Source organism: Sander vitreus, chromosome 23 (genome assembly GCF_031162955.1).
Source record: "Sander vitreus isolate 19-12246 chromosome 23, sanVit1, whole genome shotgun sequence".
Taxonomy (NCBI): Eukaryota; Metazoa; Chordata; class Actinopteri; order Perciformes; family Percidae; genus Sander; species Sander vitreus.
The window spans coordinates 10,882,643-10,950,899 of NC_135877.1; the positions used below are offsets into that span (position 1 = coordinate 10,882,643).

At 40.8% G+C, this 68,257-nt stretch overlaps 1 protein-coding gene across 1 annotated transcript; it reads left to right on the forward strand.

The window, feature by feature from the left end:
- Positions 1-8,764: 8,764 nt before the first annotated feature.
- pdzrn4 (PDZ domain containing ring finger 4) lies at positions 8,765-45,453 on the forward strand. Its single transcript, XM_078242627.1, has 9 exons — positions 8,765-9,206; positions 30,551-30,822; positions 31,648-31,750; positions 36,849-36,947; positions 39,581-39,643; positions 41,579-41,680; positions 41,846-41,962; positions 42,688-43,752; positions 43,855-45,453. Exons 1-9 carry the CDS (start codon positions 9,138-9,140, stop codon positions 44,425-44,427), a joined length of 2,463 nt encoding a protein of 820 aa, XP_078098753.1. The 5' UTR covers positions 8,765-9,137; the 3' UTR covers positions 44,428-45,453.
- Positions 45,454-68,257: the final 22,804 nt, after the last annotated feature.

A 68,257-nucleotide genomic window follows, 5' to 3' on the forward strand; every position in this document is an offset into this window, starting at 1 on the left:
GGACAATTCTAGGTAACTATTGGTCTATATCGTGTCTATCTACCTATCTGTTTTACCTATCTTCCTCCCTCCCTCGGGTTGCTCATGATGCTCTCTTAGCCCTGGTGCTCCATCCATTCTTATGGTTCAATACTGGCACAGATGTTGTGGAAAGATTAAGAGGCCCACTTGTGCCATTAGTCCAGCAGCAAGACCTTGGAGCAGCAGGGGAAGACTTCTCTAATCAGTTTTATTGGAGCTATGCTATTGGGTTAACAAAACAGGGTCAGATCCACAGCCCAGCAACTGTCCTGTGTAAATGTGTGTGTGCGCGGATAGGGGGAATCCTGTGTAAATTTACACCCTACGGCCATAGCACAGATAATGTCTCTCTACCTCTCTTATGCACACATACACACACTTTGGTCATGGGTGGAACCTGAGACTCAGCTGTGTGGCAGATGAGCTAGTTGGTTTAGATGCTGTAGTCTCACATTGCCAGACCTATCTCCACAGCGCTGTGGAGGAAGGTCTGACTATTCCACACAACATTCTGTGATAGGAAAAAAACATGCTCTGGTTTATTGGCATTTCTTTAAACCAATCATAATCGTCTTGGGTGGCACTAAAGCCAGTTGGAGCAACGGTGCCTCTGCAAAATAGCCTTGGAAAGGAACTTGTTTAGGTGGAACGTGTACGTTCAAAAGTTGTTTTAGTCGTGCAAGAGGAAACTCAGATTTGACATATAGTCTAGCTAGCTGTCTCAATTTACCCTGCATAGATGGGAGCAATTCTCCATAGTCCTCATACATTGACTGGAGTTTAGAATACCAACACAAAGACAGCAGAAGGTGAGGGACATCCGGCCGAAAATGAAGGACTTCCGGCGGAACCTCCGGCGGCACCGGAACAATCCTGTGAATTTGTTGTTGATATAGACTTAGATGCTGTGATCAAATAATGTAATCAATTCAATTTTATTTATAGTATCAAATCATAACAGTTATCTCGAGACACTTTACAGCTAGAGTAGGTCTAGACCACACTCTATAATTTACAAAGCCCCAACAATTCTAGTAATTCCCCAAGAGCAAGCATTTAGTCCGACAGTGGCGAGGAAAAACTCCCTTTTAGGAATAAACTTCGGCAGACCCAGGCTCTTGGTAGGCGGTGTCTGGCGGTGCCGGTTGGGGATGTGATGAACAGTGGCAATAATAGTCACAATAAAGATAATGGAACAGTGACTACAAATGGTAGTCATAGTAGTTCATGTCATAGCAGGGCACTGCAGGGCGTGACAGGATGTAGCGGGGCACAGCAGAGCATAGGTGGACGTAGCAGGACGCAGCAGGGTTCAGCAGGATGCAGCAAGACACTGCAGGGCACCGCAGAGGGTAGCAGGGAGTGCAGCAGGACCACGGCGACAGCTGCAACCAAGATCTTGGTGCCATCCTAATCCAAGGAAATATCACAACTCGCTGATATTTTTATGTTGGAATGGATGATAACCATAGTATGAATAAATGAAAGCTAAATGCTAAAAGCTAATGCTAGCATGTTAACATGCTCAAAACAACAGTGTTAACATGTTGATGTTTAATGCAGGTATGTTTAACATTGTCAAAATTTTAGTTTAGCTTGTTAGCACCCTAACACTTGCTAATTACCACTAAACACATCACATATCAAGTACAGTTGAGGCTGATTGGACTGTCATTGGTTTGTAGTATTTGGTCATAAATCATAGTTTAAAGAAACCTTTTTTGAACCTCATGGTTTCACTGAAAAGTGAAGGGCTCATCAAAATTTATGCTGAGGTGGACATGAATAGTCTTGTTTCTATTCAATTGTCCAGCTTGAAAAGTTGCAAAATAGAAATGCGAATAAGGTGCGTTTCCATCAACTGATTCAGAGTAAATAAACTAGGCTACGCAAAGCATAGTTTTGTCAGACGTTGATGGTATAGGCCATGCTTAACACATGGCTGTGGTCCGCCAATAAACAGAGTTGAAAAAGTAGAGGTTGCGAACCGGAAACAAAACAAGTCGCCCTGGCCATCTGACCCATTATGATTCAGGAATTTGTTTCAGTTAAGCAAGTTTTATACTGGCCATGTTTCATGCTGTCCGGAGACAAAGACGCATTAATGCAAGGTTATGAGAATATGCAGGATGACATGTTAAATGTTAGTACATCAGAACTTACTTGTCAAAGGCCTTTCCATATCCCATCTAGCACATCAACTCTCTTTCAGCAAAGGCAAAAACTACCTCAAGCGAGCATACAGTACATTGTTTTGCGCCAATGAGGAAGTTTCATCGAACTTTGCTGTTTCCATACAGCTTTTCTACTGCGATACTTCAAAATGGCCATAAAAATATGTTTGTGGAAAAACAAATGTCTATACCAAATTTCTAGTCAATCCATTCAAGAGCTATGGAGACATTTCACAACTGAAAATATGAACCTTATTGTTGTTATCCAGGAAAAGTCAGGGGGTCACCAAAATCAGATTCATCCTCTAGTCACCTTGGATCTCTGTACCAAATTAAATGGTAATCCATCCAATAGTTGTTGCGATATTTCAGTCCAGCCCTTGAGCCACTCCAAAAACCAATTCAACGTACAAATCAGTTCAGACCAGTTAAACTTTCTCGTAATTTTGTTAGTGCAACTGTCACTTCTTTCAAGAGGTAAATGTCTTTCCGTTGAACAAAGGTCTTTCATGCTTCGCAGCCTGATTTTGAGTGCATTCAAGCTGCTCAATAGTCGAAGAAAAGCTACGGAGGGAAATCTGAACCTGTGTCCCAGTGCCTGAGGACAACTCCACCCTTATGGGCTACTTGACCCTGCCCAGCCAACGTGGTGTGAGGTCAGCTGGTCAGACGCCAGTTTGGCTGCTAGCTTATTGAGTAAAGAAAATGTAAGGGTCTCATGTTGCCTGCGGTCATGCTGCACTGTGGTGGTTAAGTTGCTGTATATATTGAATAGTGAGCAAGGAAGGGGGAAACACAGCCTCCGGGTGTGTGGTCAGAGTGGTTCAAGAAATGTTGCGATTTGCTTTTCTAAATAGCCTTGTTAAATGGAGCAATGACAAAGAAAGTGTTAGCGAGTGATTCAACAGTGATTTGACTTGTTTTAATGGCTGCCACAGTTTGTCTGATGCCAAGCTCTAGGCAGTTTCATTATCACACGCTTTGACTGTTTGTGTATGTGTGAATTTGAGTTCATGTGTCTACCTCGCTTTGCCCAGCTGCTCAAAGCACACAAGTAAAATTGGACTTTGAAAGACACTGTTTCTACAACAACTGACTAATGAATGATTTTTGCCAAACTGGCACTCTGCAAATTGTAAACAAAAGGTCCCTCTGTGTTTTGTTCAATGGATCCCAGTTTTGTCTTTTCCGTACTTTTGTGGGCTTGACCGCCTTTTTGTTTTTCTTCTAACTCTGCTCGTAATTTGATAATTAAAATGACTGGAGCCATTCAGGCCCCTTTTTTTTATAGAGTCAGTCATTTTGCTTCAACAATTGAGATCAGGAGACAATGAGTGGAGGAGAGACAATCATTATGAGGATTGGATCTGAATGCTGGCCTCCTGTAAAGTAATTAGACAGTAATGAATAGTTACAATGTAATTACTAGAACAAAAACAGAAAAGGACGCCGCTTTTCAATTATCATCACATACCATCATTTCCCCTTGGCCTTTTGCTGCATGCTGTAAGTAGCACTCTAATCGTGTTTTTACCTAGATGAATGGTTCAGAGTGTTAAATAATGTATGGGTTATGGCTATTGAGAGCGGTGTGTTTGTCACCCTCAGGCTTCTCTCACGCCGTTGGCTTAGAGACGCTCAGCTGTCTATGCCAGTAGAAATTATGCTGTTTTGTATTGATCTTTCCATCCATGGCATGACATCTAAAAGTCACATTAAAAGCAAACTTTATCACAACAGGTGGTTGAGAACTGATTTAAATATTTTTTATATAAGCAAGTGAAACCAGCAAATTGGACTAGACAACTCTGTCAATCATTCAATTAAAGATTACTATCAGAAGTAATTAGCATGTTTCCTACTGGTCATAAAAAAAATCTTTAAGCTCTGTTTCCAACTTCTCTGAAGCAGAATCTTGGGCTGGTTTGAACTGGGGGTGTTTTTATGTATTTTATGTTGTGTCCGGAATGTGTCTATGCCGATGTGCTTCAAAGCAACTTTGTAAGAGAAAAGTTTGCACTTGTAACTTATTTAACAGCAGTTTGTTGGTATTCTGCAGGGCAGGCTGTTGAGCACAGAACGAATGCGTGATCATCGTTCCTGATTAGATCCGCTCTCTACCCAGGACGCACTGCTCCCGTCTGTCGTCAAGGATACTGTGGCCTTTGAACATCTCGGTGAAGGATTCACGCAGCTATAATTACCTGCTGTAGAACTCTGACTGCTTTAAGATTTTTCTTTTTTCAAAGTTTATACTAAGATTTACTGTAGATTCAACACTGAAATGGATCAGAGAGCTCTCCTGACAAGTTTCTATTTTCAGAGAGGAACGTGCGTAATGGCCAATTTTCTTTCAATCACAGCCATATAGGACATTATGCTAATGTGGTGTTTCAGGCTTCCTTTGAAGTGCAACACTTTTCCCCTGCAGCAAGCTATTTTTGGTTAACCTTTGATTGACGGCAGATCCCACTGACGGACTTTACCATAAAATATGAAATGACCAGTACAGCAGTTTGAACCCTCCTCACCCTAAAGTTAACTACCGGTCAAAGACTGTATTGAGCATGGAACCTTATAGGTATGACACCACTCTGCTGCTGCATTGCCAGTCCAGTTGTCAGACATCATCGACGATGAAGCGCATTTTGTTTGTGTAATATTCCTCATATAATTTTTCATCTGCAGGGTTCAAATCCCACGACTCTTTAAAGTTATACGAGTCTCTTCAATTTTACATGAGAACATGAGCCAGACATCTGTCCAGTGTCTCAAGTACACAGAGGCAATAGAAGAGGATGATGAAACCAACGGCAGAAATTGTAGAGATGATGGAAAGTGGATGATATGAACAATAAAACTGATGGTGAAAGGCCATAAATGACCACAATGATGATGTCACCTTGTGTAGAAATGTTGTGCATCTCAGATTTACATTCCCTTCAGTGAAAAGTGGAGGAAGGAAATGGAATATTTCACGTTTTTGTTGCAAATATGTGGGTATGACTGTGTGTGTTCTGGACACACGTTTAGCCCTCTGTGTCCGTAAGCAAATCTGAGTTTACGGATCACAGTGGCAGTTTCACCAGAGTCTGGTAATATTGCTAATCCCATACTTAGGCTGCAAACATCAGCACTGAAAAAGAGGTGGGGAGACCAACAGAAGAGAACAAAAACAACAACAAAAAAATAAAGAACCCTAAAGTTCATCAGGGCGGTGATGTCATCCCTGAGAAGTCACCTTCAGATGTTGGTGGGGAAAGCGACGACCTCATCAGAAAAGGACAAGAGTGACTGGAGAGAAAGGGTTAAGTGTTATCTGGGGGGCTGTATCTGGATGTGCTCTGACGCCCTTGACTGAACCACTATGGTCCTTGTACCTGCATGACTGGTGATAAGGAGGATGACGCATCTGCACTCTCTGTTCATAGTCTTAGTGACAGGTATTTGTCAAGCAGACCGGGTGTATCTATCTTCTCCATAAGACAAGTTCCATATCAGATTTTATACTGTTGGTTAATGCAATTTATGAATTGCAATGTTAAATAAATAATACTACAGTGTGAAATGTACTGACATCTTGTAAAGAAAGAATAACTCAAACCTATACTTGGAACATAAACACTTGAGTAAACACACAGTACAATACTTTGTTAAGCATTGAGTGAGTGAGTTCCATGCTTCCCATTGTGATGCTGAAGGCTACAGGCTGAAGGTTGAATGAAAACTGCATGATGCCATCATGTCAATATGGACCAAAATCTGCGAGGAATGTTTCCATATGGGGAAGGCGTAGGCGAAGGCGAAACCCATCAGAAGGCCGGCGGCGAAGGCGAAATCCCTCTGGAGGCCGGCGGCGAAGGGAAATCCTTTTTTGAAGGCCGGTGGCGAAAGAGGGTGGGCTGGAGACAGACGACGAGTCAGCTGGGCCAGTGTCTGCCAACAAGGTAACAGGAACGGGAGTAGGCGGGTCCGCCGATAAGGTAACAGGATCAGGAACAGGCAACAAGGCAACAGGATCAGAAGTCGGCATATCCACTGACAGGGTAACTGGAGCAGAAGTCGGCCGGACTAACGACAAAATACGGGGAGCAGAGGTCGGCCGGACTACCGACAAAACATGGGGGGCAGGAGTCGGTCGGACTGACAACAAAGGCAAAGTCTCTGGGGGGCAGGGCAAAGGCAAAGTCTCTGGGATGCCGGAGACGGGTGAAGTCTCAGGGGTACCGAGGAAAGGCATAGTCTCTGAGGTATAGGGCAACAGCACAGTCTCTGAGGTGTCGGGCAACGGCAAAGTCTCTGAAGTGCCGGGCAATGGCACAGTCTCTGGGGCCGCGGTCAATGAAGGCACTGGGAGACTGATCAGCTGAGGCTCTAGAAGAGCCTCAGCTGATCTAGAATCTATCTAGCAGACTCAGGGAGAACGGTCAGCGTGTATGTATATATGTGTGTATATATCTATCTATCTAGCTATTTATCTATCTATCTATCTGTGTGTGTGTGTGTGTGTGTGTGTGTGTGTGTGTGTATATATATGTCTATATGCTGTGTGTGTGTGTGTGTGTGTATATATATATATTACATACACAGTCATGTGAACAAATTAGGACACCCATGATAAAGTTGACTAAAAAGAGGAATAAAAAAATCCTCTTTAGGAAATTGATCTTAATGCCTTAATTTAAAATATGAGGAAAAATCCAATCTTTAAGGAAAACAATTTTCTTTGTGAATGAATAATGTATCGTAAATAAATAAGATTGGCTGGTTTTATTTCAGTTAGCCTAATAGCTGGTTTGATTTGCATTGAGAGATGATTTTATGGAACGTACCTCATGCCAATCTCTAGGTATGGTGAAGGGTATGTGATGATGTGGGGCTATTTTAATTCCAAAGGCCAAGGGAACTTTATCAGGATGCATAGTATCCTGGATCCATGAAATAACTGGCCTTTAAAAATAAAAACTTGCCTGCCTCTATGGGAATTTAACATAGGGGTGTACTTACTTATGCCCCCTGTATTTTAAGGAAAAACATGTATTTATTTATGATACATTATTCATTCACAAAGAAAATTGGTGTCCTTAAAGATTGGATTTTTCCTAATTTTTTTAATTACGGCATTAAGATCAATTTCCAAAAAATGATATTTTTTATTCCTCTTTTTAGTCAACTTTAGCATGGGTGTCCTAATTCATTTTTTCACATGACTGTATATGTCTATATGTGTGTGTGTGTGTGTGTGTGTGTGTGTGTGTGTGTTTATTTCTATATGACAGAATACAAAACGCAATGTCTGGAACATCTGCACTTCGTCAATTGTACTGCGTAGTGTATCTAGTTTATGGCGTAGTGTATGGTGTAGAGACCTGCCTTTTTTTTTTTTATTCTGGGACGAGAGAATACAAATATTGTGGTCGCTATTGGCAGTAGCAGGTTTGTGCAGGAAGTTCCGTGTCATGCTAGTGACGATTCTCTCTGACCAATCAGTGGTCTGCACTGTTTTAACTCCTCCTTCTAGTATCAACTCAGCTTGCGTGGAACCTCTACCGAGGTGTTCCTCAAAAAGTCAGGTACCAGGTACTATCCACAACTCTTGCCATGGAAAAACAAAAAAAGAGTGAGTAGAGTCAAGTACTACAATGCAGTGGAAAAGCATCTGGTACATAACCAGCGTTATGTGGGCTGCTCTCTCAATTGATCTTAACAGCATCGCGGAGTCTTCCATCCTCTTCTCTCCCCTTTTCCTTCACTCCCCCTCTGTCCCCTCACCCCCGTGGTGAGGGGCCAGTTGGGCTGGAAGCTAATTTGAAGCCAATCAATACTGGTCTGTGTTTCTTCCTGTGTGTGTCAACCCAGTCCGGTGCCCTTGTCTAACTGCCGGCAGAGAGAGAGATAGAGGGAGCATCTCTTTGGTGACTATCATTCTCTGACTGTAAATCTATGGAGGCCACTAAACACCACCACTCCAACCATTGTACTGAGTGCAAAAGGCTATCTGATTGAATCCAAATGAGATTGATTTCTATGCCAAATCCAGTTGTCAAATGGGGGCGCAGACAAATAGCCTTCCCTGAAACTTGATTAACTGTAGGGATTGCATTTTAACTCCTGTGTGAGTTCTTTTGTATAGAAATTTAAGGATTTTGCTGGTGAAATGTGTACAAACAGATAAAAAAAACAGAAGCACTCTTGAGCACACACACACACACACACACACACACACACACACACACACACACACACACACACACACACACACACACACACACACACACACACATTAAGCATGTCCTTCACTTTGCCTGCAAGCAACAACACTGATGTTCAGATACTGAACCTGCCCAAGATAAGACCAGTCCCCTCCCTCTTCTCCCAGCCCCTTTTCCTTAACAGCCAATGAGGAAGCTGTCTATTCATGAGCCGGAGTAGGAGCAGGCATGTGTAGGCAGCCTGCCACAGGAGGAGGTGTGTCTCCATCAGCCAAAAAGAGTGTACGAGTGTGTGCTCACTCACACTGAGAGAGGAGGTGGTGAAGAAGAGAGAGAGTGTTAGGTATGCAAGTGAGATTCAAGGGAAGGAGTGACAGGCAAGAGGGAAAGAGAAGCCAGGTGCTTTTACTCATCTTACCACTGATACACTCCCCACACACACAGACACTGAAGGAACTGCATCCACAACCTCTACTAAAGCAGTGAGCTGATACACGTGGGTGTGTGTGTGTGTTTGTGTGTGTGTGTGTTTGTGTGTGTGTATGTGTGCGTTTCCCGTGCTCGGAGCGACAGAGGGGATCTCTGAGGATACACGAATGAGAAAGCGGAGTGGGGGAGCCAAAGAAGAGGAGCCCGAGTGTGTTTCACCCCAGGGGGAGCTCACACATACACACCGTAGACAGCACGCACACTCCAGCGGGCACTCTGCACTGTTTCCCTGACAACTAGAATGGGCTGCAATTTGTGCACCTTGCAGAAACGGGAGGAACACTACAAACTGCTGTATGAGATTGCACAGGTAAGTGAGACTTAAAGTGAAGAGAGAGGAGGTTTGGTGGGGTTGAAAGTGGGAAGCATCACTGTGATAAACTTCACAACAGCAGAGGCAATGATGATGATTATGATGGCAGGGATGGTTTGAGAATTGAATTTGCCTCCAATGAGCAAGAAATGTTAAAGTGAAACAGGATAGCAAGAAGGAACTGAGCAAAGTCATTTGAGAAAGAGGTGAAAGACAGGTTTAGTGGGAAACCAGGAGAAAATGGGAGAGGGACATGAGAGAACTGTACAAAAAGGAGTTACTTCCAAGCAGCCAGGCGGCGAGCCTGTGTGTGTGTGTGTGTGTGTGTGTGTGTGTTTGTGTGTATTACTCTCTCCATCAAAGTGAGGGGAGCTAGTTATTTCTCCTGAGCAGCAGGAGATGTGAGAACAAGTTGAGCTCTTTTTCCTGCCCTGGCTCCAGGGGAAGTCATCACATCTCCTCTTGCCTGTGACTGAAGCAATACAGTTCAAAGAACAACCGGCAATTGTGTTCTGCTGTTTTCTCTCTGCTATCTGTCAGAACTGGACTTGTTGTTGTTGCTTCTTCTGACCTGATGTGACAGTTTTCACACTGCTGCTGCTGTCATGTAAAAAATACTATTCAACTTCTGCGATTTTTATTTTTATTTTTTATGCTTTTTATTTGAAGGTATATTTACAATATGTGTTGATGTAGATCATTGACCGTTGGCCCTTTTATTCATATAAATTACCCCAATAAATCAGCAGAAATGAAATATCTGGAAATCAAGAGCTGACGCTCTCATTATTACTTCCACAAACGATCATATTGAGCAGTCATAATGAGTAGTAAAACACGGTAAATGTATAACTTGTCATCTTGTATTGGGCTTGGCTGGAATGCGTTGATTAGATAACTGTCAGCAAGTGTGAATCTACTGAAAAAAACATCTCCAATGTGCCATTCTTTGAGAAATAGAAGAAAATGATGTTTGTTCTCTCTGATTGCTTTAGAAAGTGGTGGTCAGTGGTATTTGAACAGGTTTTATCTGTTAATGTGAACTTTAAATTCAATTACAGAAGAAGATAAACATGTTGGTACGTGGTTTTCTACAGCAAAGATAGGGTTTAATGTGTGGAGCTGATTGTGGGGAAACGCGTGCTCTGGGTTTTCTCTGTTGTTTAAGTACAGTACGGGTGAATATGAGGCCAGCAGCAAGGATTCATTCATCATTTAGTATGTTACACAGTTACAGACGGTAGGGAAACTGGATACATGGTTACATTGAATAGCATTATGAGAATGAGCTCTTGTTCATTAGTTTTGTAATGTAAAATATATCATATACTACCTTCTAAAGTATGCAGTTGTGTCAAAAGTGTGTACATGTATAGCACTGGTGGGAAATAAACTCTTATTGTGTCCAATGATAATAATAGTGAGGCTGTTGTCAGTGATTTGATGTTGATGATCTTGTTATAGGCTCTATAAAATGTAAGAAATACATTATAACGACCTCAACCCTACATTGCTACATGCTGCTTTTACTCACAGCTCTGCAGTCTCATACTCATGTTCTCTGACTAAATTCCACCATGCTTTAATGAGATGGTGGATGTCTGTGTTGTCTGCCTGGGTGGAGTGCAAGAAAATTAGCCATGTCAGTTAAAGGAAACCCTAGAAGGGCATGGCTCCTTTGATACCGTTGAGGTGAATTGAATAAACTGGCTGTAACAAAGGGATAAATATAGTAACCCACAGAGCAATGAACTATGTGTTGTCTATTTAAAGACATATACAAAGGATGTGGTTGAATACATTATAAAGATACATAATATTGTTTGAAAGAATGGTTTGACATTTTGGGAGATACATTTGCATTCTTGACGAAAGTTAGTTACAGTAAGAATGTTGATACCGATCTAGAATTACATGTTGACTGTACACTGCTTAACATACAGACTGTATGCGTTTGCTGATTTATCTTACAGTTAACTGGACTTTACATATGGCACCAAAAACAACTAAAGCTCAGGCAATTTTAATTTGGCATAACATAACAACAGATGTATGATTGTATCATAAAGCATGGTGTTGGAGAACATGAAAGTGGCCCTTATGGTTTCCTCCCTATTCCACATCACACTGTAGGTGTCCTGGCGCTGTGGCAGACGTCCAAGAATATTGCGAGCGTGTGTGTGTGTGTGTGTGTGTGTGTGTGTGTGTGTACGCGCATGTGTGTGAGCGAGCACACCCGCTTACTGTTAAACGCTCTGTGGTGTGCATGTGACACTCGGCGAACACCTACAGTTCTCATTACCAGTTCAGAAGAAAGAGAGAAAAAGAGAGAAAGAAAGAAAGACAGAGCTCACCAGGCAGTAAGTGTGTCAGTGTGACTTTGTCCCGAAACTCTGAGGCTGAGGGGATTCGGCAAATCCAGAGAGACTCCTCAACAATCCTTCTGTCTCTTCTCTCTTTTATCATTCCAGACTCATTTCTTCTCCTCTCCTTTTTCATACGTTCTCCTTCTCCATAACCTTCATTAGTCTTTCTCCCCCTCTGTCTTTCTCCCTCTGAGCAATCTGTTTCTCCACTCTCTCATTTTACTTTGGCACAACCACACAACACTACACATTCTAAAAGTGTTTTTGTTCTGTTGTACTTCTAACGGTGCTACACAACAGGCTACCACCTGCTCATTATACCAGTGGAAAACCAAATGATGCTGATACTGTACAATAGTAAAAGCAGGGGATAAACCGTAGAACAGGTGCACAGTGACACTGGACTGGAGCTTTGGGACAAACTGTAACTCTCGTTTGTCCCTAGATACTTTGGTGATGTAATATTCTTGTGTTTCTCTCAATCCCTTATGTCTTGGTCCTGACCATTGTGATTTCTTTATAGAGCAATGAGACATTTGAGAATAACAGGTTGATTTTGTTGGAGTCGATTCTCACATCGAGTTTATAGACTGTATAAAAAAGGGGTGTAGCTTCCGGGTCTGAAAAGTGTAGCCAATGCGGAAGTGCTTTAAAACTGCATTTCTTCTAATGGTCAGCAGGGGGCGACTCCACTGGTTTCAGAAGTCCAATTGTATAGAAGTCTATGAGAAAATGACCCTACTTCTCACTGGGATTATTACCTCAGTAAACATTTTCATAAGTGAGTTTATGGTCTTAATCGCTAGTTCTAAGTGTTTTTCAATACAGCATGATGTTCATTTTGTAAATAATGGTCCGATTTAGAGTCCAATAGACAATAAAGCAGGGGATGCTTTAGAATGTGGCTACCTTGTGATTGACAGGTCGCTACCATGGCTACCTGCCGATCAGGATAGAGGCTTAGTAATGCATATCCATGACACTGTGTACATTTAAATAGTGCAAACTTGTTTTTTGGTGTTCATGTTTTCGTCGTCACACTTTGACCCTTTTACAGTGTGTTTTCAGTTAATGAAAGTTCATTGTAACATTTTGTCACATAAAAATGTCTTGTTCACTATTCAGATGCACCCTGCTAACTAAGCCAGATAGCTTGCGCTAGCATTAGGTTGTAACGAAAGTTGCAGATTTTCAACAGGCTCTGTCAACCATAGAGTTGATGTTACAAATAGTTTTTGTGAATAAACTGTGTGAACATTTTGTCCTGTTAGAGGACTGTGTTAACAAGCTTGCTAGCTGACCGTAAGCAAGCAGTTTGCAAGCTCCGTCTCCAATAAAACTTTTTATTGAATGAAATTATGTACAATCCTGACAGCAAAATTAGGGGTGGTTTTTCATTTTAGATATTAAATGTCTTTTGTGGATGAAACAACAAAACAGACTGCAGCTATTTTTGAGTTATGGTAATACATTTTCACCCAAAATGGATATAGTGTTTGCAACAGACCTGTTCAGCACCTTCCAATTTCAATTCCAGTTTTCATGCCGCAGGCCTGCCTTGGTGTCTCCGGAACCACAGTGGCTATCTCTGTTCACACAGCTGCACTATTCTGACAGGACTGCTGGCTGCCCGACCCCTGCTGCCCAGAGGCCACTGAGAGATTTATGACTCTCGTAGACCATTTACATTCAACGTTTCATTTGTGATTTTGTGTGTGTGTGTGTGTGTGTGTGTGTGTGTGTGTGTGTGTGTGTGTGTGTGTGTATCTCTGCACACTCACACACGGGCTCCATTCTGGCTGTAGCAATTGCCATTCCATGTATTTTGCTTGTGGCTGTGTTAAATTGTCCCACACTCTCTGGCCTTCAGCGCCTCACTGGATACATGTTTTTTGTCCTTTTAGTTGTACCAAAGTCAGCACTATTGTATCACACAACAATACAAAATCCACTAATTCCTGATTAATTAAGATTCTAACCAAACAAAAGCATGGCTTGTTGAGTGCAGTTCAGTCAAGTCAAGTTCATTTAATTGTGTGTTAATAAGTTAAACTATCAGATGTTGGTTCCCATATATAATATATAATCTTTAAAGTTATAATCCTTAAGGCAATATATCAAACCCTTGGCTTGTAAGCAGGGAAGTGCACAGACATTTTGGACGGCAGGGGCTCAAGGGAAAAAAAAGGCCTATAATACTTTATGAATAATTATTTATTTGAAATGTAACTATTTGTTTTGTCTTTTGGCTAATTAGCTGCAAACTTGAGACACAAGAAAAACTTTCTGGGGTAGGAGCTGGAAGGGACTGCTGCCTCTGTGTGTGTGTGTGTGTGTGTGTGTGTGTGTGTGTGTGTGTGTGTGTGTGTGTGTAGCAAGCCGACACATTGCAGAGAGAGAGAGAGAGAGAGAGAGAGAGAGAGAGAGAGAGAGTCTAATACTCCGATCTGATATTTAGATTTTTTAAGTCAAATATATTTGTTTGACAGGGAAGCTGTGTGCAAACAGGAATATATTACAGGCTATATTTATTAATTGATTAATTCATTATTCACAAACTTCCAAATGATATACTGTACGTATACCACAGTAACAAAGATATTACCTTTAAGTTAAATCTTGTTTTCCCCCTCTTTGTACATACACGGGTGTGTGACCCAGGCCAATCTTTGGTGTGAGCCTGTCCTCCAGAGACAGATGCTGTGCCACATGTCCAGCCTGTTAGACAGCATGGAGGGGGCTAGACAGTCACCCCTTCATCCCACCTCCCGTCACCAACTATGGTGTTCAGAGAGTGCCACACAGAGCAGGGGAAGCTGTGGTCAGACCCACACAGCCGTCACCTCCATATGGTCACCTCAGACCTGAACCGTGACTTCATCCAGATAGGGATGTGGAACATGTTGGTGCTATCATTTACATCGGCCTAAGAGGTTGCGGAGAGACGTGTAAAGCAGAAAATGAAAAATAGCACCTATAACTGCAGTCTTAATGCACCTACAGCAAAATTACTGTGATGAATATAATCATCTACTCCCAGATTTCACCTCTGAATGATGTTTTTGGGTCATAAAATGTGCTACAGATGACCAGCAGGGGAGGATTCATCAGCTGTCCACTTACCAGAGAGGCACAACACTGATCCTGAACTGCCTGTCTCGGTTTCTCTGTTGGGAGTTTTTCAGAAAGTATTGAATAAAGTGACCTTTTCATTTTTCGGACCAACATCGGGTAAGGGTTGTTTCCCCCCTAAAAGTGTTAATGTAGGATTATGGAAATGAACTCTGCTGTTGAACACCGATCATCTGGTGTCTTCCATCATGGTTATAGTTGCTTGTTGGAGCACAGCGTGCCGGTAATACTGCATGATTTAGAGGTGCATATGGCCTCGTCATCAGCGCCGTGGGTAGCACGTCTTTTGGTCGCCGGCCAAAACTGGAAATAGGAAATGGGTGATTATTCAGCGTCAGGTTAGTTCCAGGTTAATACGGGGAAAAGCACCCTGGTGTTGTTGTGTGTGTTTGCTCGCAATTGAAAATCTGGATGATTGGAATAGAATGTCAGATATTTTTGATTTTACTATAAATTAATTTTTGTGTATGTGTGTTTCCTTGCAGTGTGTGAGTGACAGGGATGATGACAGACAGCTTTTCATTCTGTACATCGATGTCCATGTGTAGCTGGTGTCTTTCTTTGTGTATCTGTCTGCCTGGCTGCAAGCAAACATACACACACACACACACACACACACACACACACACACACACACACACACCACGTTCTTGCTCAGTGCATATGTGTGTGTTTGTGTAGGGGTGGGTGGGGAATCACAAAGTCAGGGGAAGACGGGTCTGGCGTGTAGGGGGGAACAGCAACACTCGCCGTTTCGCTCCACCGGCCAACGATCTCCCCCTGTGTTGGCTCTGATAAGCCCAGGATGAAAGCCCTTTTTGTGGGCAGAGTGACACTCCTCATCTCTTCCCCCCCCCTCCTCCTGTCTCCCCTCCACACAAGGCACACATGAATCATGTACACACAACTACACAGCATTGTTAAGAGGTATGCCTATTTACACATACTGTGTACATTCATGTACCACACAGAGGGAAAATCACACAGGGTCCATCCATTCATCAGCTTTATGGCGTGTTTTCCCTTTTTTACGACTGTGTAAAAATGTCATTCAAGCTCTCAGTGCTTGACAAGAAGACTTATCAGTTGTTATCAGCCTCTAGCTGATTACCATACTCACTGATCGGCCAAGTAGCCTGGCCAAGATGATAGGAGGAAGGGGGAAAGAGAAGGGTGGGGGTGAGGGAAAAATGGAAAGGTAGAGTGGGGAAAAAAGGTGTGAGAAAGAAAATAAAGGGAAGCATGAGGGGAGAGAACCAGAGCGAGAAAAGACGAGCCATCAATAAGTCCTTTAAATCCCCCCATTCTCCTCATCATAAGTCTTGCCCTTTCCTCCTCCTCCTCCTCCTCCTCCCATCACTTATCAGTCGCCAAACACAGTTTTAAGTCCGTTCCATTCCACTGCCACTGTCTGTCTTCCTGCCTGTTTGTCACTGTCTGTCTATCCGACTCATTAATACACTTTGGCGTGACCCCGCCCTCTGAGGTGCCACAGATTTTCCCTGCATGTTGGAAAAACCCTGCAAAGAAAGATCTAGTGATGGAGGCCGTCTGTCAGTCATGTGTGGGAGGGAGACAGACTCTTTTTGTCTAGTCTCAGTGTGTGTGCTGTCAGCCGGTGATTGTTATATGTTTTGAAGCCAACCTTGTGCCAGAATAACCCAATAATGCACCTTATGGCCACACGCTGCAGGCTATGTTTTGTCAGGTTACACAGATGTTACGATGAACCATCTGGAGCTGTTATGGATATGTTGCAGGCATTTGCTGCTACACGACGCCACAAAAATGCACACATACCGTACACACAAAACATGCACAAAATATTTCCCTAGATATTTAGCTGTTTCAGGGAAAAAAATGCTAAACACAACTTCTGGGACATAAAAACCTCTAACATCCTCCATATTAGCATAACATTTTTCTTTTCTTTTTTGGCAGCGAATGTGCAATTCTCATCTGAGACCAAATGTCAGTTAAACTATAAAAAGAAAACCTCCACTTTTTTCCCAGCTCTTTTTTCTCTATGCCAAGAATTTCTCCATCACGTATAATCATTTGAGGAAGACAGGGGTATTTCTTACAGCTTTTTTCAAAGAACAGCGGCTCTGAGTCGAGAACAATTACAGCTTGTAATGTCGGTGATGATGTTTTCTCTGACAGCCACCATGACACCTGCTCTATGGCATGTTGTCAAAGCGAAATAATTCTGCATATAGTATGTGTCTTGATAAGGCGGTTAGCTAAAAGCTTAACAATGCAAATGCATTGTTGCACTGCCACTGCCAAGTGTGTTCTGAACCCACAGGGTGGATCATGGGTCCAGGTGGTCTAAAGGGAGATTAGGTTACAGCAGGGTGCCGGTGTTGAATTCCCACTTAACCAACTTGGGTTTAGGAGTCATTAGGCCCATTCAGAGCCTGGCAACAAGTCTACTTACAGATAGAATAACACTAAACCATCTGCATAGTAGGGGGGGGGATGATTACATTTAACATGGGGTGTAACAATAAGCCTTGTGTTGATATGGGAAATGCCCTCAGGATGGAGAGTGGCCGAAGTAATGTGGATGGTTCTTTGTTGTTGTTAGTTTGCGGAAATGTATTAGATTGTCTCTTCTGTGCTGTAGTTTCATTTAGTCTTGTTAGGTATAAATTATGGCTGTAAATATGGATGTTACAGCAGGTGCAGGCAGTACATACCGTAACTTGTTCAAAACAATAAGTACAAATTATTGTCTTCAGAAGATGGTGAAGACCATTAAAGAATGACATGCTTCTCTGTTGAACATTTCACAAACGTTGTTCAAGGCATATCGTCTGCTCATCCTCTTGTTTTCCAACACCAGTCTTTGTGTGGGTTGAGTGTTTTCCCTAAAGTGTCATGTCAGAGAAATTCACTTATGTCTGGAATTGTTCAAGCAGAAATCCTCCAGAGATGTGTATTTTGGTTTAAAGGAAACCTTACTGTGCGTACTCTTTTTGCCCTACTGATAGAAATGAGAGAGGAGGAAGGAACTTAAAACCATGACTTTGTGCAAAAAAGGCTTCCAAACAAAAACTGTGAAAAAACACATTATTTGGCATTCTCTTCCAAAATGACCCATATGTGCGCTTCCTGATCTGATGGCCCTTTGGGATTTACAGTTTGTCTGTTGCAAAAATTACTCGTTGGGTATGGTTTAGACACAAAAGCTAATTGGTTTAGTTTAGGGAGAGATTGTGGTTTGTCAATCTATACTCATACTTCTTTTCTGGAGCTTTCAAACCTCAGTCAATAACATTTTCTCATTGCCATGGAACTGCAGACGTTCAAACTTTCCATCATGCTGAACAATTTCACAACTTCTCGTCCATGTTGACTCAAAGTCACACACTTTGCTGACCCACCGCCCAACCTGATTTCGCCCCTAAGAGTTTTTTCTGTACAAAAACAATGTCATGCTACTACTACTACTACCGCCTTCTGATACATAAGTCATACCTTACACAGCCAAAAGTCAGTTAAATGTAAACTAAGGTAATTTAAAAACACAACCAATGCTGGTGTTTTTCTCATGGTGATGATGTCTTTCTATCCTCTTTCAATTGTCCAAATAGAACCAGATTTTGCTAGCCCAGTACTCCTAAGAGCTACTTCCACATGTTGCATGTACTGTATGTATTTATCAAGGAGGAAATTAAGTGTGTGGAGGTCAGGGTGATGGATGGTGTGTAGCATGTGTGACTTTTGTGCATGACTGGAGTTTGCATACTGTCACAAAATAATGTCCTCTTTGTTATTAACCATAATGGTAACCCAAACTGTAACGCTTTCCCAAATCTTACATTTTGAAAGGAGGAATTTAAAGAATGTTGGCATTGGACATAAATAAATTGAATGCAATCCAGAATTTTGCAGAACAGTCCAATGTCGATCTTGTCTAATTATACGGTTGAATATTTTCCTTCAAAAAGATCAGATGTGGGACATAAGAAGTAAAAAATCTCTCTCATTTTCCTGAATGCAATAGTTCTTAGTCAGCCATCATCATTACAACATGCTTCATGGCCTCGTTACATGCAGTTTCTCATAAATGAGGCCTGTGACCCATTTTGAGAAACAGGGGTTTGATTTAGAGTCAATCTGTGATACAGTCTGAAAATTACCCAAACACAATCACTAATCATCTGACTGATAATGTGTTGGTGGCAGATGTGATTAGTCGTTGACTCAGTCATATTGTAGACTTACATTCAGCTACCTGAAACTGTCAATACAGTCTTGATTAAGGCGGGCCGAATGAGGGGTAAATTGCAACACAGTGTGTCTCTCACTTAACTAACCCACCATGCTTTTGGATGAAGGTATTTTTCATCGCATTTTCTTGCCCGCTCACAGTTAGTGGAGTATGAGGTCGTTTTTCTTCTCCACCAAAGGGGCGGACTGGGGAAGCTTCATGTTATGAATAATGCTAATGGGTTGGGTGCTTCGAGAGAGCATAAACATGCATCACTTTAAAATGAAAAAGGCAGAGGTTTGGTGGGAGGAGGGGAAAAAAAAGGAAAGTTCACACTCCAGGCTTCTTAAAAAATACTTAATTTTATGCAAAAAGCAGAACGTAAATCTTTTATTTTTCTATGCTCCCCAGTAAAATGTTTTCACTTTCCAAGCTTTAGCATGTTTTGCTAATTATGCCCCTGCATCCGGAGCTGGCTCTTTTAGCCTTGAACCAATCTGTGCTCATGTGAATAACAAGATTCATGGGAAAACTTAATAAGGATGTTCCCTTTTCAGAAAACTGTTTTAAATTTAGGATTAGCATTATCCCACTGATTTATGATGTAGATTAACTCACTACTAAAGGATTTTTACTTCAGTGTCCAATCATTTTGCATCTGGTTTGCTGTCTTAATTCAAAGATTATGAACTTGGGAATGTTTTTCTGTTACATAGTTATGAGTCTACAAAAAGGCTTTAAGCGATGAGAGGCTATGCTAATTTCTGATTTATTCAGTCAGTATTCATTCAGTCTCAGTTCTATCTCTGTCTGTCTCTTCACTGGTGTTTGCATGTGGTGTCAGTTTCATGACACCATTAAACCCCTGCTAGCGTGTCTGTATGGTTTACCCTCAGCACTGCCGTTGCTTAGATCCAGAACAATGAAAACAAGGGCAGCAGAAACTGAATGGAATTTTTTAAGAGCCAATGTCACATCTAAAAGTTAGTATTTACTGCTGTGCTCAACCAAACTCTAAAAAACACTTGTTTCTTTTCCCAAAATAACTCAAATGTTTTGTTAATTTTGGTATTTAAAGAGACAAGTTCCTAAACACTACATATCCAAACTAAATATTTCTTTAAATAAATTTAAATTATTTTTATTTTTATTTTTTAAGCTAAATACAGTACAAGAATAAATGACATGCTTGGATGGAGAACGTATGTTCAACTTTCCCATATAGAACACATAACCTCTTTGTGAACTCAGCCATCTGGATGAAATACGTGGCTCTAATCGGTGACCCCCATGAGCCTAATTCAAACTCATCGCTAGTATGTGTCGAGGTGATGGAGGAAGGGCCAATGTATTGTTCAGCCCAGCTCACTGACTGTTGTTTTAATGGCAGATGAGAGATTAATGGTGATCTAATGACTGTGGGGAGGACACAGCACAACAATAGAGTCCTGGCACAGCGCAGGACAAGTACATTAGTCAGTCTGGACAACTATCTACATGAATGCACATACACACACATATAAAAAGCATACATGTGTGAAATGTATGAACAAAAAACATCCCAAGACACAAACACACATGTACAAAGGCACGCAGAGTGAAAATGTTTATTAATTTGTCTGTAAAGAAGTTTTGCAGTCATCTGCCATCAGTGCACCCTGTCTCATCACAAGCAAAACAAACGGAGCTAATTCTCAAACCCGCCAACCCCCCAATGTGACAAAAGAAGGCTAATTTATGCATTGCCGACATGGTGTGTGAGGAATAAGAGTGTGTCAGCGGGGCTGGATGCTCACTCGTGGATAGGGGTAATTGTGATTTGGTTGCTAGGATGTTGAGGGTAATGAATGTCTTGTTGATGCAGTTTGTCATAACCCGTGCCATCCCTGGCTGCTTGAGGACACAGATCCTATTAGTTAAACACAGACACATTGTCTCTACCATGATGTATGAGCCCACCAAGCAGAAGGTATTTGTCATTTTATGAAAGAAAATGAAGAAAACTGCAAGGCTACAGTAGATGTTGAATAAGATTGTGGATTAAACTAGGCAATGTGAAGCAAACCTCTTGACTTTTGCTATTGGGTTTTTAGTCACTATAGATAGTTTTTTAATTGGACTTCATTTGCTTTCCATTACCTCAGTGATGATACAGTAGGAGGTTGTTTTTTTCTCTTGAAAGTATCACTAGCACATATGCTGCTATGGATGTCTTATGAATAAAAGAAAATACTCATATTGTAATTCCAAAAAGCAGAATACAAGACAAATCATGTTTCATTCCAAGGTTTTACCAGTGAGAAGTATCTGTATTCATGAAGCCTAATTGAAAGGAAACCTGCCTTGCATGTGGAAGTGGTACAAAGAGCAGGAAATGAGATGGTTCTTAATGCGTTCACTGACAGATGATAACCTTTGATTTCCCACCACTTACATCAGAAATGGCTGCTTGGAATGACAGTCACAAGTCAACAGTCTCTGATGCCTGCATGCATGTTTCTAATGCTGGTGTTGTCATGCTGGGGTGAGGAAAGATAGACGTGAAGAGCTGGAGAGGAGAAAACCCTTGAGACACACAAAAACACACAGGTACTGTAGAAACAGAGACTGAATGCAATGTTTTTACCCACTGGATCTAAATTAAATGGGCTAACTTACAGTGACAATGCCAGACAAAAGGGAAAATAAACCATTGACAGCAAGACAAAGAAAAACACTCCACATACAGGAGAATGAGAGAAATAAAAGAACAATAAAATAATAAAATTAAATCAAAAATCCATTCCAGTCATTTTAAAGACAATAGAGATACACGTTGCCATAAAAGATTAATATTTTTTTTGTGTGCATATTTTAAGCAATGGTGCCCATCTTAATTCACCTTGTTGTGCCAACATTCAAATGCAGAAACGGGTAAACAACAGTATTGTTTGAGTCAGGTATTGACTGCACGGGGGTCATATGGACCCATTAGTATTCCATCTAGGGGTGATGTTTCAGCAGAAGCCAAGGTATGGCAATGTGACATGGCGTCAAGGACCTACTATGCTATTGAAAACTGTTTAAACAGACATCTCTCTCTCTCACATTCACAGTGCCTAATGTTTGCATGTAATGCACAATTTACAGAGAGCAGTGCTTTCATTGTATCTATTTTAGAGCATATTTCAGCACCATGGACAGTGATCGGTTTATATTTAGTAATGGATATGTAGTTTTCCCACTTTTGGTAATATTAGCCGCTTTCCGACCAGAGGGATTTTTGCAGTTCCTAGAACATAAAATTCTTAGAACCCTTTTTTTTCTTGTGTTCCGACTGGCCCAATTTGGGGATTTTTAAGTCCCTCTGGCCGCAGTTCCTATAACTCTTTCAGCTCCTACTTCAGGGCAGGGTCTTTTCCCTTTTCAGCATATGAACCTAGGTGAACGAGGGTCGGGTTTCCGGTACAGACAGACCAACAACGGGACAATTTTAACAATTTTTGCCATCTTATGCATCACTAATTTCACTTCTAACAACGTTTTAGGCGAGAAATGAACCGTTTAGATTTCAAATATAGGCAGTCTTGCGAAAATTATGCCGAATTGACAATTTGCTTCAAAGTTTTCGGAGTTGAGAAGCTCCATGAAGTGAGGCGACAGCCAGCAGGCGCCTGCCCCGGCCGCTAGCTCGTCGCTCGGCCATGACTGGCTCAGAGACCTCGCTGTAAGCTGGAGGTCTCTCAGACCGGTCTCGTAAATAAGAGGCTTTTATTTCGCCGTTGACGGTTCGTTTGTTTAAATATCACAACACATGTCCATCATAAGATTAACGGGAACCTGTGGTTAACTGTCTTTTCGGAGTTAAACTCCACAAGCGTGTCCTGCAGCTTGCCACACACAAACACACACACGTCCACAGCGCAGCAGGCAGAGGCGGAGGAGAGAGAGGTATTCGTTTCTCTTCGGGAGACCTGTTTAAATTATGACAAATATGCTATATACATACTTTTCTTGGTGTATTTGTTTTCTGATTTTAACGCTATAAAGACCGTTGACGTGCTTGCATCACTCCCTTAAGGCTCTTTTACACTAGACGCATCCAAGGTGGCGCGCGCCATCGTGACGTCAAAATGACGTAATATCCTGCCGCCGTGCCCGATTTATGGCGCACGAGCAGAGGTCGCGCACGGCTCTTTTTTTTCAGCGGCGCGCAACAAAGCGGAAATGGGAGGCCTGAACAGGTTTGCCGACAACCTCATGCCAGGACTCTCACAGTGACTGCAAGTCTCTCTTGTAAACTTACTAGGTTAAGATGAGTTATTTTATGGCGAATGAAAGGCTTAATCCAACGAAGTAGGTCATTGAATCAAATCGAAGCATTGACGGCAATGCTGCTGCCAGTTCTGCCGTTGTTTATCTTTTTTCTTCTTCTTCTAGTCCGTAGAAAGAGCAGCGTCTGTAGCCTTTCCTCATTAGCGCCACCTCTGTTCAGGAGAAGACTGCAACTAGTGTCGCGAGCACCAGCGCGGATATAAATAGTCACGGCGATCCCATGACGTCACATTTGCACGCGCCAGCTGGGCTGCATCTAGTGTATAAGAGCCTTTACCCCTCCTACCAGTCCCTATGGCCACTTCGCCAGTGCGAATGCAATTGGAAAAAACGGTTTTGGGGGAGAGTAGTTAGTGGATCTGTTTAGAAGTGGACTTTTCCTATAACTACGTTCCTGTAACTACTTGGTCGGAAAGCGGCTATTGACAGACTACTGTAGTCACATATCCAATATTGCTGTTGTTGACATCTCTGTCTCCACTTTAGCTGAGCTAACATTAGCGAATGTTATAGTTTTACGGACTGACAGAACAAGCTGCTGCTCAGCTCTAAATGACTGGAGATCCTAATTAAGGTGATTAAAATATTAATGTAATGTACTTACAGTAACTGAGGGATTCCAACTATTTTTTACTGTCTACTAGCATTAGCTGTTGGTCAGTGCTCCAATTCTACCTAGCTAATGTGACAATGAAAATGGCATACACAGGCAGCTAGCTCTACATGGTTTCTTGACTACTGACTCATCCCTCTGTTGGTCTTTGTATAATTTTGATATTTAAAAATTAGAAAGGATTGCTTGTTTCATTTCACTCTCTTATCAGATAATAGCAAACAGTCACTTCATAATTTGGCTAACTCACAAAATACATGTTGACACAGCTTATAAAATGTAAAACATGAGAAGGCTGCCAGCATTGATATCCCAACCATGATTTTATGGGGGCGCAATTGGGCGTAGCGATGATGTAGAGACAAGACATTTTATGTTATAAAGGGGTCAAAGGGGGCAAAATCGAGTTCTGGCTTGGATGAAGATTGTCTGAAAATTCTGGGAATGTTGGAAATAATCTTTTGTTTTAGCCCTCCATTGGAAGGTAGCAGCGTATGATCAGCTGCAGAGCAGCAAAGTCGATCTTGTTGAAGGACACTTCAGCAATGCCAATGCTTCATGATGAGGGGCTTGAATGCAGGATAACCAGTTGAAGGACGGGAACACCAGCCTGTTACTTGTAGCAGATATTAATGAACAGGGACATGTGAGAAGCACTGATTTCTGTTGTTGCTGTGAGCCTGTGAAAAGCCATTTTAAGCACACCACTTTTTTGTTAAACGTTCATACATTTTAAACTTTTAATACTCCCTCTGAAGCTAAGATCTAAAAGCTAAAACCAGCCAGAACTGTGAAGAGTGATTCCAAGAGAAAACACAGTGTAGTCTACCGCACACAGATACTGTGTGATGTAGAAGGGATTCACCTGAGCGGTCTACTTAACATCCGTCCCGAAAGCCGCTATTTAATCCACGTTTCATGTTGTCATGCGGTCTTCCTCCATGCAGAACTAATTGGTTGTTTTTGCCTGTTGTGCAGGACCCCATGTCTGTGAAAAACTGAAGGACACTCATTACAACTTGTACAGACACTCTCAGATGAGGACATAGATGCAATCATGGGTGCAGACGAGCACATAAACACAGGCAGGAACAACTGAACTGCATTTGGTGAATAAGGGTCCTAATAAGAGCACTGAGTGAAAATCTCCTTGAACCCGTTGCCATAGCTTATCACACACATACACAAATACACACATATGCACATCACAAGCCGCCACTACTACTACCAACACAAACACACATCTTTCGCACCCCATTCCGCACTCTCTCTATCTGATTTGCATTTTGGTTAACACTCTAATTGCCTCTCATTAAATACCTTGTCACGTTGATTAATTGGTGCGATACAGAAATGTAAAACAGCAGAGCGTTACAATGAATAGTGAACAGTTTCTGATTGGGAAAGACGAACATTCCAGGCTGTAAATGCAAAACAGAAGAGAAATCTCACTAACTCCTCATGCACTTTTAAATGGAGTCAGGGTTTTTCTATTCCTGAAGTGAATCTGTTAAACTCTGAAGAAAATGGAACAGTTTTCAGAGTTACCTGGGGTTAAATTTAGCATTTTGACTCAGAGTTAGCATAACAGCAGTCATTTACCCCCGAGAAAGAAATCACACTCAGCTTGAAAAGTGGCTATAATTGTAGTGAATTATATATTTTAGCCACTCTTAGCCACATTTTACACAAAGCTAAGGAATTCTCTATATCTTTTGAAATGGCAAGTGCTGTAATTGTACAGTAGCCTAAGTGAGAGATAGCCTAATATAAGAATTGTTTTCCCAATTTTCTGACTTCAGAGCACAATTTAAAAGATATAAGAAAACTAAACTCCCTGATGTCTACAGTTTAAAAAAAGTAGAATGTCATCTTACAAAAGTTCTGTAATTTAGAGGAAATACAGATTTTTCAAGTTAGCAACGAGCTAACAATGGGAGGTGCAAACATAGCACTCGCCACCTTTGTTGAGGAAAATCAGGGAAATGCAAACTGAACAAAAAAATAAAAATGTCAGAGCAAGCAGTGCAAACATCCAAAAGCTTCTCACACAAACTTCAGTTTTAGATAAATTGTTTATAAAAAATAACTTTCCTGTGAGTCCAACCAAAAGTAATCACAGAAGTTAGCACCCTGGATTAGCTGCATAGGGAACTACTTACGGGGCAATTTGCTAACCAAACTAGCTGCCTGAAGTTGCCTCTAAATCCTAGTTTAGATTAGATTCGTTAGAGGTCAGATAGTTTAAAGTTATTGTATAATGTTGAACTTTAGCTGTAGTAGAATGTTTTGTAAAGACACAGCTTGAAAACAAAGAATGGGGAAAAAGGTTTATTTCAACCCTGTCTTTTCTGTTTGCAATGCATCAATGGCATTGTGGTATTCTCATCCCGCACGAGGCAAAGGTCAATATGATTCAGTTGACCGAGCATGGCCCACCAGTTGCACAGCCTGCCACTCAAATTTATGAAACCATCATCTTCTTTGCCTCCCCTGCACTAGGTGATATTGCATGTCAGAGACTTTTATTATTGAAATGAGACATTTATGACAGTGAACCCTCGCCACATGAGAGCGGCTTTCTGAATCATCTCAATGTAGCTAAAGGAGGAAGAGAAATGAGATTTGACAGATTATTGAAACACACCACCTGCGCTTCCTCACTCATCACAATATGCCAATTTCAATGTGAAAACAATCTTACTTGTATTAAACTGAGGTTCACAAAAATCATGGTCTGGGGGATTTATAGAAGCTGGTGTTGTGCGCTGTGTGTCCTCAGAGGCAGACGAGGTCGGTGTAGGCAGGGGGTCTTTCGCAGCTTATTGTTTCGTGGTCCATTGTTAGCCTATTCAGTCTGAGATACTGCCATTATTCAGTCAAACATGGCGAATGCAAACAACTGCATTGTAGAGCTGTTTTAAGTCTGTAGGGAGCTGATGTAATGTTTAAACTGTGTGTGTACATGTGTGTGTCCGCTTCCATTTGCTCACAATGTCACCATATCTGTCAGATTTAGCTGTGAGGTTGAGTGGTTTCCATCACACTCTTATCTCTGCGCAGCAAACACCCATTCACATTTACACACACAAACACACACACACACACACACACACACACACACACACACACACACACACACACACACATTCTTATCTCTGGGCTTTCCTTATCACTCTATTTTGTATTCAACAATATTTAGCCATCTTAGTGGCCAACTGATTCAACCCTGTGACACATTAAAAGGTTGACATGAGCCCTTTGAGCATATTTAAAGCCCCAGGCCTGGCACTCATTGGCTTTCACTGTGCTACTTTCAACCCTGTCTCAACACATGTACCAGCCATTTCCACACCACGGCCCACTAGTAACCCAGTATAGTCACTGATGTGTGTAATTGGTGCATCAGAGGCAGCAAAATGTGACATTAATAGCTGGTAACTGGGCCTCGCCATTTGATATCTGTGTGATCTTAGAAGCTAAAGAAGTTAAAGGTGACTATATTGTAGAAATTGTAGAAATAATGGATGTATTAGAGTCACTGATTGGTTTGTCGACTGCTGTTTTAAAGCATAATGTTTGGCAATTTGGCCGTTGCCCTCTTGGTTTTTTAAAACCGGACGTGACGATATTTGGACAAGAGGGTGGAGCCGGGAAGGATGACGCAGCCAAGCCAATGATCTAAGCTAAACGCTAATGAGGGAGAGTTACCAATTTTCAACCCTTCTGAAGCGAGTCATCCGACTGAGTGACATTTCTTATAGAAAATAGTTATTTTACCTTCATAAAATTAAGGTATTTGACTAACTAGCCAATCTGTGTTAGCCTTTTAACCCTTTTCTTTACTGTTTCTGTAGTCACTGCCTTTTTTAGACCAGTATGGATAGATTAGATTAAAAAAAGACAAAGAACATGTAATAAGTGTCTCAAGGAGTAATAACAAACATACAGTACAAAGTGGGCCGATAACAAATGACATTTTCAGTAAGGGTTGTAGATCGATGGTGACACACACATACACACACACACACACACACACACACACACACACACACATACATATAAGCTACAGCATATTTTGCCCTCCAAATCTATAGCACACCACTTTGAACCTTGACCTTTAAAGGAAGAGTGTTTGGACAGACAAGAAGCTTGGTTTAGGGCTACTGGGAACCATTTTTATTGGCAATGGTAACCTTTAACTTGAGAGGTATATGAAGGCTATGCTAGATTGAATCCCTACAGACTACCTTGAACTACTATTTTTAGTGCTCTCGTGGAGCATTCATGAGTTATATCAGATGATGTAATGAGTTGATATTGTGTCTCTGTCAGCTTGGTCTCAAGAGCGCAGTAGATCAAAGAGAAAGGGAACTTGTAATCAAAATGAAATTACTGTTTTGATATTGATGGAATCCAAACATCTACACGTCTCAGTACGGATATCGTACTTGCACGTATAGCTTCCATGCATGCTTGCCCACTCACACATATAGATAAAGAAGAAAATCCCATTTGACCATTCCTATGTGGACACAGTATTTGCAAGAGTAAACAATAATATCAGAATAATAGAAAACAGAAAAAACAACACAAAACAGAAAATGAGGATATTTCAATGAAACATAAGAATGGTTTTGATTCTGAATCATTTTGCCCAATCTACATCTCAATTGACTCAAAGCTTAATGCCCTTCTCTAACTTGTCTTCTCCTCTCTATTTCCTCATTTGTGGTTTAATTATCCCTAATGCTTTGTAAATTCAGTGTATATGATGTACAAAATGTGTGTTGCGCACAAACACATACACACACACGCGTGCGCACATAAAACCTGCGCGTTCTGAGCCATTATGCCCGGTCTTTGTCACATATGCTGGCTATTAATCAGCCACCAGTTAGCTCATCAACAGTCACATTGAATAGAGGAACAGCAGGTAAACACACAGGCAGGCGTACCCGCACAATCACTTCCTACTTTCCAGGGCATTCCCTCTGATTGGAGATTAATGTGTCCATCTGGACCTCATTACACCTCAAAAATGTTGTGGAACTTTCTCTAAACTTTTTCTGAGATTAACATTCAAACAGGAAGATAAAATGCAGTTAATATGTGTGGAGGAGAACTTTTATGTGTCAAACACACAAGTAAGGTCACAGGTTGCATGCAACCATAAGTTAATTGCCATTATAGCTGCAGATGGCGATAGGATATGGACTGATGGGCACTTAAAGCCATTGGAACACGTTACATACCAGATGCAAGGTTTAGCAGGCCTATATCGACATCAAAAAAAGAAACATATAAACACGTTGTCCAATTTGCTGCTGCTATGCCCTTCCACCAGGCTAAAATATACAAACCCCAATTCCAATGAAGTTGGGACATTGTGTAAAACGTAAATAAAAACCGAATACAATGATTTGCAAATCCTTTTCAACCTATATTCAGTTGAATACACTACAAAGACAAGATATTTAATGTTCAAACTGATAAACTTTATTGTTTTTTTGCAAATAATCACTCGTTTTAAATTTGATGCCTGCAACACATTCCAAAAAAGCTGGCATGTTTACCACTGTGTTACATCACCTTTCCTTTTAACAACACTCAATAAGCATTTGGGATCATTGTATTCTGTTTTTATTTACGTTTTACACAACGTCCCAACTTCATTGGAATTGGGGTTTGTATAAGAGACATTTCTGAATGTAGCCCTTCACATTTCTAATTTGTTCTCCAAATAATGATGCTGACATTAGGCATATGCTTCCACATTTTAAGCCCTTGACAAACACTCTGACACTCTCAGACATCCAAAATCAATGCAAACAATCAATTTCAGGAAGTGACAGGCTGAAAATGAACTTCACAGCCTAGGCATACAGAGGTTAAACTAATTGGGTTACACTTAAATGCAAAGGTGCGTATGTGTTATCACGTTGACAGCTGTCAGTGTGACATCTCTTCCCGACTGAATCCCTTGTGGCTCAATCTTTTCTGATCTCGCAAATTAAGTAGGTGCTGCTTGCTAAAACTGATTTTCCCAATGGAGCATGGTCTACCCCACTGCTTTGCTGCTCATTTGCTGAAATCAGTATTATTATTAGTCTACGTCTAATGGGCTTAATGTTACACATGCAATGTAAATAATGCATTTGAGTTAGATTGATTGGAAGAAGAATATTGGTGCAAAAAAGAACAAGATAAAATGAGCTCATTAAAGAGTTTTTCTCTGCTGCACTCTAGTATATTATACAGTCTGTGTAAATTTGTCAGCAGCCAAAAGGTTAGAGAAGCGCATTTGTGAGTAGCTGGTCAGCAGTTAACATGTCTGAACCTTCTGGGAAAGTGTACCGTGTAGGTAAAAACATGGACGAATATGCAATGTGCTCCCTCCATCAAGAATTACCGCAAAAGTGCCCTTTATAAAAGCACTTAACTTTCAGTCACTTTACTGGAACAGGTTATTGCTGAAGAGAGCATGCATGTCTGTCAGATTGTCCTTGTATAAATGAGAGTTAAAAAAAGGTGTGATCTTTAATAAGTGTGCAAGGTCTCCTTTCACTTTCTACTGACTAGTCACTTCTTTTAAGAGGCAGTATATACTGTAATTGTTATCACTGACAATAGAATTCAGACATCTTTTTACGATAACGTGCAACATGGATAGTGATTTGGTCTCCTCATCCCCCAGGTGAACGGACGCAACTTCTCCAAGGTTGACCATGAGGAGGCAGTGGTGGAGGCCATCAGGCGAGACCCCATCGTTGTCCAGGTTCTCCGGCGAACCCCCACCAGATCCACGGCCGCTGTTGCACATAACTACAGCGGCGCGCCACAGGACGTGTCTGTGGTGGATGTTTGCACGCAAACTGACATTACCTTCGAGCACATCATGGCACTGGCGAAGCTTAGGCCTGCTACTCCGCCTGTCCCCGACATCTGTCCCTTTCTTTTGTCCGACAGGTGGGGCAAACACTTACTATACAGATGTAGTCATTGCAAGAAGTTTTCCATCTACTGAAACACCGAGATGACATGGATAGGTTGAAAATGCTTACCCCATGTTTTGTAAACTGGAATCAGGATATATTTTCCATCCCAAATAAACCTGAAGCTTTCCTGAGGCTTCTCCATTGTTCTCTTTTATTTCATGGTAGTAATTAAGCAGTTGTATCATAGTGTGGAAACCTCCAGCAAAGCTAAGTACTTTGTCCCTGTGATATCATTATGTGGAGCCAGCCCGCATGCAATAATTGCTTCTGTGTGCTACATCCATTTTCTTTAATGGAAGCTTTTGCTGGGCGATTAAAAGCCAATGGGCTGATAGAGCGGGCATTCTGGCGCAACGTCCATTCTGTGGCTATTTATAGGGCTTCGCTGGGCAGGAGATGAAATCAATTTGTCCTATAAAACTACAAATCTGCCAGTCTGGGTCAATGATTATGGAGAGGCAGTTATCATGGAACAATTTACAAGAGGTCATGACTTTTATGTGGCGATTGGTTGATGTTTGCATTGCTTGTTAGTTTTGTTGCAACATGAGAGAACTACTTTTATGTAAGGGTTCTGCTATGTTGCATGATAAATGTCAGAATATTTTATGTTTTTTTTGTTTTATTTTCTCAAAGAATCCATTTAAAACATGCAGCTAATAAAACTAACATCACTCTCACACTGCCAAATACATTTAATAATTTATCGGATTATTTCAAATTAATGATAACAACCCCGAAGACTTACATATGGGAACATCGTGGTCTTTAACTATCTCTTCTTCTTTCTCTCTAGTTGTCATTCCATCCACACCATGGAGCATGAGTTTTATGAATGTCCAGAGTACCTGTCCAATATCCCAGCAGAGGTGGAGAGGACTGAAGAATATGAGTATGAGGTACGGTTTTGCATCTTCCTGCTATATTAGTGTACTTTAAAGTATAAGAGACAGTACATGTTTTTTGCCTTTCAGTCAATATGTCCACAACTTTGGTCCAGAACAAGATAACTTGATTGGTATAAATTGTCATGGTCCACATAGGATAAATATCCTCTATTTTCCTTTCATCTCTCTACTGTTGGCTATCCAATAATGAAAAAAAAAAAAGAAATATCAAAACATAATGGGTAAGTTACAAAGGGAATTTACCAACAACATGTATGCTCCCCAGAGGATGAACCCTTTCCACTTTGGATAATGCATTATCCTTCCTTTGCTGCTGTTATTTAACCATATTTTGATGGGTGCTGAAAAGGATGTAATCAACTGATAGTGATTTACAGTGTATTCAGTTTTCCAATGAAAAATCGAATGGTGATAATGCTGTATCAGGCTCATATGAAGGCCCAGGATGTGCACAGCACAATACTTACTAATATAAATGCATGTTGAGCATTGCTGTGGCTTCAGATTTCTAAGCTATTCCAACTAGATTGAATGCAGTTGGACAAGAGGCAGCTGTTGTGTTAGTAATACACAACCTCAGGAGACAATCCAAGGTCAGCCCTGGCGTGTGATGATCACAAGTCCCACAACAATACAAGAAAATTGGCTGCCCCTTGTGAAAGCTGCATCTACGCTTTAGATTGTTCTGCGTAGACTAGCAAAGACCCTGGGTTTAGACCGAAAGAACATTCTTCATATAATCTTTCCAAAAGAAAATCTCTATCTGAAAGGTCTCCCTGTTGAATTACCATTGGTTTTCATTCACAGGCTGTTAGTTTCCTTTTCATCATGCACTGTCCTTCAGAAATATTTCTGTCCCCTTTTTAGAAAGCCATTTTAAGCTTAATAAAAATTGTGAATGTTTTGTGGTTAAAAAGCAAGCACTCACTGTTCGTTTGGGTGACCAATGTTACAGAATGTAAAGACCTTGCACTGATTAATGTATTTGATTATGTTCAGTTGTGGCTGGTGGATTATCTGCCATTTAATGAGTCATATCTTCTGCATTTCTAAACTTTGGTCTGGTGTATGGTCGACAGGACTAAAAATATTCTATACTAAAAAATACAACTTAACCTCAATAATGATGCCTTTGCCTTTACATGGCTAGTTTGGAATGGCACAATTTGTGATTCTTTACAAATCAATATTATTAGCAGCTGCATTTCTTTTATTAGTATAGTTTAGCATGTGTTAATTACACACATATGGCACGTAGATATATTTAAGATGAGACATCTTTTCAGGATTATTGTTTAATACATGACCTTATATGTACAGCCATGCTAGAGGTTCTTTGAGCATGCTAACATGCTCACAATGGCAATGCTAACATGCTGATGTTAAACAGATAGATAACTTAAGCCTGTTCATCGTCTTACTTTAGCATGTAAGCATGCTAACATTTGCTAATTGCCAAACTACTACTGCATAATAAAATATTACTCCATACAGTCTACCCACAAGTATCTCCATTGTAACTGATGCATCATACCACTCAGATGGTGGACCTCGAGGTGCTAGGTGACAGATGCTAGGTGACAGTGATGGGCTGACGTTTGCTACTGTCAATGGTTCGCCCTGGTTTATTAGGCCCTTCCTGGTTCAGTGAACTGCATTGTGGGTCATTAGGATTACTCTGCTGCCAGCTGTGGCCTTACCTTATATATGGTGTGTGTCAGGGGTGGGATGGGGAGTGGAGGGCTTGTGTGTAGTAATAGCAGTAGTATCAGAACAAAGTCAGCTTTACAAACACACACACACACACACACACACACACACACATACAGTCAAGCCCCCAACCCGCCAGATGTAGACACATCAAATCAGCCGTCCTCACTTACCTCTGTCCATCCATGTGTATCTAACTGAAACATAAATGGCTTTCCTCTTGGATAGAACAGAATAGGGCTGCCATTCCTAGGAACGTTACTTCTGACAGGTTTAGCTTCACTTACAACTGAGTGTCCACATGGGTACTCCTGCTGTCATAATACTACTGCTACTTCTGCCAAATCTACCAAACTACAATATTGCCAAGTAGCAGACGGTAGATGTAGAAAATGAGTTTCAGAGCTAACCGTTTTATATCTTTGATTGTTAGGGAGGAAAAATAAAGTTGACAGTGGAATAGCAAGCCATTCCTATTCCAATATATCCAGACTAAAAATACTGTCATGGATATCTGAGTTAATCATGTTCTCAACAGTTGCAAACCCTTTTGGATATTTATATCTACTTCCCAGGCAAAGTAATGTGGAATAATGGCAGATTTTAATGAATGCTCTGTTTGATTATCAGGTTACACAGTGCTGTTATTGAAGTGGCAGCAGCCTGCCAAAAAGCAGCCAGTTAGCTGTTTGCTAAATTCATCAAAATAAACCATGTCTTAATTATGGATAGTCAACGGGTGCCAAACATCAGAGACGGGGTTTTTTTAATCCTCAAAAATAAAATAAATATTGGTATGCAAGGGTTGCTACGAGAATAAAGTCTTTTTGAGCTTTGTCAGTGCAGGGGGAAAAAAAGGGGATAAAAGAAAAATGAAAAAAAAAACGTAGTACAAATCTTTATAAATCATGAATGAAGAATGGTCAACACCAATGCAGCACAGGCCTAGATATCCAGGCTTTCACTCTCTAGTATGGGCCAAGCACCAAAAACGTTGGATGCTACAATTACCATGATGCAACTAGATACTATCTTTATTACTGCATGATAAATGCATTCATCTTTAAACATCCACACCCCCATTTCGTAACGCAGGTTTACAAAATTCAGGTTTTTAAAATCTATCGTTAATCGTTAATCAATCAATCAATCAATCAGTCTTTAACCCAGGAAAGATAACCCTGATGACATCATTGGTGTTATGTTGTACCACCCTGCCAGCAAAATGGTTTATTGAGTTTGTCAGTCGCCATGCAAATAGGTTTGCATAGACCAAGTACCACATAAGCAGATGAGAAAATCTGAAAAGAAGCTACAGCACAGTATCAATGGGAAACCTGTTATTTTTCTGGTGGACTAAATTATCATCACTTTACTGTAAAGACTGTCGCTATGAAATAGTGGCAGCTGAAAGGATGTCATCATCTGCAATGTGGAAACAATGAGCCAATGAACATTAGGCACGGCAGTCATTTCTTTTGAATGCAACATGAAGTAACTATGCACATTAGACTGAAATGTTACAAACAGACGTTTAATGTGGTTCTAAAAGACAGCATGCCACCTCCTGTCACGTCTCCATTTCTTATATACGTTAGTAACGTGGTAAATGCAATCTCTCCCATTTCAAATTAGGAAACCACATACTGTAAATTAAGACGATAAATCTCATCAATTGTCACAATGCATTGTAAGCGACATGAAATTAGTTTCAACATCACCGCTGTGCCATAATTTAAACTCCACTGTGCCACATATTAGTATCCAATCATCACTAATAGAGCCTCTCTACAGTGTAAGCACCCACGGCTCAACGCATCTTCACTAGTAGGCTTCACACCACAATGACTCCAGTAATCCAGCGTACCACCCAATGTGCACTGACATAAAGGCCTTAGCGCTGTCTGATCCCACTGTATGTAGCTGTTATTTCACTGTCAGGGTTTGTACCAATCAGCCAGTGTACTAAACTGGTGATGAGTGTGGGTAGTCCAGACCGGCGTATAGTGTAACAATATTATAAACTCCTATCACACTTCAACCTTTGAAGGTCAGGGCTGTCTGCACAGGGGGTTAAATGCCACAGAAATTAATTACTTCCCCTGTCAATCTCTGTCAGAAAAAAGGGGGCTGGGGCATAATTCTTGCCCCCAACCTTCATCCTCCTTTTTACCACACTCCCCTCTTTTCACAACTTCACAGCGCTGAAATGAATTTGGCAGCAAGGGGTTAATACAGATTACCCCCTAAGTTATCTTTATGTGATTACTTTTATACACAGCAGAAATCAAAAGGAGCCAGTAGCGAGGTAGTCTAAATTTAGAGACATTTCCTGTGGGATGGACCAGCCAGTGAAATACCATCACTATAGTCATCAAAGACCTGCCCCTGTATGTTGCCACATGCTGGGTCTTGTTTGATACTGGCAAGCTTTCATTTCATTGATGTACAGGACGCATGCTGGGGCTATGTTTATGTGTGTGTGTGTGTGTGTGTGTGTGTGTGTGTGTGTGTGTGTGTGTGTGTGTGTGTGTGTGTGTGTGTTTACAGGTGTGTGTGTGTAATTTCCGTTAGGAGTTGGTGGAGCACAAAGAAGAGCTAAAAGGAAAGTCAAGCACAATCATTCTAAATTAATTCTAATTCTGCTCCGTGCCTGCTGGATGTGTAAATAGGCAGCTGTTTGCTGACATGTTAGCCGTGCTAATATGGCTTGTTGCGCTGCCCCCAAGTGGCCAGAAAATCAATTCATGCAGGTTAAAAGCCAGAACATTAAAGATACAAGTAACAAATATAAAGTAAGAAATAAAATAAAAATAAAGAGAAATTGTGGCAATCAAGAACATGTTATACTGCAACAATGCAACACAAATTATGTCCAAGAGGAACGTTTATTTTGAATGTATCATGTTAAACGTTTATTCGAATGCACCAATGCTCTAATTGGTTATTTTTGGGGGTAAGGCATGTACAGTAGCTGTTATTGTTATGGTTAGGGGCTTGGGGAAACAGTCCTCATAAGCATATAACTATGAATGGGTGTGTGTTGTGTAAAAGAGAGAGAGGTACACATTTAAGGTTGCCTGGATATTGTACATCAGTAGAAAATTAACATAGATCATCTTTGCCCAAAGCAATCTCACTACTTATGACTACAGAACAACAAAACCCTTCCAAAGTGATTAGTGACGGTGATCTCATCTCCCGTGGGTGGTATCGTTTCAGCTGCTCTGTAAAACAGATGAATAAACTCTGTGTTTGAAATGATATGGTTTTGGAATCCATCAGATCCACTGGGAAAAACAGGTGCACTCATAACAGGTGCACCATGGGAAAACATTTCTGGTTTAAATCATTATTGGTTTGTTTGTGTGTGAAACAGGAGGTGGAGCTGTGCAGACAGAACAGCCAGGAGAAGCTTGGCTTGACGCTGTGCTACAGGACCGACGATGAGGAGGACACTAGCATCTATGTCAGCCAGGTAGGGCTAGATGTTCCCGTTATTTGGTCCTCCTACACTGACACTTAAGGTGAAAAAATAGAGTTACCACATAAAACTGTTTTCTTTTTAGCATTTAATGGTAATTGCCTTTCCACAATTACTGATTACTGATAATCTGTCTGATTGAGACAGGGCTGCATGTTCGTTCAATCAAACTCAGGGTCCCTTTCTCAGGGGTCTTTGGAGCAGGACGTTATAAAAAAGATGCCATGAAATCCCATTTGAATTTCCATCTTTACATTCTAAATAAGGGAGCAAGTCGAACTGAATGAGGGCCAGTCAAATATCAACTCTGAATGACCCCCACGTGGCCAAAGAGGAAGTCAGGTTTGAAATGTGATTCACGTCCTGCCATTCTCATTCCTCCTCTTTCGTTTTAATTGAAGGTTTTAATTAGCTCTGAGCGACAACCGTCTCTTTCCCCACACACAGTATGTCAAATGACACATTTACAGTACTCACTCTGAATACCAAACACACTAAACAAAGAGAGGGCATATTACAGAGATTTTTTTTTTTATTCAAATGATTTACAGCTCAGAAAAAAAATTCCTCTTACACAATAATTGTTAAGACAAAATGAAAACAAATTATTGCACTTTCCGAGACAAACCTGAATGAATGAGGGAATTATGAGGGCTTTAAGCACTACAAACTGAAAAAGGCAAAATGTTAAGTCTGACTGCAGGTGCAGTTTCAATCCCATTATGAACAAAAAAGGTAAGAACTGAAAAGTAAGAGCTGTTATGAGGATTAGAATGCTGTAATTAAGGCTATAAATGGCAGAATAGTATATTTAGCTCATTTCAGTCTTTATAGAATTACATCTATCTATAAAAAGGCAGGAGTCTCTGTTGTTCCGGCGCTGCAGCAGTGCTCCAGAAGTCCATCCTGTATGCGCAGCACACTGGCATATGGTAGTAAACATGGAGGCCACTGTGAAATATTGTTAGTTCTGTCAGGTCCATTAAAGTCAAGAACAACACAGACAATAAAAATGCTTTAGGAAATGTTATTGAATAAATTACGAATTAAATTTGGCGGTATGGCTCTGTTCAGAGGAGTCCCCTGACCTTTCATGAGCACCATGAAAGAGCAGTAAATCAGGGGACAGCAGCAGTAGCATTAGGGGACCCTCACACAGTTTAAGACTGGGAGAGCTAACTATTTCCCCATATGAACAGAGCAGCAACGATGACATAGAAGCAAATGCCACGTTATACACGACAAGGTGGAGCAGGGGAGGAGGTGGGTAGCATAGATGCGAGCAGCAAACAGTTAGGAGCAAACTACAGCAACTTTAAGTAGGGAGCCCTGTGAGTGTAGACATTTAGCAGCGAGGGGAGTGACCAGCTGATGCGCTGATGCAGATCAGTTCAATTTGGTACGTTCAGGGTGACAAAGACATTCACAAAAGTAAATTAGTGAAATTAGCCCTCCGGGCTAATGCGTGCTAACTACTGTAGCAGAGGGACAATAAAACTAAAACTAGGAGGCTCTGTAATCTGAACCAGCGTGAGCCAAGACGGCCAGCACACTTATATTAACTCCTATATTAACAACTGCAGTGCATAATGGGTAGATGCTAGATTGCACCCAACATATTGTGTTGACCTCACACGTAAACATCAACACCAGTTAACAGACGTTACTGCTGTGTTTATATTTTGTTATACACTCTTGGTTGCCGATTCAAGTAAGTAGCACTAGTCTACAGTTGCATATTAAGTGCTTTGGGGGCCTTCTGTAAGTTATTTCGGGGTGCAATGGTTCTGGAGAAAGCTGCAAGCAGCAATACAGGAGGCCAAGCAATCGGCCCGTTCTGAACAGGCACGTTTTGAACAGGCGCTGTGCACTAGTGTATATAAATCTGTGAACCCTGCCAGGTATTTCTGTGGTTTTCACCTGTTCTTCTTGAACGGAAAATCTGAATGTTGATACAAAACCCACTGAACCTCAACAGATTGTGAAAGCAGTCTCCCACCGACAGAACGCATCTATTTTTGTATGTTTGATAAAAGGATACAAATGTTAATTCCCCTCATTAAAATGTATGTATGGATAAAATCGCTGCGACATTGGGAAGTGTGTGATTCCTTTCTCTATTTCCACATGTAGCGATCTCTCTTGATCTTCAATGCAAGAAAAACAAAGTGTATGAAATGACTATTGAGAGCTTGTAGTGTTGTTGCATATCCACTGGGATGCATTTTGAAAAATACGAGATGTGAATTCCTTCAACTAAAATACAATCATGTCTGTGCCATAAACACTTTTTTTTTCTTCTTGTAGTTGGGTTTTTCCATTTATAACTCATATACTCTTTAAAATGTCAAGGACTTGCATGTACCTCAGTCAGTGTCAGTCACAAGCTACTAAACTCCAGATGAAGCACAAATGTCTACGCCAAGAACCTGGGAAATGCAACATGTAATACGAGGTTGTCAGCGAGAAGCATCTTCACTTTATGGAAAAAACTGACTTTTTCCCTGACAGCAAAGATAAGAGAGCAGTGGTTAGAGAGGGGTACATCAGTGGGGTTTTTTTTGTAGAGAAAACAGAGAAACACAATGGCCGGCTGTCAGCATTGATTTTCATGTTCTTTTATGCAGGTCGAGCCGAACAGCATAGCAGCAAGAGATGGACGCATCAAGGAAGGAGATCGAATTCTACAGGTGCTTGTTTTCTACACAGAGACCAAAGTATATTCACACTAGGTTATGTTATGAACTCACATGTAGAGGTTTAACCCTCAATATTTTTCACATCACTGGCAGAAGGTTATCTTTGATGTTTTCTATCGTATTTACAACAAAAAAAATCCCCTATTTTCCTGTTTCTTTGAACAAACAAGCCTTGGTAGATCATCCAAGCCGCTTGAAAGACTTAAGACTTCTTTTTAGAGGATAGCTAAGCAGCTGGTGTCTCCGGTACAGGCGAGCATATGTATATTTAATCACCTCGTTTTACAAGGGAAATTAAAGCCCTTAGTCGCAGTTACACTAGACACTACATCATCTCTATCACTCCTCTCTGTCTCAGTCTTACTCTTTCTCATTATGTGAAAACACCTAGTAGTTCCCTCTAAACACATACTGCTAACATTTTGCAACCTTGTATACAAACAGTTTTTATCTGTATTCAGTCTACTGCAGATACTAAATAGTTTTAGTGCCCATTGTTTCACCACTGGAATACAGGATTAACAAAGTGTCAAGCTTTGCACTCTTGACTCCAGGCTTACCAATTAGTGGCACCAGGTGTTTCTAGCCAAGGTGAACAGTCCCTCGTTAAGACTTAATGAGAAGTTGTCTATTTCTTGTAAAGCCTTTGCACAGAACAGTATGTGAATACAACTTTTACCCTTAGTACTATTATGTGAGCCATGTCTGTGATATTTATGAAATTCAGCCCATATTTCTTTCTATGTTTGTGCATATCTGTGTGGGTATATGCAAATACACACTTGTATGCCTGACCTCACCCAACTAGTTGATGAATTCATTGAAAACACCTTCTATCTTTGACTGCCCTCCTTCTGATTGACTGTTGCCCTTACCCTGAGAGTCTATTTGAGCCTCTAGTGGCCCACTGTCTGTAAGTTGTGCTGTTGTGCTGACAGTCCAAAATGTGTGTTGTCCCTAAAAAGATAAATAGTAAATTACAAAACGTTTAAAGTGTGAACTAAGACGAAGTGAATTAAAAGAAATTGTTGAACTTGATCATGCAGTAAAGCACAAATTGGATCACCCTCTAGTACAGCAATGATGTTTTACTCTGAGCAATGGCATTCACACAAATGAGTAATTTCTTATGTTTGTTAGTTTATGTAAATTAGACTATTTGAGATATTGACTGTTATTGAAACAACAAATATGTAAAGCATGATGGATAAAAAACATAGTGCTTGATGGACACTTACTGTCCTTTCAGTAACCAACGTATCACTTCCAGTCTAAACAACAGTATCAACATTACCTCTCCTCCATATTTATTGTACGTATCACTCTTATTACCTCCATTCTCTTACTGTAGTGTTTCTGTAGTAACACTACAGTAGTAGTAGTGTGAATAATTGTGGGTAGCTGGGCCTGCTGTACTGCTGGCCCTATTATCTTCTTCTGACAGCCCCATTACTCTAGTGAGGGAAAAGATGAACGGCACCTGTCAGAGAACAGTTAATTGTGTGTCTGGATGTGTGCTGAGAGCAGACTCTACGCACTCGCAATTTACTCCCCTTACCGGGTGTGCAGCCTACCCATGCTTTTTCTAGGGATTGTGTGGAGTGGAAGAAGTGTTGGAAGAAAGGAGGAAAGACAGATGGAGAGATCTGAGAAAGAAAGGTGTGAGACTAAGAGACTAAAGGAGGGAGAAAGATGGGCAGAGAAGAAGAAGGTGAGAGAGAAAAAGGTGTCAGTATGTGATTAGTCAAGGTGTGTCTTGGAAGAATAGGAATAATGGTTCGTTGTATTACACCCATCTTTTCCATTCATGTCAGTTAAATGGATGATGATGATAAAATTACAGGTCCTTTCTTGGGTGTGTGGTTGGGACTTTCTACAAGTGCCCTCTTCTTAACATGACCATTTATACTTGTCTTTGATGTACAGATAAATGGCTGTGAAGTGCAAGACAGAGAGAAAGCCGTTGCCCTGTTGTCAAGTGAAGAAGCAAGGAGCATCATATTACTGGTGACAAGACCAGAAATCCAGGTAAATACTCACACACCAACACAGAATCTCCTGCCCTATCTTGAAAATGTCATGTGTGCGTTTTGCTTTCATTCGAACTGTCAGCGTGATTGTCTGGAGTTCCTACACACACACACACACACACACTCACAGAGACAGGATTCTGACAAGATGTTGTGATTTTAGCTGGAGGAGGAGGTATGGCTGGATGATGAGCAACAGGAGCTTGTGGAGGAGCTGAAGATGGAGATCCTGGAGGAGAGGAGGAAGCAGAAGGAACATAAATTTGACAGAGGAGATGAGGTGAGAGCGTTAACTGAGAGAAATGCATCAAAAGAGGAGACAAAAAAATTTCCAATTAAAGAGGCAGAAGAGTGTCAGGGAAAGCGGGAGGAGAGGTTACATGGTACGATGGAAGGAAGGACTAAATACTGTAAAAGAAGGTGTGGAGGGAGGAAGGATAGTAAGAGCACAGGATTCCAACCCCAACACAAGAACGTTGCTATTTGACGATTCTACAAAACCCTGGATTAAATTCAATGACGATCTTTTTAAAGCTTTCTACAATATCTGCGCATGGCAACATATTGGTTAGGGAACGATTATGGATATGGTTAGGTTAGTGAAGGTTGAGCAACGAAAGCACCTGGTTATGGTTATGGAAAGATCATGGTTATGGTAAATGAAAGGGCAAGCTTTAACTGCAGGTCTATGACGGGATGCAAACGCTGGTCTCCAGCATTAAAATCAGACTTGCTAAACACACATCAACCACCTTAACTTTCAGCCTCTCTACATGTAGGGCATACTGCTTCCTGCAATGGCACTGAACATTGGCATTGGACAAAAATCCTAAGGTGTAGACTTGTCATATATGGACATAATTCCTAGGGATACTTGGATGATCATTCTCCCTTCACAATGCACTGTGTAACGCAACCCTGAACTTCAACACACATTAGGTCTTGCAAGTGAATGAAATTGACCTTGAGGAGGATTAATTGTTTTTAGCTCTCTTTTTACACCAGCATCTAGGTGAAGAAGAGATAACAACAGACACAGCCACATGTTCCTCCAACAATCAAGACAAAGACAGTGGGTTTGGACGCAGTACAGACAGTCCAGAGCACCAACCACTGCTGGCTAGACTACACAGGAGGACCCCAGCCCACTGCATGAGGGAGCGATGGCGGGCAGAGCATCCACACACAAGACGGGGGACTGTAGGGCCACAGAACACCCAGAGTCCAAGGACACTGTCCAAAGGCCAAGGCCATGAAGGGGTAGTCAGTATTCGCAATGGTGGAGGCGGGATCCTAGGTTTAGAGAATCGCTTTGAGCAACTCCTTGAGCTCAAGTGTCAAATCCGGAATGGAGGCGAGTGTGGGGTGTACTCAATTCGACACAGTATAGAGTGTAGTCTCACTGAGCATGGAGTGGATGAAGATGGTGTAGATGGTGTTGGAGGAGAAAATGGAGTGGAGCAGGAATTGAGGATGCTAAATGAGGAACTGCGCAGCATTGAGCTTGAGTGCCAGAGCATCATGCAGGCGCATCAGCTCCGCCAGACCCACCAGCTGGACCCCTCACAACCTGCGTCCTGCTCTCCAGGACGGAGCCCCAAAGACGGACACAAGCGACATGGCAGGTTGGCCGACATTCACGAGTACCCGGAGCGGTCAGACATCGACAGGATCCGAGAGAAGGACAGCTCCAGTGCCTACAACACGGCGGAGAGTGCAAGGTCGACACCACTAGGTATGGAAAGATCTCCTGATCATTCTCTGCAGAGACACATTAGCATCACCAACCAGAAAAACCTCAGACTGGCTTCCTCCACACCATCCAGCCCCATCTCTATCCCCAAGCCCCAGGGTACACCTGGTCATAGCAGAACAGCAGACCCAGGCTCTGTTATCTCCAGCAGCCCAGACCAGAGCAACCCTTCCCGGTCCGAATCAGACCCTGCCCTGCCTGCAGACGATGAGAGGTGTAAGAAGAAAGGGAGGACCAGAGATTCTAGGAGGGGGCTTCCCTATGGTTCTTATCAGACAACCCCCTATCAAGGCCAGGGAGGATCCAGGCAACTGCAGGTAGGTGTATCAAGAAGAGACTTGTCAACCTAATGCTGATACGCCTTTGAGTGAGGCACCTCTGAAGACAGTTCTGTGCTAACAATGTTCTCTGTGTTGCAGAGCTACATGCAGCTGCTACAACAGCACTCATCCCTGGAGTATTCCCAGAGCCAGCTGAGTCTGCTCAGTGTCTGTCGAGATCCTGTGCACCGGAACGGACGGCCTGGGGAACCCCGTCTAGAGTGGAAGGTCAAAGTTCGGGCTGACGGCACACGCTACGTTGCCCGGAGGCCTGCTCGTGACCGCATCCTGAGGGAGCGGGCACTAAGGATTAGAGAGGAGAGGAGCGGAGGCATGACCACAGATGACGACGCTATGAGCGAGATGAAGATGGGCCGCTACTGGAGCAAAGAGGAGAGGAAGCAGCACTTGGCGCGGGCCAGGGAGCAAAGGAAGAGGAGGGAGTTCATGCAAAAGAGCCGCCTCGAGTGTCTAAAGGAGGGGCCAGCCAGCGGAGCTGAGGGCAGGAAAGAGATCAATATCTTGGAGCTCAGTCACAAAAAGATGATGAAGAAACGAAACAAAAAGATCCTGGATAACTGGATGACCATCCAGGAGCTGATGAGCCATGGGGCTAGAGTCCCGGAGGGCTCCAAAGTACATAACGCCTTCTTATCTGTCACAACTGTTTAGCGGACACATACAATACTGAACACTTTGAGATCCGGTAGCCTGCATTTCAGGAACTACTGTTATATGGTAAAAAAAAGTCTGTTTGTAAAATTCAAATAAAAATGCCACTGCTGAGGACTTCTGTAGTATTGCTGAGACAACTTTGTAACTACCACTTTACGAATGTTTGAATAGTTCGTTAACTCTTTCATTACAAGACCTCAGCCATTCAAAACTTTTCACTGTTTTTAGACTGGCTTTTTGGCAATGCACTGGCTTCTGATAGCAGATGATTCTGGTAGCATATTGGTTCAAACTGATTCACAGAAAAAAGTGAAGGACCAAAACAATAACTTCAAGTACACTATGTATTGTCTCTCCATACTCCATATTCTTGGGTTTCATTGCATATGAAGCGACTTCACTTGCCTCGTTAAAGGTGGCATTTTTTATAATTGGGAAAATACAATATTTTTCACACTTTGTAAACTCAGTAACTTTTTGTAAGGTTTTTTTTAAACTGAATGTCAATGTACTGTAAACTTTTTTTTTTGTAATTTCTTATTTATGTTTCTATCACCAAACCATTAAGGTCAGAGTTGAAACTATTTGATTGTACTGTAGCCCGCATTGTATGCCAGACCTGAGAAATGACAAACTTTGAGAAAACTTTCATCGGAAGCTCATATTATTCATGAGCTGGGAGGGCTTTTTGAAACACTTTTACCTCACTTGACAGTCAAAACTCTGATCTATCGAGTGGTTGAATACCTGGTTAATACAATTGTTGACTTAATTAAGCCATGAATCAATCCCAAACCCTTACTATAAACCATACATGTGTGAATTATGTTTTAAATGTTAAATAGATTCCTATTTATATTGTTTACTGTTATTTCTATTTATTGTAAATACATTGTTATGATCTGTCTGATAAATGTTTCACATTAAGTGGCTACCCTTGAAAGGAAAGTCAATAATGTGTATAATATTGCAGCCTTTCAACTCAAACCTGCTGCTTTTCACTGTAAAGTTCATTGAAGAGGCCTTCAGTTCAGTATTTGTTCATTGTGATATTTGTAATAAAATAATATTGATAAAAAAGATTAAAAAATACTCTTATTGAACACTTTTTTCATGTCAATATAAATCTTTACAATGAAGATGTTTAGCCTCGCAAGCAGAATGGCTCAGCGTGGCAATGGTAATTTGTTCCACCACTTTGGTCCTGGACATAAATATCTCAACAACTAGTGGATGGGTGGCCATTAAGTGTGGTGCAAATATGTCATGTTCTCAGGAGAAATTGCAATATGTTTTGTGATTTCCAGACTTTTCCTTAACCATCATCATCAGGTCAAACTTTATGAACATTATGAGCATGCTCATGTTAGCATTTAGCCCGTGCACCACTGTGTCTAGGTACGGAGCCTGTAGAATCTTGTTAAAAGATTTTTTTGCATTCAATAGACGTCCTCTATGCATTGAACCTTTTCAGTGCCAAGTATACATTTTCTGTGGAAATACAAAAACTTACCTGAAAAAATACCATAGCAGCCATATCATGTTTCTGCTGTCCTCCCATCTGGTGTCAAACACACAGAGCTCCAAAGTTTTCAGTGATTCACTTTGAATGTGGCTCAGTCAGCATGCATTATGCATGCTGGGGCCAGCAGTTTACATGTTTGGATTTGAGAGGCACAAAAGCAACACTTGCATCTCTCTGCTGCTCTATAATAAAATGTGCTCTTTGTGAAGAAAAGGTATTGTCTCCTGCAGAGAACAACATAGTTGATCCTGCGTGCGTGTGTGTGTGTGTGTGTGTGTGTGTGTGTGTGTGTGTGTGTGTGTGTGTGTGTATGTGTGTGTAGTGTCAGGCAAGAAAAACATGAGAAGAGGCAGTCAAGTCATTAATCTAAGATACATAATGCAGGAACATCTACGCAAGTGCTGCCACTTATCAATACTGTGCAATCACTACGCTCTAAAAATACGGAGTGATTTGAAGAAAATGATTGTTAATAGAACACATGGGAGTATTAAATGGGACTGCAATGATTGCTGCACCTGGAAAAATTACCCCACCTGCCTCCAGGCTGTACCAAACCAAGCCTCCTGATCTCCATATTCACACTCACAGGAAGTCACAAAGCATTTTGATATTTTGTGGCTTGACAGAGTAATTTACCCTGTCGCTACAGTTTACAGTATTCATGGGATGACTGACTGACAGTGTGTATGGGGGGTAGGATATGGGTGCAGAGAGGGTGGGTCCGTGTGTGTGTGTGTGTGTGTGGGGGGGGCATCCATTTAACGATAGGAGGCATCAAAGCTTAACTATACTCCCATTTCAAAGCATTAAGGAGACACTGGTGAAGTCTCCTCATCCCCTGTCAATCTGCTGCGTCTGTCCACAGCCCACTGAACTGCAGAATTAATGAGCGACATCAGACTGGCATCCCCATCTCTAGGGCTTTTATGCATAATATTAAATCAGGTAAGCATTGCACCCCCGTTTCTCACAGCTAACCATCTCCCTGAAATAATGTGCAACCTGTGACAGAAGTGGCACAGGAACTGAGGGAAAAATGGTTACAGCCAACCTGGTATTATAAATGATTAATCCCAATGTGCATAGCAAAGATAATTTAATGTTGAACTGTTACAGTAGTAAGGTGTGGAGGCCTACGCTGAAATAGGCTTGCATTTCCATACGTGTATGAAGCACAATGGCATGACCAAATACATAGCTTAATGCTAAGGCATTGAGGCTTAGGTTATACGCAAGCTTCTCGCATCAAGACATGATATAAAAAGAGAATATCATATTAATTCAAGTAAAAATGGAATACGCTTTTTCAAAGGAGCACTGTCTTTGCTTCAGTGTTTTATAACTGTGACATTAGCACAGAAAGCACAGTCTTATTTCTCCAAAAAGAAAAAATAGGAATAGTTTGACATTTTTGGAACATGTGCTTGTGGTGGTATTGATCTTCTCACCTAACTCACGGCAAGAGAATGAATAAGAGTATGTCCCAAAATGTCAAACTGAGGATAATTTGAGGAAAAAAACCCACCAACACTTTTACACAAGAACAAAACAAACAACCTTAGTAAAAAACTGAGAAAAAGAGCAAAACAAAATACTAAATATTATATAGGCCTACAAAAAGGGGTTTAGTCAGGTAACGTTCATTGATTTTTGTTTTAAGAAATAAAAGTGAAAAGGTTCTGCAACTGTAATTAGTGTTTGTGGAAGAGTTAGGTTGGTGTTTGTTGGAGACTTTACAGCTGTTTATTCACATTATCAACATATATCAACATATTTATGTTTCACATAAACACAAATATGTGAAATCCATATATCCTGACTACTTTTCAACCAGTCTTCTCATCTGGATCCGTCTCATTCAAATTCCAACAGCTGAGCAGCCTAGTGCTGCACAGTAGCACAGATGAAAAAGTGCGGTATCCTGGCTCTCTTTAATCTAACGATACCTTTGAAGCAGATGCGAACGAGCGGGACTAGAAACAAAGTCAGGTGTTCTTTACTGAGACGCCGGTTTAGATGACGTGACAGGATGTAAGTGACTTTTATGTGTGTGTGTGTGTGTGTGTGTGTGTACAGTGGGCCATTGTAAAAAGAAACAACTTGGGAAATTCTCATCCTCATCCATTATAAGAGAAAAGAAGCATGCCTGTGGCTTATTTGATTAAGCATTTTGACGTGGCTCGATTGATGAGATATTAACAATCAATCTAAAAAATAAATTTAAGACTTTAAAAATTCTACCTTAACTGACCATTTGCTATAAGCCCTGCTCCCGTTAGCTTCTGAGTCTATGCAGTTTACAGTGTGTCTATGCAGTTTACCATGTTAATGGTGGTAGATTTGCCACTTGAAATATGTGGTAATTATGAAACAGTGGGTCATGGATTTCACACAGAGGTTTACAAAAGCAGAGTTGTCATTTTTAGCCAATGACCGTCAGTTTTGCTGGTTGAACTGGGCGCTGTTGACCAAAACAAATCAGTACCCTGTTAAAAAATTAACAAATCACCTATACTGACTGTAACACTGCATCCATTTTGTTAGCCTCTTTGGCCTTGGGAGTAATGCTGTTACTAGTTATCTGGGATGCTAACATCAGCAACTTACATTAGAGCAGACAAACACATTCCTAATTTACAATAAACAATTATCAGATAATATATTCGTTACAATTTTGTTTTTGTGTATTTGGTTTTAGAAAAGTGAAAAAATAATACAACTCCCCAAACTCATAAGATGCTGGGTATCTTTGTTACTAGTGCCCAATGCACACCACTTCAACACTATCACTATGTAGTGTAGCAGTTAACAACTGATTGAAGTACTTCAATGATGCTCTTTTGCAGACTAGAAATATAAGAGATGCTGGATAATAAATTAATAAAATATCCCTTTCTTGGAATGCATAATCTTTTTTTGCTTTAGGTAACTTCAAGAACATGATGTGGGTAGGATATTGCATGTAGGCTATTTCATGTATACATCATTTTTTAACTAACCAGATTGAATGTAGCCTACAGGTGGGTAAGCATTAGCCTGGCTCCGCCCTCCTACGTACTTCCGCTCAAATTTCATTTTCCTTCAGTATTACGTCTGGGTTTGCAGTATATTCTTGGGTTTTCTCCGGTCTTTACTGGTCCAATCAGCGAACAGAGGGAGTGGCTGAGAACGATGACATTGAGGTTGTGCGCTAGTTTGAGTTGTAGTTCCATAATGGCGGCAGAGAAAGATGCGAGCGAAGCCATTCGGTCCGTTGTGGCAACGCTGCCGAATATCCAGAAGTTAAAGCCCGAGCAAGAACAATCTTTGCTGAGTTTTGTTGGTGGCCATGATGTTGTGGCCCTCCTCCCCACGGGGTTCAGGAAAAGTTTGATTTTCCAGCTCGCTCCGTTAGCGGTGAATGAGTTGGCTAAGGCGAACGCTAGCGATGCTAAGCCGACGTCACGACCAAACGTTAGCGATTGGTTATGGCAGATCCACAGTGGCTCTGGGCAGATCCAATAGTTTTAAACTTCAACAGAGTACCCGCCTTCAAGGAAGTTAACACTTGTCAATGGAGAGTGGCCAGACTCTCAGTACAAATGAAATGTACGAGAGTCTGGTAGGACCAGGCTAGGTAAGCATGCCTGAGTGTGGAAATCTAAATTTGATGTGGTAAAACCTCAGTGCTGAATGAGATGGCAATTCACCCCTTATTGCTCCAGTAAAGTTAGTGGTAAACAGAGGCTGTGCTTATACTGGGTTGCTCCCTGGTATGTGTCTTACTACAATGCAGAAAAAAGCATGCATGCTCAGCAAAATAAGGGGGGGGGACAATCACAGACGCAAACTCTGTCACACTCTGTGTGTTGTACGTATTGTTGAACGACCTGCACATTTGCTCGATCAGTGTTGTTTGCTGGCCAACAACAGCCAACTTTGTCTATATTTTAATATGCAGCGCAATCATAAGTAGTGTCTTATTACAGAATAAATGACTGATTAGGGCGGGGTAATGACATGATCATTTTCCATTCATTAAACCTCTATTCACAGCCTCAATTATGCGCTAATGGCTCATTCAGCCTTCTAATTAACTAAATGGATATTTTTCACTGTCTTTTCCATGAAGGACAATGAACTGTACTCCTGTGGATCTTCAGTCAGCCTCAAACACATAACTTTCCCCACTATCTTTTTGTCTTTGCTGGTACAACTGAATTACTTAATACTAATACTTACATTACAAATCTAATCTCTTGGAACTTTTCTGCTCTTACTCACTTAGATGATATAGATGATATAAATTACCAGAAAACTAGTCTATATCCACTACGTTCCACTTCTGGGATTGTTCAGGTGCCGCCGGTAACCCGACAGACCCTCCTCTGCAGCGCTGCGGAGGAAGTTATGGCAATGCGAGACTACCAGAACACCAGAACATTCAGAAAAGATAACATTTATGGCATATTGCATTAGGGTTGGGCAATATATAGATATTATATCAACATCAATATATGAGGCTAGATATCGTCTTCAATTCTGGATATCGTAATATCGTGATATGACACAATTGTTGTCTTTTCCTGGTTTCCTGGTAAGTTTTATTATTTGCCTTTACCCACTTAGTCATTGTATTCACATTATTGGTGATTATTTATCACTCTCATTGTGTTAATATTTTGTGAAAGCACCAATAGTTAACCCTACAATCTCGCCACAATATCGACATTGATGTATTTGGTCAAAAATATCATGAAATTAGATTTTTTTTTTCTTCATATATATTTTTTTTTTCCAGCTTTATATTGTATGCAATGGTCAATGTCTTGCTCAAAGGCTAGTATAGCAGGAAATGTGGTGATTGATACATCTGGGATCAACTCTATGATCCAGGTGTCTCTTTTTCCACTAGACCACCCCATTTCCACCGATTGTTAGTCAAGCAGAGAAACCAATGTGTGGTTTCAGCAGATAAGATGCTGTTGCTTTATTTTTACTGCTGCCACCACAGACCACGCCAGTAAAGATATAGAATGAAAGCTCACGCAGAGCTTTAGCAGCAACAGTAAGGGTGGCTCAACTCATGTATGATTAGCGATATCAAATATTCAGAGGACCAGTCCCAGTGCAGATTTAACACTGGAGATAATTGGAACAGAATACATACAAAGGAGGTGGGGGGGCAGGAAACAAAGAGGCTGTAAGTGCTCATCTGTGGGATGGGAAGAAGATGGCATATGAATGAGAGGAGCCAATGGCTTTCTAGGTTGTTCTAAGTGAGACACAGGTGTGTGTTTTAAAGAATATTGTTCATGATTCCCATTAATTCCACCTGAAAGATTGTCAGGTTGATGAATCTATTAAAATCTGAATGAGACACTTTAATAAAGAAATGTGTTTACATTGTAAGAGATTTGTTCCAAATGCTCCATGATGTGAGATAAATAAAATGTACCTTCTACAAATTATGATTTCATTATTTGCTTTTTATATATCTTTTGGAACCACCATTACAAGACAGATATGTAATGTGTCTTTTTCAAGTAGATTTTTTTTCAGTTTTAGCAGTGACAATAGTGGTTGGTTGCAGCTGGTTTCATAATCCAGCCGATCTGATACCTGGGTTATCCTGAGAGACAAATGCATTCTGTATCAGTCTCTCCTGTGTGGTGAAGGCTTTGATTAGCCATTGATGTGCTCAACTATTGATCTGGCTGACTACTCCTTATCGTTATCAGTTATTCCTGGTTTACTGCAGGCACCCTGGTGGGCTCAGTGGTTTAGAGTGTTGTGCTGGGAATACCATCTCTGCCCTGAACGGAGGATTCAAAGCTCTGTAGAGCAGAGCAAAAGATGTGGGGAAAAAAGAAGCTTTTTCCACCATTCTATTTATTTTCAAAATGTTCTATTTAAAAGGCTACATTGGCTCTGTTATGCAACACTAAAAGACTAAAGTATCTAAAATATATCAAGAATCTTGTTTTGTCGACCAAAGACTATCCATTCACTTTACTTTAAATGATAATGCCAGCACACATTTTGTTTTTTCCTCAAAGCATTAATGCTAATATATATTATATATATATATATATATATATATATATATATATATATATATATATATATATATATATATATATATCTTTTGTTTCATGTTTCTCAGATGATTTTAAGATGTCATGTTATGGAAAAACTGCAATAAACATGCTGTTTAACATGATGTATAACATAAGTCGAGACAGCAGGATGTCTTCACAAGCTGTTTTTAATGGATTTGTTAACACACCTCCAGGAGGTAGGCAACAAACATTCATGGCTTTAGACTATGGCAGTAGGTTTGAAAATGTCATGGCCATAAAGGCAGGGGGAAAATAAAAATTACCAGGTACCATGATTTTGATCAGTTAGATCCTGACACCTGCAACATTGACTACATTTATATGCACATAATATTCAGTTTTTTGCCCTTATTCCGAAAAAGACAATATTCCGACTAAGCTGTTTACATGGCTAATGAAAGTGAATATTCCACTAATATTCCTGTTTACATGTTGCCGTGCAAAATAAGAAGTTTTCCAGCGGTGGTGGACTTGTTGGACTGTGCGAACATAGCGTCCCTCTTTCATTCCTTCAACCAGCTTCTTGAAAAGGTCAGCATAGCGATGTTTGCGCATATCCAAACACCTGTTAAAATCCAAGTCTTTGATAATGTTTAAAAGTAGCTGTGTTTTTCCTTCTTACCGGGTCTGCAGCCTTGCAAACTGTTGGCTGGTTGGTTTGTGTACAGCAACAAGCAACACACAGAGCTGACCATAAGCCGTAAAAAGGCATGATGCCGTAAACTGCTGTAAAAACCCAGATTGAGACGCATATTCCGAATGTGCTGTATACATGTCCAAAGAATGCATCTAAAACACGAATAATATCAGCATATCCCATGTCTTAATCGGAAAAAGGCTATATTCGGAAAAAGGCCTTATTTGGAATATCCAAACGGAATATGCTGTTTACATGACCTGAATCAAATTCAGAATATTGTCATATTCGGAATAATAGTGGGAAATTGGTTTGCATGTAGTATGTATGCACTGTCAGGTGGAATGTTTTTTTCATTGACAAAGATCCTATCCGCCTTAACTTTTGAATTACTTGATCAAAGCTTGTATGGAGGACAGAAATAACCAGGGTCTTCGAGCAGCACACGATTATATTTCAGTTAGCCACAGCCCTCTCCCACTTGAGGTCCATGGGATTTGTATATGGGGACCTCAAGCCAAGACAATATTATCTTTGGGGACCACCAGCAGCAGCCACTGAGAGTAAATGATTGACTTTGGCCATGTGTCTGCTGCTCAGCCTGGTTTCTCTCTGTGCAGACCACCTGGATAGAGCAGCAGAGGTCATGCTGCACATTCCCTTTAATGAGGCCATCGATATGTGGTCTCTGGGCCTGGTAGCTGCAGAGCTGGCTACTGGGTACCCACTCTATCCTAGGGAAATGGACTACGACTATTACATGTTCATAGTCCTTTGTATCAGCATTGGTCAGTTGGTTAAAACTCAAAACAGTTCTTGCTGAAATGTAATGAAAATAGCTGTGTCAACTGTTTTATAGTGTCAATAAATCAAAGAGTAAGTAAATAAAAGGTATATATTTTATACATTATGAAAGCAGAGATACAATGTGTGTGTGTGTGTGGGGGGGGGTGCACTTCTTTGATTTTTTCAGCAAAGTCTATTGACCATAGATTATTGGATACTGAAGTGATTTCACCAGGTTAGTTCATCCTCTATGAATAGCTTCCTGAATGGCCTACTTTAAAATGGCAGCTCTAACCAAGTGTCATTAGGCTTGATGAAAGCAAATTGATTTCAGTGGCAAGAGGATTTCCAGAGGACCAAGTGCCTCCATGAGATTATCTTAAACTCAGAGAGAACATGTTTTCTTTCTTTCTTTTTGGGCAAAGGTGCACAGATGGTGCTCCCTTCCCCTACAGTCCCTGTGAAGCTGTGAAAAAAAGAGGACAGGAAATGACACTAAAATCGAGTCTTACTGAGTAATTGATCTGGCTTTATGAGAAGCTGCACTGTGATGTTGTTGTCGAGTCATTGGGACCCGTGGGTCAATGATGCTGAGAATAATTAGGTGAAAGGCTGATTAAAGCTGCGCCATACATATCATATATTACCAGGAAAGCAATAAAAACTGTTCAATAAGTGTTGCCTTTCCAATGTTGACAGAATTACGTGTTTAGATGAGGAAAGAAGATGTTCTGAGTGTATGTGACTTGTTTAGCCATAAAGGTTGTAAACAGACTCTAACTTTTAAAAACATAAAGTACACCTCTAGACTTTTGCAGTAAAGGAAAGATTTGTGTTGTTGAAGGTTGAAATCAATAAAAGATTCATCTGAGCGAGAAAAGTAAAAGAAAATACAAGAAACATCGAGGTATATCAATAAGAACAGATTTAAACCAAAGCAGCTTATTTGACAGCATGATGGAGCAGTCTATGTTTTGCAATCGATTACGCTAATTAACTGTTTCACACAGCAGAGCTCTGTAAATATCTGCTGAACAACCAGTCAATAAATACCAACCGTCTTACATTCTACATATTGCATTTGACTCCCGCACTGACTTAACAAACTTACAAATGCTTCACACTCTGATCGATTGAGTCACTGTTATTAGAATTTGTCATGTAAGTCATCACCACTGGACTGCATCGGCAGATTTCTGTAATTGCTGGAGCAGGCCCTCTCATGATATAATAGAGTAGAGTATAGAGTAATAGTCTCATAAGTAATTGCCATTTGACAAAGTGAGGCTGAGTGTGAAAAGGGACCGAGTTGTCTGTGGAAACATAGGTTTTAAGTGTATATATGTATGTATGTGTACAGACAATAAGCAAATAACACATTGTCAAATTATGAATTATAAAAAGGGTAGCCATGTTCACCAGTGAGACTGAGAGAATATAGAGGAAAGCATCAGCATGCCTCATGCACTACAACTTTATGTCCACTTGCTAACTCAAGAAAGTCAAGATAAATGCCCACTGTAATGTATTATAGTTAGTATGTTCAAAGTAACCTGGATTTTGTTTATTAGTTTACATGTTATAAAGTAACTTTACTATGTGGTTTGTGTAAAGTGTGGACTGCTTAAAGCTGCACTTCTCAGTATTCTCTAAGCAGAGTTACTCTCACCACTGTCACTAACCTTATTTCAGTGAAAAAGCTCTAATAAACTGACTGTAAGCTACCTGCCCAACACTTAAAAGCAGACAAAGTTAGCAACTAACTGGTGAACATAGTGGAGCATTTAGTAGCTAAAGAGACACATATTTCTCACAAGAGTTGGTGGAGACCAAAACAAAGCTAAAAGAACAATGAGTTTTGGACTCACATTTTGCCAAGTAGCCAGAAACACGACTCCAAATAAATGCTAATGTTGCTCCGTGTCTTCTGCATGTGTAAATTGGAAATTGTTAGCTAACAAGTTTGACATATCAACTTAATAAGGTGATAATGTAATTTGTTGGTGTTTACAGCTTTTTGTGCTGCCCCCATTTCAAAAATAAAATTCAATTAATTCAGATTCAAAGTCTAAATGTCTAAATTTAGGGCTATTTCTCGTCTAACACAGTTGACACTTCCCTGTGTCACAACAGCTGATAAGTACAATTTTATCATAACCAACAGAGATGATGGCCAAAATTGAGAGCCAGATTGTCAAAGCACAATTTTTAAGCACAAACTGTCTTTATATTACAGTGACATTTGCCTAGAGCACAGCACCATTTACACTACAGTACAGTAACACTGACTTCTACAGTATAGAATGAATTAATGTCCACAGTAAAGTTCCTTTTACATCAGTGCACATTCAAGGTGTCCTCCCATCTCTCCTCCTCTGCTTACTGTATTTTCATATTTTTCCTTATACTCAGCTGGTTGCCTCTAGTAACATCTACGCCTCCCTGCAGGGCTCTTTATAATCATGTAATCCATCCATTCACTGGATGGAACCTCCTTAAATCCCCCTTATATTTACCCACATGTTCTCCTCAGGGTGTCGAGGCCAACTAATAAGCAATAAGCTACAGTGGAGCTAATGCTACAAATCCTCCAATCCTTCATCACTGATAGGGGAAAGACCTGAGGAAAGCCATGGGGCAGAGAGATAGACATGGCTATTAACACTGGACCACCTCAACCGTGTGTGTGTACACACACACACACACACACACACACACACACACACACTCACACTAAGGGCCCCCATAGACAACTTCTATCTCTGGGGTCCTGCTTTTCTCTCTCCCTACAGTATGAATCACAGGGCCATACGTCTAAATTGTGTGTCAACACACAATCTAAATGCAAATGGTTAATCGTCTCTTCTGTAGCCCACAGCCCCCCTGGAATCAACGCACGCCCCCAGCAGACAGTCATGCTGTTATTAGGTTAGTGAAGAAGCGATCACAGGTACGATCAAATAATTAAACCTGCATTTTTAAAAGCCTCTATTGCTGTGCCTTGCCTCTAAATGGCCATGGGACTCTTTTGCTGCATGTTTGTGTATGCCTTGGCTCCAACTAGGGATGCTGTTGTACAAGTAGCATTATATTAAAAACTACATACTGGTATGTAAGGATATTTCATGTTGTATATAGTGATTTTTTTTTCTTTTTTTGTCTCTATTAATGCAACATTATTATATAAAAGGAGAAGTGTGGTTTAGACTATTTAAAAATGTATGTTAAGAAACTGATAGATGTTTTTGTATATGCAATACATGTTTGTGTTTGTCTTTCTTTCCATAGTGGGAGAAAAGCTTAATTACATTTTAATGCTGGTGTAGGCATTTAACCTTCTCTGACACCAATATATTAGCTAATCTCCTTTTTCAATATAAGCACCAGGCAATAGATCCTCAGAGCCAGACCACCAATTGTTGGTGGGTATTTCTCCACTGACTGGGAAAAGGAGTCCCAGATCCTGGATCCTATGGTAATTATGAGGGCATGATGCTACAGCAGAAGCTGTTCTAGTGGGTTTAAAATGAAGTTGCAAACCCTAAACCCTAACCCTAAAACAGCTAGTTGATGCTCATTAAAAGCATTTTCCATTACATTGGATTGCAGCATGATGAATCCAACACTTAGAAGTATTTTATATTCTCAGGATTTTAGTAGATGTGCCTTTACAATGATGAGCCATGAATAATTCTGTGCAGTTCTCTCATTGAAATCCCTTTAGAGAGGATCTGTGAATATCATAACCATCTACTTCTGCAGTGTCTTATAGCCAAGAAGTTTCTTGTTACCACATGCACTTCCTGCTGATGATAACCTACATTTCTTCCAGACAATTTTTGACGCGTTGAAGGGTGGTGAAGTGTTATATTAATAAGGTATAGTGTGCAATTATGCAAAAAAAATCAGGGAGGAATCCCTTGTGAGCACTGAACTCAAACTAAAGACTACAGTATTCAACTTGTGGCTTACAGCCTTTCCTTTTTTGAATAATTCCTCACTTCCTGAATTAATTATTGCCTTCACGGTCTTACTGGGAGAAAAAAAAACACACACACCAAGGGTGGGCTATCATAATGCTATTGTGTCCAAAAACACAATGTATTGATTTCAATGCTTCAGGCATTTGATGATGGGAAAACTGTTTTGGAAGCTGTATCAGCTTGTATCAAAAAAGCAGGGAGGCCACCACCTCCTGTGATAGTGTTTTCTTGCATTTAGGCATGAATCCCTAAAGACTATAAAAAAGTGCTGGCTTAGTTGAGGGAGCTACCAGAGGGAAAGAAAGCCATACTGTAGAGAAAGAGTTTAATGTACTTTGAAGCACAAGAAAAACAAATCAAATTGCTGCTGTAAAATTGCTGAAACGCCAAGCCATTAGGCTCCCAACCACTTTCTTTAAACAACTCAACGCCTCACAAAGTCAACTAATTCACCTCCGGGCGCCGAAAGCGTCTTCTAGTCAAGGCCCCGCCCTTTTTCGTGTACAGTACACATTCACGTGCTGAGCATCTGTCAAAATACATATTCTCCCTGCAGCATTCGCAGACACCTCCATCCAAGGACAAATCAATTAGCAGTGAAAGGCAGGCAGATGGTTTTGAAGGACGACGGTGCCTGTGCCTCAGGTGAGATGCATCGGATGGCAGCGAGCAACTGTCAAGTAGGACACTCGTCTGAGTGATTCCCCGATGTCATCGGAGCGCACACATGGAACATCTCCCCGAGAGCCTCTGCCAAAATCAGGCACATGCCGCCACAAAGAGGCAGCTCGCAGCTTACTGTAGGATGCAAAAATCAACGCTGAGAGAGCGAGAGAAGAGTGAATATTTCATAGACATATTATCAAACTGAATTCTAGATTAGCATTCCTTCTAAACTACCCCAGGTGATGCTAAAGAGGCTCTGTGGAAACTGGGTTTGTGAATGTCTGTGCGCCGAGGGAGCAAAAAGGGGAGATCAGAATGTGAATAATTCAAAAAATATATTACAAAAATGCAGGAAAAAAAAACCCAAAGCATTTTTGGTAATCCTGGATTTTAGCAGCGGAGTAAGATAATCTTTTTTGTTGATTGTATACTTACAAAGGGACAATACATCAAAGTGGCTAATTAGGTGATTTCCCAGCATCTTTTCATTCTACCTTCCAACTGCTGAGATAACAAGCTAACTGAATTAGCCTAGCTGCTTATCTGCAGGTAACCAGGACGACCGTTTGGTTTGTTAATAATTGAGGTATGGAGGGAGCAGGTACAAAGGCAGCCATTTTTGAAAACCTGTGGCGAGGAATGATAGAGGACCTGGAAGCTGAGAGAAAGGCCTATCAGTTAAAAGACTCATTGTCTAGTCAGCCATAATTAAGGCACACAAAGGCAAGAGGATACAGTACACATTGGCTAACATGGAGAGACAAAGCACTATAGACAAAGCAGAAAAGATGGGAAATCATTAATTATAAGATAAAAAGGAAAACACAACAGCAGCGGCAGCTAAGAAAAAGCATTTCAATACTGAAGGTGAAAAAAGGGCTGATTTAGTATAAATTCTGTCCACAGCCTCTAGATCTACTGATGTTTGGCTGAATCGCATTAGTTATCAATATGTTAGCAATCTTCAATTTACATCTTATTGCTCATATGTTTTCTCTGGTTGTTTTTAAAAAATATTTCCTTCGATGCAGTATATTAACTCTGGCTGAGGGGGGTTCCAATCATGGAAATGGACTCTGCATAACTGCCAAAACAAAGATCCTAATGCCTGCTAATTGAGATTCATGGCTTCAAATACCAATCAGATAAAGTGATTAAGTCTTAGCTTGTCCAGATCTTTAAATCACAGCTTCCCCTCCCAGCACATCACCCTCTGATAGTCCATGTCTCATCATTTCATTATTAATCTTTCTTTGTTTTGAAGCAGTGTTGCTCCCTTGAGATCTCAGACTTGGCACAATAAGAAGAAGTAATTATTCTTCCGCAGTGCTGTAAATCTAAACAATCTATATCTGTCCTCTACAGTCTGGCTTGTATCATGCTGTACAGTGTTTTGAGCATGTATAAGATCACAATGAAAAAAGGAAACGTGCCAGCATTCAGCCAATTGCTAAATTTTTAATGGGTGTGGTGCTTCACAATTGTGGAAAGTGAAATTGAAATGAAAGCACCATTTACAGCTGGTAAAAGGGAATAAACACTTCATAAAATGAAAAAAACAAGGTAAGACGTTTTTGTGAAAAAAAGTGTGTAGCCATTCCTAAGACAAATTCCTTTTTTAAATCAAAGATTCAAGATTCCAAATCCTTTATTAATCCCACAATGGGGAAATTCCCACTGTCCATTACAAATCCCTTGTAATCCAACCCAACCTTACTCATTGTATATATATATATAAAGATATGCGTATCATTGGATAGTGTATACAACAGTATAAGCTTATAATGGTTTGACAAAATGATAAAAATGATGTGTTGAGTGCTATGTGTTTTATATTTTGGACACAGGCTTTCCAAAGACACGTAAGCGTAATGTAACAGAAAAAAAACTTTTTTTGTTCTTAAAGTGCTCTAAATGGAAAGAGCGCCAAATTTCGCCTAAGGAGGTAGGTTGGTGGTGGCGTAGGAGTTCACAGTTATGTGAGGCTGTATTTAGGCACACCGGTGCTTTAGGATAAATGCTAACGACAGCATGCTAACATGCGCAGAATGACAATGATAACATACTGATGTTAAGTAGGTATAATGTTTACCATATTTACCATCTTGTTAGCATGCTAACATCTGCTAATATGCACTAACACAAATTACAGTAGAGGTTGACGGGAATGTCTTCAGTTTGGCAAGTTTTAGGTCATAAACCAAAGTACAGTTTCGCAAGATGTCCCTCGAAGATGTCCCTCATATTTTGTACATTCATTGTATTTTATAGATGTTAACTACTGGCTCAAGTTTGTTTCTTTTTTTTATTTGCCAGTGTAGTCGCCATCAGATATTGAAAACATGTCGACAGATGAAAATCAGTCTGTATCATTACCAGGAAGGGGAAATGACCTTGTCCTGCAGTGACAGCCTAATCACTGTTGACCAATATTGAGAGACTGAATCACCAGTGATCCAAATTTAAAGCTTTAATCAGCATTGGCCAATATAACTGACAGTAAGCCTGCCGGCCCGGCAACTGAAATAGTGGTCACTTCTACAAAGACTGTGTCTTTTTATGATGGCATTGAATCAAAAATGAATTAAGCACTTTGCAAACACAACATTACTGTGATGAGCTCTGGGTAAATTATGATCAGATATTGTCATCATACGGCATACATGGATCATTTTAGTTGCCATCTGTTTTTACTGCTCCCCAGTGAACAAAGAAATGGAGTTATTATTTTTTTTTTTTAGGTTAACAGTACTGACAGTAAGTAAGTCTTCCCCCAGCTGTCGAGAGTGAGTTCATATATGCGGCTCAATCAAATTATATAATAATCTCTAAGTCAAAATCTCTTCTGTCTTTTTCATTTCCAATTCATTATATCCATAAATGCATCTTGGGCCAGCTGCGCTATTTAAGACGTGAGAGTGTCTTTTTGGCTCCAAAATGTTAATTAAACCATAAATTGAATCTGGCCATGAAAAAAGCAACAGCCCATATCTATGATCGGTATTGGAGAAATGGAGTTCACTGAAGAAGGGAGGGGTCCATTCATCTTGACTTTGAAGAACATTAGGCCGATGGTTGAGCACAGTCCGTGCTCAACCACCCACACACACACACACACACACACACACACACACACACACACACACACACACTTACAGGGAATGTTACATTGGACGTTAAATTAATTTCCCATTTTGAGTCATTAACCTCTTAATGAATGAGGCCTTAGAAAGTGGAATCATTCCATTGGACGTTATTCAGGGCGTCAATTTCATTTGTATTTCATCATCAGAGTAGCATCACATAAAGATTCGGAAGACATCACGCTGTGCCACGTCCTTGACTGCAGTCTGACTGTTGTGCTATGTTTAAAATGCCTGAGACCTCTCCATGAATTGAGACACTCCATGTTCAAGACCCACATGTGTCAGTGTCTTTCTATATTGCTTTGTTACCCCCGTCTTTCTGCCAGTGTGTCTCCACGTCGATGCTCTCAAAAGCGTGAGCCGTTTCTTTCCCCAAAGCGGGGGTGATCTGAGTGACAGGCTCGGATCTGCTGCTTACATAAACTGTCAGCACTGAGGACTCTGTGTATTCCCAGATCAAAGTGAGGCCTGTCTGAGCAGCTGAAGTGTCCTTAATATGTTCGCCCCAGCAGGAGGATCCCCAGGCTGCTTCAGGCTGCCTCACTGCTGCTGGTTCGTGACTTGGGAAAAGAGATGTTTTCTCTATAAGGCACAGTATAAGGACCTTGAAAAAGTACCTTTATTTCCATGACTGCTTTGTTTAGTAAATAGGTAAATCGTGGGTGGCTTATGTGCATTTTTTAAAGTAAAAGTGTGAGATGCTCTTCATAGTAATAACAATTTACTGTTATTTATTTACAAGACTCACGTTCATCCCCCAACCTCACCCTAGTAATTTACACAGTCCCTTAGTAGGAATATAGACACAGAAAGATAATAATGTGAAAATGAGATGTATCAACAGCATATACAGCATCATAGTATTGGTATGGTAGGTTTAAAAATACAAAAAAGTTAGAGCAATGCCACTTGAATAGCTAAAAACCAATACAATCACATAGTAACCAGTATCCACCTTATTAATGTTTTGTTCACCTTTTATTTTATTCAATTCTACTATCAGAGACGTAGCTACCAGTGAGGACACCAAGACATTTCCTGTCTCTGGGAATTTGGGGACTTTAATGACTTGTGGGGAGCTTACATTAAAACATTTAACTTGAATTACACATTGGGAGTTAAATAATAATAATAATTTATATTAAAAAAAAAAGTGAATAAAAGCTTTTGGACCTTTGTGTAGGGGAATTATATTTTATGTATTGTATTTTGAATTGTTGGGTCTTTGTAAATTATATAGTGTGGTCTAGACCTACTCTATCTGTAAAGTGTCTTGAGATAACTCCTGTTATGATTTGATACTATAAATAAAATTTAATTGAATTAAAATTTAAATGAATATATATGTTCTAAAAATAGATTATACAGATTACAGATGCAGTGGATTTGGACTCATGCCCTTAGTGTTTCTAAAATCCTGGCTATGGCCCTGTTTACTAAGAATGTATTTTTTATTTGTATGTATATATAGCATATTTCAACTATGTTTACATTAATTTCACCATGTGAATCAAGCATATTGGGCCATTCAGTTTGGGATCAATAAAGTTCTATGTTATCTTACAAGAGAGGAGGTAGGGTTTCAGTTGTCTCTCAGGGATTCATTGACAGGAGACATCACTGTTAACTTAGTCTTTGTCTTTCTTCACGGCCTTGCAGCGTTTCAGTATTGACCTTTCATTTCACATCTCCTTCTTTCTCCCTTTCCCTCCCCCGATAGTATGAATCCATCTTTGAGGTAGATAATCATGAGTTTTCCCAATTACATCCTTTTCTCTATGTCCCTTCGTTAGGAGACCTCGTTAGTCCCGTGTGATGCTATCAGTGATTGATCACAACCATCAGCCTCATATCCTGTCTCACATCCTCCGCCCGGAACATCAAGAGCGCTGAGCCTGATAAGCATCACTGATAAACTCTGAATGCAGTTGATTACAGCGACTCGGAGCCCTGCCAAGATGCCTAACCATTAGTCGTTCTGCATTTTACTCATTGACATAATTTAGGAGCCACAAAGCAGTCGGTGGTGGAGCTTATGTGATGGCATATCATCTTCATGCGTCACTGCCTTTACCTGCAGAAATAATAGAGCCGTTAACAGATTGAGACACAATGGAGCATTTAGAGTCCTCCACTTAGTCACATCACTAAACCATGGTATTTGTTTACGCATGTGTTTTTGTACTCGCGCAAGCCCTAATGGCACACTTTAACCTGTCCATCACATAACATAACGGGGAAGTAACAGGCTTTAATTAACGTAGTGGGTCCTTATCGTCATGGGAACAGATGTGATGGTTGTTACTGACGTATTCTGCCACCTTGAAAGGTTTGAGAATCATATAGTGTGAAACACTGTACGCACAGACACACCATCAATATGTAGCAGACATTTAGCCATTGTCTTAACAGAGCTTAAGAGCCTTACTTGTGTGTTCAAGCAGATCAATAGGTGCTCACAATAAAATGGATCCAGGCGTAAATTAACACACCAGGAAGCTGCCAGAACAAGATTCACCAGGGTGTCATTTGAACAAGTGAACAACAAGTAGTTGGAGGTGCAATTCGCTGTACTATTTTCATACATTATAATAGAAAGCGAGCTTTCTTATAATGTGATGTGTTAACACTGCATAATCTTTATTTACTAGATTTGACTCTTTCCTTTCCTGGCACAGCTTTACTTGGCACGTATCTATTATAGCCTACATGAAAACATGGTTATTATAGGTTGTCAAAACATTTAATACATCATATATTTTCCTTGCGTTCATGCCATTGGCTAAATTTAATTATAGTGATCTAATGGGTTATCATCCACATTTTACTTTTACTTGTTATAAACTGCTTTAGATAACATTTTTAAAATCTATTCTTTGTTCACAGAAGCTGAAACTACATGGCTCAATGTAAAGTCACTTCCCAAGCTCTGTTTTTGCAAATAATACAAAGAAAAACAGCAGGATTCAACGGCAACTCTCTCAGTTAGAGACTATAGGTTTAGACTGGGTGAATTAAGAGTCGTAGTTCAGTGAGAGCTAAGAATAAAAGGGGCAATTAAGATGGCAGTTTCCAGGGTTTCTAAACTAAGCTGTGAAGCCTGTCACTATCTGTATAGGCTATATCTGTGTAGGCTAGTGCGTTCCATTTACCTCGGAACTCGGAAGCCAGAGCTGGGAATGACGTCATACCAGAGTTGAATGCGTTCCATTTACAAGTCTGATTACTCCTCGACACAGCGGCCGCGGGTTCGACTCCAACCTGTGGCACTTTGCTCCATGTCATTCCCCCTCTCTCTCCCCTTTCAAGTCTAAGCTGTCCTATACAAATAAACGCCTAAAATGCAAAAAGAAAATTATATTAAAAAAAAGTCTGATTTTTCATCTAGCCAGGTTAGCCATTGTTAGCAATACCAGTTGATTACAACGCATTATGTTGTTTTTTGTGCATACAAACAGCCTATCAACATGTCCACAGATAGAAGTTGGACAGGACTGTGTGTTACCAAAGCCCGTCTACGGAAAGCCGTTCCACTCCCTATTCAGCCCCATTGTACCGAATTTGGTTGCAGTTCCACCAGAGTTCCACTGGGGGTGATCGCCGTCCAGTGCTAAATGAATGGGACTCTATGGAGCTAGACGGCTAAATTTGTCTCTTTCGCCTGATTGTCGTTGAGAAATCTCAGATTTGATTGTAGTTTTTGCAAGTTCAACATGGATTATAGGTCAAAAGTTGAATGAACGAGTACTTGTGTCCTTTCGTTTTCTTATAATTCTTACGATTGAGTCGTTGTTGCCCATAACACGCTAGCATTCTGCTAATGAATGCTGATTGGTCAGTGAAGGACTTATTACGATTGGAGATCTAGCAGTGCGTATTTTCTTAGTCTCCCCTTTCGAATGCAACATTCAAATTACTAGACAAAAAATGATATCCTGAGAAAAGTGGATTTTGAGGGGTATAGCTCCATAGAGTCCCATTCATTCTGCACTGGCCTGTGAGCGCCCCCTATATGGAACTCTGGTGGAACTGCAACCATTTCAGAAGCCGGAAGTAACGAGAGAGTGAGAGAACTTCTTCCCTTATTAGAAATTCTTTGGTGTTACTACAGCTTTCACCGCTGTTGATGCACGGGGCATCCATGTTGGATTGTGAGCGTGGGTACTCAGAGGTTATCCGAGTTCCGAGCTCGGGAATCCGAGGTAAGGGGGCATGTTTCCGACTTTGACCTTGGAAAATCCGACTTCCGAGTACTTAATGGAACGCACTATAACTACCTGTGATTGGCAGATTTTGAGGAAACGTTGATTTTCATGCTACTTCAGGTAGCTAACATTGCTAACAACAGAGCTAACGGATTTTGCTGTTTTGGTGTTGGCTACGCCCACAGTAGTCTTTGTTTGCTAATAAACTGTCAGTTGAAACTTAACATTTCAATGTCCTCTTCCTTGGGGACACTAGATCATATTAAAGGTGCTCTAAGCGATGTCACGCGTTTTTTAGGCTACAACATTTTTTGTCACATACAGCAAACATCTCCTCACTATCCGGGAGCTGCCTGTCCACTGAACACACTGTAAAAAAAACGTGGTTGCTGTAGACAGCCCAGGCTCCACAAATGGCAACACAAACAAACTGCGCCAACCCGCACTATGAAACATAAACAGTGTTCCAACCAATAACCAACAAGAAGGATTTTGGGGTGGGGGTTGGGGGTTTAGTGCGCAGAAGGGTAGGGGGAGGGGATGGGATGAGGAGGAGGAGGGAGGAGCGAGCTTGTTTGACAATACTTCCAATGTCAACAAGAAGTGACATCGCCCAACATCGCTTAGAGCACCTTTAATACATAATCTTCACAGTTTTTGTCACAAGTAGCATTGCCAAGCAATGTTTTTATAAACAGGTCCCCACTGAGTTTCTACCTTATCCACACAGCACTCGAGTGTAGTGTTGTTTGATGTTGTTATTGTATGTGATGTTCTGTAAAGTTAATTATATATATAATTATACTTTTTATATATATATATATATGTATAATATATATATCCTTTTTCAAACGTTCTTGTCAAGCATCGCCTGTGTGGCCAGATATTAAGCGAACTGGAGTTGCGCAAAGCAATCAAAAGTATATCCAAATTTTCTTTGCCACTCTCCACTTACTCTCTACTCACGCTGAGAGAAAACCCACTTTTTTCACTCCATAGCTAGGCTTAAAATGTTAACAAAGAGTTTAATGACGTAGTAAATGTGCCGCTTGTGTGCAGCAGCGGTATCTAAGCTGATCCAGGACACACACACACACAATAGACACCGTAGCGCCAGAATTAGTGTGCACACAAACACACCTGCTTAGGTGCATATACAGTACATACCCAGCCTGAGAAGACACATACAGACACAGTCGCTGTTTCACACACACAAATATATGCACACAGACAATAGCCTGCAACTCCCCTCCAGCCTGGCAGGTAATTGCTGTCTATGGGGGGACAGGTGCTTCTACAATAGAGCGCCAGTGTCCAGACAGGCTCTATTCACTGCCACTGTAATTACCTAATTGAAAAGCTCACAGGGGAAAGAGAGCGAGAGAGTGTGTGTGTGTGTGTGTGTGTGTGTGTGTGTGTGTGTGTGTGTGTGTGTGTGTGTGTGTGTGTGTGTGTGTGTGTGTGTGTGAGAGAGAGAGAGTCTGTGGAGAGTGGGGTAAAAAAGAGAGGAGAAAAGATAAGCTCTGGGTTTTTGGAATACAATATAGCTATAGACACTTCACACCACATACACATGACTTACATATTCATACACACACATGCCTTGAGAAAATATTCACATGGCCACACACACACGCACACACATACACACACATGCGCACGCGCGCATGTGCTCCATATTTTCTGAATCGGACCACTCTGGGGATAAACATTGCCGAGCTGTGATTGAGGGAGGAAGGAAGGAGGGAGCAGTAATGGAAAAGCTATTGTTGTGCAATGAGGATGCAGCAGGAAGAAGAGGAGGAGGGTCAGGGTACGTTGGGATATAAAAGCGGCATGGTCACTCTAATTTCTGATGTCAGCCCCTCGATCTCAGCGCCCCCTCTGCTTCGGCTTTAAGTTATATGGGATCTATAGACAGGGGAGAGCAGATGGTGTGTGTGTGTGAGTGATGTGTGTATGCTTTTCCTGTGTAAATGTGTATTGTGCATATAAATGTGCAAGTTTGTGTTCCCATCCTGCTGACATTCTCTGCAAAAAATGTACGGAATATTTTGTATTGTAGGCTATTGAAATAAACCTCTGCTATTCTGCGTTTACTGCAGCCTGTTACACTACATCAAATCAGTGCAAAGTCCCAAGATCTTAAAGGGATAGCTAAACATTTTTGGGAAATACTCTTACTGATTCGCTTTCTTGCAGAGCTAGATGAGAAGATTGATACCACTCTCATGTTTGTACAGTGAATATGCTGGTTACCTTAGCTTACCATAAAAAAAACTGGAAGCAGGGGAAAACAGCTAGTCTGGCCCTGTCCAAAGGTTAAAAAAAAATTCTAACACACCTCTAAAGTTAACAAATTCCCACGATATAGCTTGTTGGTTTAAAATGGAAAATCTGAAGTGTATAAGTTGAGTCCTTTTGCTAACCAGCTGCTACCTGTATCCTGTGGCCATATTATGCTCATCAGGTTCATAATTGTATTTTGAGGTTGTACCAGAATAGGTTTACATGGTTTAATTTTCAAAAAACACCATATTTTTGTTGTACTGCACATTGCTGCAGCTCCTCTTTTCACCCTGTGTTCAGGTCTCTGTTTTAGCTACAGAGTGAGACCTCTTACTGCTGTAACATCTTTGTTGGCAGTCGCTCATGCACAGTAGCTAGGTAAGGATCACATCATCTAGCTAGCTGTTTGTTTCTACAACTTCAGTAGGACAAGGCAGGATTAGCCGGGAGACTTCTTCTAAACGAGGGCACACTTCCAACTTTGCG

What these genes read in the sequence shown, in the direction of transcription:
- pdzrn4 (XM_078242627.1), top strand. Translation starts at nt 9,138, where the DNA reads ATGGGCTGCAATTTGTGCACCTTGCAGAAACGGGAGGAACACTACAAA. An exon ending in CCCTTTCTTTTGTCCGACAG is followed by an intron (nt 30,823 to 31,647) that starts GTGGGGCAAACA and finishes CTTTCTCTCTAG; the next exon opens with TTGTCATTCCATCCACACCA. An exon ending in CTGAAGAATATGAGTATGAG is followed by an intron (nt 31,751 to 36,848) that starts GTACGGTTTTGC and finishes TGTGTGAAACAG; the next exon opens with GAGGTGGAGCTGTGCAGACA.